General features: G+C 49.6%; 1 protein-coding gene across 2 annotated transcripts; it reads right to left on the bottom strand.

Annotated features, from left to right (window-relative positions):
• Positions 1-15478: 15478 nt before the first annotated feature.
• On the bottom strand, positions 15479-42904 carry LOC119406636 (uncharacterized). Of its 2 annotated transcripts, XM_037673368.2 has the most exons (3): positions 42671-42904; positions 28098-28184; positions 15479-16778 (listed from the first exon to the last, which is right to left on the bottom strand). In XM_037673368.2, exons 1-3 carry the CDS (start codon positions 42696-42698, stop codon positions 15724-15726), a joined length of 1170 nt encoding a protein of 389 aa, XP_037529296.2. In that variant the 5' UTR covers positions 42699-42904; the 3' UTR covers positions 15479-15723. The 2 variants fall into 2 exon arrangements, with proteins under 2 accessions (XP_037529296.2, XP_049275952.1); XM_049419995.1 differs by lacking the exon at positions 28098-28184 and having other exon boundaries at positions 15479-16865; positions 42671-42899.
• Positions 42905-72089: the final 29185 nt, after the last annotated feature.

Here is a 72089-nt window from a genome sequence, read left to right as displayed (position 1 = left end):
GAAGCAAAGCCGCTTACTTCAACTTTTCAAGTTTTAGCAACTGAGCTTCCCATTTTCTTCCAGCGAAAATGACAACACACATACAGGCGCGATGTGTTTAGGCTCACACCTCAACAATGTGGTTCATTCTTTTTGTTATGCACTACCAGTTTACTTCGCACTCGAAGGTGCCGTAAATAGACTGCTTGCTCTGACGCCATCGAAGCCGCGATTGTCGAAGTACCGGAGGGACGAAAAGCTGAATTGGTGACGTCATCTGAGTGTTAACAGTACAACGCACACGCGCGTTCTGTGCAGTATACTCTGGCACAAAAGCTGATGACGTTCCCGCAACTTCCTTGTCAGATAGAAGGAAGTTGACCGCAGCCGCACTTATGCTACATTGACGGCATTGTAGCCGACATGTTGTGGCACCAGTATTTTAAGGATCTATTTCCTTGACATCTTCAAGTGCAAGCTATGAAATGTCGCAGTCCAAATGGTTAAACTGTTGCGCTGCTGTGCTAGACGATGCCGGTTCGATTATCGTGCGTACTTACGGCCGTATACTTAACCCGGGCGGTCAAAATTGATGCCCAGTCCCCCACTACGGCGTGTCTCATAGTCATAGTGTAGGTCTTGCACGTAAAAGCCCCGAATTTATCATAATCCGAACAAGAGATGCAACGACCATTGACGTGGGTCAACTTTATTAACTTAAAAGGATCCAGCACTGTAACATACATACAAGTTGCTTATTAGTTACGTCAAAAACAAACGATATAAGCACATTGAAAAATAACCAGCTGCAAGCTTGCTGATTACTACCGACAAACGACATTCCATACAAGAAAACTCCACTCACTCGGCAATGAGAACGCGTGTGATCAGTTTTCCACGGTAAATTCGTCCGTTTGGCCGAACAATGAAACTAAGCTGAAAGAGCGAAAACGATTAATGTCTGTTAATCAAACTCCACGTTGACGTAGAGGACATCTTTCACAAGGAAGCCTTTGAGTTCGATGTCCTTCCAGCTCGTCTTCTTCGTCCAACTTCCCCAATTGGAATAGTTTGAACTCGGTTTTCTCGTCATTTTGTAGTCTTCCATGCGTGACGTAAGCCTAACGTCCTTGCCCTTATCTGTGGGGTGTGCTATGATGATCGATACCTTCTTAGTGAAAGGCCAGTCGACAAGTTCGTCCCAATCCCCCACCTGGATGAACAATATAAACGACACGTCCGCATCATTCTCTCCAGATAATGTGAACTTGCAGTTCAACTTAAACGTATAACCAGCCAGAGTGCAGCTGTCGGCTGACACGGTCGTTTCCTTGTTGTTCTGTGTGAGCGCATTACGCGTGGTGGACACGTTGGCGAACTTACAGGTGGTGATGAAGAGGCCGGGTTTTGACGCAGCGCGGAAAGGCCCTTGTGTTTCTCTGAACGACAACGGAAAACCTTCTCGGTCCACGCTCGCCGCCATTTCCTGTACCGCGGACAGTGCGCGATCGAGGCTGGCGAGTTTTTCCACTAATCCGTTGGCGCCGTTCACAAAATCGTCGTCACCACTATCGTGCTCGCCCAGCGACTGTTGCCGTAGGACTTGCAAATCTTCCTGGATACGTCGCACTTCTTCGACAGCCCTTTGCACTCGCACGTCACTCGACACACGGCGCGGAGCGCTTTCGGTGTAGCACTGCCGATAGTGCTCCACGGCCGCTTCACTCGCGATGGATCTGTGGCATTTCGCGCACTGCACGTCGACGCTGCGGCATCGGCGCATGTGGTCTCTCAACTCGGACAGTTTGCCGGAGAATGTGGCGCACTTCCTACCGCCCACGATGCACACAACGCGAAGCTGCTCGAGATCGGCAAGCTCGAAGTGCAACTGAACAAGTTGGCCTTCAGTGAAAGCTCTTCCGTCGAAGGGGCACTCCATTCTATCGAACACTTCATGTTGACATTCTCCGCACAGAACGTGACCGCAGGGCAACAGCGCTGTACCAGAAGGCACGCGGCCGCAGATGCTGCAGACGCGGCTGGTTGGCATAGGCTCCGTGAATGCCAGGCGCCGCTGCTCCAGGAAATCGCCGAAGCCTGTCAGTGTGTACTCCCAAGAAGCCATCGTCCTGACTGACGCGTTCTTATGGAAGAACGCAAACGAAGACACGAAGGTACTGAAACCGTGAGCGAACGTGAGCACACCGTCAACGCAGCGACCGCAACTGAGAGCACCGGGGAGCGGCTTCAGTGGTTTCGGCAGGTTTCGGCACGTTTCAGATCTACAACGGTCGCAACGCGCGCACACACGCAGTCATGCCCATATATGGTGCGCAATCGGGTCTCCAAGAAAGTTGGAAGAGAGTGTCACAGAGAAGAGGCGCTGTGTAAAGCGGGCAAAAAACAAGGAGGAAAGTCGCTTGCTGGCTTGCTTGCTTGCCTCGCCACGAATGGGTGCAGTGGCAGCAGTGGCGCTGGCTGGCGGGCTCTTTTACAAACTCTCTTAACATGCAACATGGTTTCTCATTCGCGGCGAGCTCTAGCGCGCGCTCTACCGGGAAGCTTGGCTCTGCAGTGGGCGAGATAGCAAACCAGCAAAGCAACTATCTAAGGGCGTTGTAGCAAATATAAAGCATCGAAAATTACGTGGCTGCGTCACGTGCTCAATTTGCTCGGGAAGCAGGCTGTGAACGTTAGATTTAAGAACGCGTAGGAAGCGTCGGCGATGGCGTGGTTCGTATGTTACCTGTACTAGTGTGTGGAATGAGAAATTAGAAATGCGTTAGAAAAAAGATCCACAGGCGAATACCATACTCTCTAACGCGAAACTACAGCGCTGCAGGATTCTGGCGTCGGCAGCGCTGAGCCTCTGCTCGAGCAATTTGTTTAGCAGCAGCAGGGGCGCACGAAAAACTTCAAACAGTCGCCTCGCTTATTGTTCAGAACGTGTGTGCTTGCGTGAACACATCAGCACGCGAAAACCATTCGGCGCGCTATGATGTAACCTGCTCGTAGACGTGCGCATGGTTCCCCATTAGGTGAGGGAAAGCTCCATCGCAGACCTTGGTCTTGTCCAAAAGATAACATAGATCATAATAGATAAAGAAAAAAATTAAAATGAAGCGATTACGTGCCTCTCACAGTGGCCTGCCTTTGGTCCCTGGCTTTCTGACAGCAAAGATGGGGAAGTACACAGTTCTTGGAATGCAACATTGGGGGTCTTTGGCCTCCAGTACTGTCAGAAGCGTGCGTGGCCATATCCCAGCACTTTAAATAATGAAGCGACAGGTCCGATGGATGACAGTATGGGGAAAACTGACAGTATGGGATGACAGTATGGGGAAGCCGCCGCCTCTCCCCGGATGTTCCGAATCACTCCGCGAAGCTCCCCCCCCCCCGCTCCCCCCCCCCGCTCCCCTCCCCCACCCCGCGCCTTTACCGAAACGGCAGATCAGCACAGGAAAATGAAAAAAAAAGGCGGATAATACAGTACAACGTTCTTGTCAATTCGTGCTCGCGCCGCCGTCTTCTGCCTGGTTCGTGCACAAGCAAAACTGCGCGATAAGTTGCGTCAGCTGGTGCTTGCTTCGAAGGGTGAAGAGGATGAAAGCCCTGAAATTCATTCGATCTCCTTCCAGCTCTTCTGCTTCGTCCAGTTTCCGTGGTTCGAATCAGTGATACGCGGTTTCTTGACTTTCTTGTAACCTTACGCGTCACACGGGAACTTAATGTCCTTGCTTTCATGTATGCTGTGCGCCATGACCAATGTCACCTTGTTCAAAACAGGCCGCCCCTAGTAGTCGTCCCAGTACCGGCCTTGGAGCGTGCCCGCAGCGAGGCATTTTTTAAGGGGGCAGGGGGGGCACTAGCTGGAGGCATCTGGTATTTGAGGAAAGCACCTATTTTAAGTAATTGCCCCGCCACGGTGGTCTAGTGGTTATGGCGCTCGACTGCTCACCCCAAGGTCGCGGGATTGAATCCCGGCCGCGGCGGCTGCATTTTCGATGGAGGCGAAAATGTTTGAGGCTCGTGTACTTAGATTTAGGTGCACGTTAAAGCACCCCGGTGGTCGAAATTTTCGGAGCCTTCCACTACGGCGTCTCTCATAATCATGTCGTGGTTTTGGGACGTTAAATTCCAGATATTATTATTATTTTCAGTAATTACATCCCACCCCCCACCCCCATCAAAATGAAGGGCGGTCCCCTAGCCCTCCGCCTCCTGGCTACAGGCCCGCCTTGGAGGAACATACCGAAGTTCACGTCCGAGTCCTTCATCTCCGCCGAGGGGGTGCAATGGTTGCGGTGCTCTACTGCGGACGCGAAGGTCGCGGGTTCGATCGCGGTGGTGGCATTTCGATGGAGACAAAGTGGTAGAAGCCCGTGCACTGTGCGACGTCGGTGAACGTTAAAGGGGCCCTGCAACATCTTTCCATGTGATCATCAAATGGCTTTACTAAAAGAGCTGATTGCCTCGCGAATCGGCTGCCGCAATAACTTTCAGAATCGTTCAAGTAAGAGTGGATTACAGGGGTTTGTCGCACGATTCAAGCGATTTCTCTCTCCTTTCGTACCAGTGAGCGCGCTCAAGGGTACGCAGGGGGGGGGGGGGAGGAGAGAGATGACAAGGGGGCAAGAAGATGCATCCATTCGTCAGCGCACGTCATGACCTTGAGCACTTTCTTTGCTTTTTTGTCTTTCCTTCAACGCGCGGCTTACGTTCAGCGCGATCGCGGCGCGCGTGGCGGCACCCCGCGGCGGCCACGGTAACTTTGCAGCTCACGATGCTCAAATCAGGCATGGACGTTAGGCTTACAGTCCGGCCATTTGGCTTTATAGCATCATTTGCCGAGGTAGGAGCGAATGATTTCTAGCTGACTGAGTAATAATTGTAAATTCCAGGCCGCGTGCTGCGCTATTATTTCTGGCTCGCGTGTTCTCGGCAAACCTCGACTACCGATCGGCAGCGTTTTCTGACCATGCTGGAAAAGTGCTGCAGTGCTCTTTGAAAGAACACCAGACGACCCGAAATTTCCGGAGCCCTCCACTACGGCGGGCCTCACAATCATGTCGTTGTCTTCACACGTAAAGCCCCAGATATTATTACATCCACTTTTTCGGTGTTTCCATTTCCGGGCAATGACAACTCGCTCTGCAAGTCAAAATTACATCCACCCAGCGTGTAGCACTCGTTGCATAAAATGTGTGTCCGTTTCTACCTTAATGAGTCGACTTCGGCATACACATACGCGAACATGCAGGTAGCGATGAACATACCTGGCTTCCTGGATGACTGCGGAGCGCCATTCGACAAACTCTTCAACGATCCTATGTTGGACAGACTTTTGCACGCGCCTCGGATGAAGCAGGATCAAGTTTTGCGAGCCCTTGAAGTAATCTGTCCGCGCCATTCGCAAGATGGCCTTTCCCGTCGCACTCGACGAGCACCTGTTGTCGCAGGTTTTCGACATCTTCTCTTATGCCTCGGATTTCTTCGACTGCTCTTAGAACTGACACGTGATACACAGAATGCTGGTGGCCGCCGGGCTGAGAATTCAGCGCAACGGCCCCAACTAAGTTTCATTGAGACATGCACTTACCGCGAGGGTGATATATTGCGAATAGGATGGCATGCTCGTATATATACAGTCAACCACACAAGTTTACGGACCACGAAAGCGCGTGCCGTACTGCCTGTCCGCGCCACCTAGCAGTGCGTCACCAACCGCCCACCGTATAGCGCTGGGCCGGAAATGGGTCTTCTTGTTATTCACTGGTATATCAGTTCTGTACTGCTGCTCATCGCATTGTTAGTTTGTCGGTTGCACGCAAAGCGCTTGTCCGCAGATGCACCTTTACTTTGATAGCAGAAGCCTAGGTATCACGGTCCCGAACGGTTTGCCATTGGGTAGGCAACACTTCGTGAAAAAAAGTTTGCGACTGATAACTGTTACGCTGACAAACTGCTCTGAAGACAGAAGCACTTAGCCACGGTTGCCGCAGAACGTGTCGCGTTAAAGGGACACTAAAGAAAAACAATGAATCGGTTTAGATCGATAAATTGTGCTCTGAGAACTCTAAGGTCGTTAATTTCGTCATCATAGGTTTATTATTGGGGGAGAAAATCAAGTTCAAAGCTTTATTTTTAAATATCGCGCCGAAATCGCCCTGCGTGAGGTCACGGATTTCAAAGTGTATTTATCGTGTTTTGGCCCATTGGCTCAACAAAATTACCCCAAACTTGGTATGTTAAGTCTATGGGGCCCTCAGGGGACAATGCCATTTTTACCGATTAAGGACTACGTAGTCCCTAGTAGGCGCCGTCAAAATATGTGACGTCACGGCGAATGGTGCTAAAACTTCTAGGTGCAGTCGCCACCCACATTTTCTTTTTGCGCGTTTTCTCGCTTACTAAGCGTCTTCTCGCAGAAAGCGTGATGTTTTTGGTATCGTGAAAGAGTACTTTACTAATATGAGAAAAATCGTTTTGTGTTTCACTGAGCAGTATGAGCTGGAACAGCGGATTTACGTTTATTCAATGATTACTTGTAATGTACTGAAATGAAAGTGACGTACTTAATTGCCAAAGACACCTTTCAACTTGAGCACATAGTGGCATGCTTTTGTGCTTGCGAACTGCATTTAGGCGCCATAAGCTTTATAAGGTACTTTCATGTTGCAGCTAATATTGCTCACGGCTCTACATTTGAGACGAAGAATTAGCAGTGGTTTCATTACAGTATTTTAATCATCGTGTTGACGCATATCCGAAATAAGCATGGGCCGCTTACAAAAAGAACAGTGAACGAAAAAATTTATCGTTACGGAAAATGACAATTCGCGAAGTCCTATCGTATAGTCAAATTTCCTTAAAGCCTGTCCTGTAGCAGATGTTCAGCTCCAGATTTTAAGTTAGTGCTCTGAACACTCACAGCTGCCTTCAGTTGTGTTTCTAATAGCGTGAAGTACGCAGCTGACAAAATACAACGATCTCTGGCGGCTACCTTCGAAAAAAGAGAGCCACCTAGTTCGCACTTTCAATTCTTATAAACTGTGTTGACATTTGCATTCGGCGACAGTGAAAATAAGTGCACGCGATACGTACGCTTACGATCAACGTCGTGTTACCGTGGTTAATGCATTTTACTGCGATGAACTGTTTGCTTCGTTTGCACTTGCATCAGCTGTAATCTTGCATTGACGTCCACTGAAGCCGTCATGTCGTACAGTCAGCTCGGTGCGAAGATCAATTCGTGACGTCACATGAAAGCAATCAGGAAATCGCACGCACGTGTTCGGTCCTTATTCGGGCACAGAGGTTAATAACTTCTCAGCCACGACTTTCTGAAATGGATCTTTCTCAGGTCTGTAAAGCGCCTGTAGTGAAGATCGCTGAAATCGAAACTGGGGGTCCACGGCCTCCGCCGGTAAACAATCTCGGAGGCCTGGTAATTTTTCGGGAAAATTTGCAAACCTGCCACGCAAGGTGGCGCTCATTTCGCTTCTGTCGCCACGTTGTGACCCCCCAAAACATGGCGCGCGTCTCGTCATTGCCGCCGCGCATGCGCAGACTACCCTCATGAAAAAGCTCCGTTAACCAGGTTAACCACGCACAAGTGATTACGCTTCCCTAAGTTCATTGCAGCCGCCATGTTCTAGTACTAGTACAAGTTATTGTAGTAGGTTGAAAAGCTTCTTCGATGGTGTCACGCGCAGCATGTCGATTGCCACACTACCAATTAATGCAGAACCCGTAATGGCATCCAAATAATCGATAAAAGGAGCACTAGTCGGAACCACCTTTATTAAAGCCAAATTTTGAAGCTATGTCTTAAATGACAGCAATGAGATCAAGATAGACAACAATGACATTGTTGTCGTGTAAGAAGTAACGGGCTTTAAATACCTTGGTATTGTCCATTGATGGAACACAACTGATACAGAGTTCTATATACTCATTCGGCCACAGGAAGGGGTGTGATTCGGTCACATTGCACATTCGTGAGCTATGCTGTAAAAGGAGACTAACTTGGACGAGATTTAAGTCGGTTGGTCAAACTCCACATTCACGTAGAGGGCACCTTTCACAATGAACCCTCCGAATTCTATGTCATTCCATTTCTGCATGTCCGTGTAGTGTCCCCTGTTCATTTCGCGGGAGCCTGGTTTCTTCAACATTTTATAACCATTCCATGGGCGACGTGAGCCTGACGTCCTTGGTCTCATCTGTGGGATGTGCGATGATCAACGCTACCTTCTTCGAGAAAGGCCATTCAAGGAAATCGTCCCAGTCACCGTTCCGAAGGAACAAAACGAACCCCACTTTCACCTCTTCACCGTCTTCACCTTCGGTCAGCAATAATTTGCACTGCAACTTAAAAGTGTAACCACCTAGCGTGTAAAGCTCGCTTGATATTTTCTCTTCCTTGTTGCCCCTCGAGAGTGAATCACGCGCGGTGTAGACGTTGTTTAACTTACAAGTAGTGATGAAGAGCCCAGGCTTCGACGCAGCACGGAAGGGTCCTGAAGCTCGGGGCTTTTCTCTCAGTGATGGCAAAGAGCAACATCTGCCCTCCACACTGCCCGCCATTTCTTGCACAGCGGACAGCGCACGATCGAGGCTGACAAGTTTTTCAACAAGTCCATTGGCTCCGTTTACTAGATCGTCGTCACCACCGCGCTCGCCCAGTACCCACTGTCGCGCGATTTCGAGACCTTCTTTGACGCCACTAATTTCTTCGACGGCTCTATCCAGTGGCACTTTACACGCCGAAAGGCACGCTGAGGCTTCTTCGCAGCAGTTCCTGTAGTGATCCACGGCCACTTCACTCGCGACGGGTCGCTCGCACTTGGCGCAAGTCACGTCGATGCTGCGGCAGTGGCGCATGTGGTCTCTCAGCTCGGACAGTTTGCCGGCGAAGGAAGGGCACTTCCTACCGCCCACGATGCAGAAAACGAGCCTGTTCTCCAGGTCGGATGGCTGGAAGGTAATCCGGACAAGTTGGCCTTCGTCGAAAGCGTTCCCATCAAAGGGGCACTCCATTCCTTCGAAGACTTCGCGTTGTTGACACTGTTCGCACGAAACGTGGCCGCATGGCAACAGTACTGTACTGGAAGGCACTCGGCCGCAGATGCCGCAGACGCGGCTCGCTGGCATCGGCTCCGCGAAGGCGAGGCGTCGCTGCTCGAGAAAATCATCGAAGCCTGTCAAAGTGTACTCCCAGAACGCCATATCGTTGCGCGTTGACTTACGATACGAGGTGAAAATATGCAGGCACGCTGCTTGGATCGGCGACGCGAGGTGATCAGAGAAGGAACGCAGAAGTGCCGACAACGGCACAAGCACGGCGAGATCGAGAGCCGTGGAACGGCTGCAGCCGTTATGAGACGCCGTCAACGTGACCGTACCCGTCGCATGGTCGTTGTTGTCCTTTGTGCATGGCTTATACCCAATGCAGGGGGTTTGGTCGAGTAGAGGGTGAATTTGATGTTTCAATTTACCTTGGTATGGTGGCTAGAGGCTATAACCGTCGTATGTCGAAATCAGGTCTCGCCCAGCGTTGTCAACCAAGTTTTGAAGGTACCCTAGTTCACGCTCAAAGTTGCCCTAACTTACCCTGTAGTTTGCTGCACACGTAATTACGCAGTTTAATAATAATGAGGTGCAGACTGTACGGTATTATTATTATTAGTAGTAGTAGTATTATTTTGTGAAGTGGCGCTGATGTCGGCAGCGAGTGTCCGCGAAGTGACTGGAACCGACCGCCGTCGCGAAACTAAAAAGCCCTTCCACACCATAGAGTTTCCTAAAATTAACTAGAGGGGACTCTGGCGCTGCGATCGTTCAGCTACCATGGGAATGATGGGTAGTACACAAATTTGCCTAGTCTTCGTGCTTGCGGCTTCAAATGTACTTGTGGCTTTGTTTATTGCTGTGTTTTGGCGTTCGTTTTCGGATAAAAGAATAGACCGTTGTGAACTTCGTGACCAGATTTGAATTGCTGAGCCTAAAGAAGTTAAAGTGGCGAAGTGAAACTGCTGACTTTTGCTGAACTTTGTTTTTCGACAAAGCGGATGCAGCCGACGCGGAGCCAAACGGAGCCGAAAGTACGAAGTTTAGACAAATTTGTGTACTACCCATCATTCCCATGCTGGCTGAAGCGTCATGCGTTGCAGCTTCCATAGACACTAGCGCCAGAGTTCCCTCTAGTAAGTATTGTAGGAAACTCTATGTTCCACACAACAAACGTATATGACATGGCGGGGAGGAAGAGAAAAACAATGCTAGCACAGAGATACGTGACGTCTGATCTTTCGGCTCTGCCCTATGCTGGTGACCAGGTTTGCCAGCTCGAAAATGTGAAAAAATAACCAAAAAATCTCCGGAACTAGCCATAAAAGCCTTTAACATTGGCCAGAGGCAGAAATGAAGCCAAAAACGTAGCCACTACGCGGAATCCTTACGGAACGCGTCTGAGTTACAGTTCTTGTCTAGAATGACGGAGCGTAGCGCTCGGACTGCACGGGCGCAATCTACCGATAACACGTGGTTTGAGATGGGCCTCATGCGCGGCCCCCAATGACCGCCTAATTTTCATATTGTCTATTTGCTTATCGCAACGGAGCAGCTGTTTTGGCCGTCTGAAGCGCTGTCGGCGGTGTATGTCGGTGGAAGAAAAAAGCGTGAGGCCTGCGCGGAACACGAGCACTTCCATAGCGACAGCAGGAGCAGCATTTCTAGGCCCCGTTGTAAACACTCTTGGGGAAGCTACCCACTATATTCGATACCCACTACAGTCAGAAGTTACCCAGTACGCCATAAATCCTCATAATGTTGCGAAGTAGGCAAGCACCCACTATGCGATTATTCATCCTGTTGCGGAAAGGCGAGGTACCCGCTGCGCATCTGCAAGGCATTACGTGTACTTGTTTGGTGCCCCGCCACGGTGGTCTAGTGGTTACGGCGCTCGACTGCTGACCCGAAGGTCGCGGGATCGAATCCCGGCCGCGGCGGCTGCATTTTCGATGGAGGCGAAAATGTTTGAGGCCCGTGTACTCAGATTTAGGTGCAAGTTAAAGAACGCCAGGTGGTCGAAATTTCTGGAGCCCTCCACTACGGCGTCCCTCATAATCATACCTTGGTTGTGGGACGATAAACCCCAGATATGATTACTCAACTTGTTTGGTGCTGGAATGATGAGTATGAAAAATTACGGCTGAGCCCTTTGTAATGGGTGGGAAGCTTTAAACGACACGCTCGTTACGCAATTCGCATTGTGTGGCGCCTGGTTATTATCTTACCCTTCTACCACGTTATATGTCATCTGATGAAGTGGTTCCTTCCACGACATGACTCCTATATAGAATCTTTTCACGAAGAAATTTCAAGAACCGGCGTGTCTCTGTGGTACAATACCCGACCGCAACGCAAAGGTGCCGGGTTCAAATCCCTCTCGATCCTGGATATTTTTTTCCCATCGCACGCGATAGCGGTTACGAACACCGGCGGCGGACAACTATGGCAAGCTGTTGCTGTGATCTCATAACAGGTTTCCCTGCAAAAAAAGAAGACGTGAGGAAACGCTCGGCTCGGCACCCCGATGCAGGCTATGATAACATCGCAAACCGATACGGCCTAATCTAGCAGAATCGCTTGCATCAGACGCGGCGCCAGGTGTTTCCTCACGCTTCCTTTCTTTCTTTGTTCTATTTTGCTGCGGGGACGCCTCCGACAGCGCTACTGTCGGCCAAAGCAGTTGTTGCGGCCGCGGCGACAGGCGTGAATAGAATATGAAAGGCGGGCGGTCATTTGGGCCCGCACATGCCCAGATGTAGCCTATCTCAAACCACGTGTTATCTTCAGATGTCCCCCGCGCAGTCCCGAGGGCAGCGCTCCGGCGTTCTAAACAAGCGTGTTGACCTCTTACTCAAACTTATAAACGTGATACTGCCGCCACGGCCGGGTAAGATCCCGGCCGTGGCCGTCGCATTTCGATGGAAGCGAAATGCTATAGACCAGTGTACAGTGCGATGTCAGCGCACGTTAAGGAACACCAGACTGTCGAAATTTTCGGAGCCCTCCACTACAGCGTGCCGTCGGCACGTCAAACTCAAAATAGGCGTTTGCACGTAAAAACCAATATATCATTATTTACTATATACTGTATACATGAAAGCAGGATATCGACAAGCCCTCGGACTCTGTATGTGTAGCGCTAACTTTTCTAACGTCTGTGAATAAATTTAAAAGCTGCCTCGCTTAGTTCAATAGAAGGGAAGCTTACGCGTCATTGTGTGGTTTTAATGTGAAATATGCTTCCCTGGTTTCACGTGTGCTATCACGTATAGTTTGAGAACATAGATATCCTGCAGAGATAACTGCAAACGATGGTTCTATATCGTGGGAGCACTTCGTAGCTTGTGCTTGAAAAAAAAAAAAAAAAGCCGCACGGTTCCTTAGGCCTTCGTTTAGGATTACTCGAAGGCGATAGCCATCTTATTCTTATGGTGGTCTCTTCTTCTTCCCAGACAATCGTATCGATCACCCCCCCCCCCACCCACCCCCCTTTTCTTTCTCCCGGAAAGAGCTTCCGGCAGCTAACGCGGTATTGCAGCACCGTCTCCGAGATCGGCCAACGTCTGACCAAGCGACTATGAGGTAATCGTGTGACGTCATGAATTTTGGTGACCTGTGACGTAATGACGACAACATCACATGGTAATTTGTTTTGCATCACTTGATGCTGATGCTGACGCCGCCGACGGTCACTTTTCGTGTTTGATGAGGCATCTAAGGCTTTGGCATTAAAGAAAGAGAGAGAGGGAGAAACATATGAGAAGGAAAGGCAGAAAACACTTCACTGCTGCACCTAGGAAATTCCGATGGGCAGTCAGCGTCCTCTGCTTGCGTTACAACCTGCTGCGTAATGACGTGAACTGGGCGACCAGCGTCTATCTCGATGTCTTCTTTCGCTCACACCATGAATCGACCTTGCGGCGCTGTGGGGTGTAAACCTAGCAATTGACGACATGTCTTGCTTCCACTAATAGACCAAACAAGACAGAAGTTAACGAACATGGAGGTTCTGAATATTAAGAAATGGTTGAAGTGGCAACGTCGCTGGAAGCAACCTTTCGGCGATCGGCCTTTTTCACGATGCCCCGGCGCATGCACCCTTCCCCTAGCGGTAAAATCGCGAAACCTTTCTTCATCTCGAAGGCTTTCCTTCTGGCAATGCCGGTTGTCCCGGCCCCTACCAAAAGCCTACCAAAACGGCAGAGGGCAGCACGGAAAAATGAAAGAGGCGGATTGGACTTGTCTTCGTGAAGTCAGCAACTGCCTTCCATTGTTGAATATTCGTCTACGCTTTTCTCACTCTCCCCGAAATTCAGAAAGGAGAAGGGGTGGTCCGATGTTGTAAACCAAGGGAGGAACGAAAAAACAAAAGAAAAGGGGTGGGGGGGGGGGAGAAAAAAGGCGGGAGGTACCCGGAGAGAATGCCTGTTCTGCGTGTGAGGAGAAGGGCGTTGCTCTGAGTGATGATTGCGCTGGTGTTCAAGAAGATGGCGCAGTTGTACTTCGCCCAAAGCTACACATGATTTTATTTTAGATTATTGGGCATGCCCCCTTCTCAGTTTTCCATGTCGTGACATGAAATAAACAGGATCGTGAAACGTCGGATGCACCGGCCCAGCAGTTTTCATGTCTATGAGATTACCGCAACATTAGAGTCCATTTAGCAAGTTACGGAAATACGGTACGCAAGTACGGTAAGGCAGTATGGTAGCGATCCTCCTATCCCGCTCGTTGTGCTTAACCCGCTCCCAGTTCCAGTGACAGTGCGCCCACTGAATGACAGGTTCCTCGTTAGCAATGCACAGGCCGACGTATAAAAATGTTATCTGGGTACAACATTTACAGAGATCCCAAGGCTACTCAGCGCACACGACATTCCCGGGTGAATGACAGAATGATAGCGAGCAAATCCTCACAAGAAAAGAAAAAGAAAATATTAACAGGTACGGCAGATACGGTGCCGTAAGATTTTGAGCCACTCTCCCGCAGATGACATCCCCTGACAAGATTATGACCCCTACTTTTGATAGGTCAGTGTACATACGCTGTTGCATAACGAGCAGTGTTTGCATAGTTTTCCACCATTTATCTGACAGTAAGTACAACTACAAAATTGTACCCTACCGAGCAGTCCACTCTCTGCGTAACATCGGTGGATAAAAATATCTTGGAGGATGCTCGAGCTTCGGCTTCCAGAGTACAAACCGAGAGCGTAACTGGGCCCCGTTCGCATCTCCTGCTCATTCGCTAGCCAGGCTTCGCTCCTCGGTGGACATCTTAACCGTGCCGCAAGGAACGGAACGTCGGTGCGCGTAACATTGGCCGTCTAAAACTCTCCTAGAATGCTTCCTGCAAGTAGAGTTGCGGAGCGCCCACTACGCCATAATTAATCATTTTGTGCGTTAGCGCAGTATCCACCGCACATCCTGAAGGCAATATATGCGCATCTACGCAGCTGCGCACACTTTGCTGGTGTTGTTGCTGATGACGATTAATTATGCCTCTAGGCTTTGTAATGGACGGGTCTTTAATTAAGCAATCACTCTTAGCGCAATTCACATGGTGTGATGCGTGGCGCACTTCTGCCACGCAATGTTACGTGCGTTAACTCGTCTCCTCATACCACATGACGCCCGTGTATGGTTTTCTTCCGAAACAGTTTCAGGCACTGGTGTCGCTCTAAAAGTACCATTCTGTTTTTTTTTTTTTTAAAGCTTGTTGTGCTTTTGTACAGGCGGCTATGGCCATTTTGCTCGCTCCGTATATACATTAAGTATGTTTATAATAAATAACATGGAAGAAAAAATAAAAAAAGCATTGGCGTGGCTCTATGTAGAACACCAGATTGCCACGCAGAAAGCCTCGCGATCCATCGCGATTTTTCGCTCACGCACTGCGCCGACTTTTTCGCTGACAACCAACGAAGCCGACACCGGAATTTCAGCGAAACGAGCTCTTTTACACCGTCGCATTAACAGAAAACTGGCGAGACGTTTTACTTTTTTTAGGTGAGTTGCTCCCTAAGGTGCCGTTCTAACTACTTGAATCGTTGTAGAGAATAACCTTTTCGCGTATAGAGTGCAATCGAGCACATACTGGGTGCGACTCAGGAAAATGTCTGATTCCGCCTTGTCGACAGCTCTGATTGGCTGCAATTTCCGCCACTACGGAATCTGACAATATGGCGGAATTCAACAGCGTGCAGAACACCACTGAAGTCGCACTGACAAAGGGTGCGCGCGGAGTGGGTACACAGAATTTTCGCCACAATGCCCTTTAGGTTCTTCATATTCCATTGCTGCACTGTCTTATTTCCATGTGTTCTAACATCCGATCACAATATTGTACGCTGCAGTGTACGAACAAGTGAAACAATGGTACCTCGATACAATGAAGTTTATTAATCACAAAAAAACAAAAAACATTTTATAGCGCAACTGCTTCCAAACTTCGCATCAGTACAAGTGAAAAGTGGCCATAAAGGTTACTTGCATGCCGATGCTTGGCCGGAAAAAAAAAAGCAAGAAATAACACAACCGATAGAACAGAACTCTATAGTGCATAGTGCTTCGCAAGTACGGTAGTCTATGGTGGTATTCGAGTACACGGTAAATTTGGTCAACTATACGTTGCGTGACGAAGGAGACAAACGAAAATGGTGATTGTACGTTACTCAAGCTCCACATTGACGTAGAGGGTATCCTTCGTAATGTAGCCACGAAATTCTATGTCATTCCAAGACACCATCTCCGTCCGGTAGCTTTTGTTAACCATACCGGGACGCGGTTTCTTCGCAACTTCGTAAGCTTCGCCACGCAAAGGCAGCCTGACGTCCTTGGTCACATCTCTGGGGTGCGTGATGACCAACGCAACTTTTTTCGAGCATGGCCACTCGACGTAATCGTCCCATTCCCCATCCTTGAAGTGTATGGCGAACAGCACGCTCACCTGTTCACTGCCTGCATCCCCCGACAACGAAAACTGATACCAAGGACGAAAGGTATAGCCGCTCAGCGTGTAATCATCACCCAATACCCCGTGTTCTCTCTTAGTCTGCGAGAGTGAATCACGTGCGGCATACACATTCTTGAACTTGCACGTAGTGATGTAGACGCCGGGCTTCGACGCCGCTCGGAAAGGGCCTGGCGCAGATGACTGCGATGACTGACTGCCTTCTCGCTGGGCGCCACTGGCCGTCTCCTGCGCCACGGACAGTGAACGATCAAGATTGGCGAGTCTCTCGACTAACCCGTTGACTCCGTTCACAAGTTCGTCTTCGCTATCGCGCTCGTTCAACGCCTTCTGCCGCAGACTCTCGAGGTCTTCTTTGATACCTCGTATTCCTTCGACGGCCTCTCGCACTACCGCGTCACTCACGGAATGGCACCTGGAGTTCGAATCACAGCACTGCCTGTAGTGTTCGGCGGCCGCTTCACGCGTGACCGGTCGGTAGCACTTGGTGCAGTGCACGTCACCGCCACGGCAACGGGTCAGGTGGGCTCTCAGGTCGGACAGCTTGCCGGAGAAGTTTGAAGGGCACTTCCGTCCGTCAACGATGCATACAACGCGCCACCTTTCCAAGTAACACGCGTCGGTCTCAAAAGGGACAAGCTCTTCTTCAGTGACGGCTGTTCCATCGAGGGGACACTGTTTAGCGGCACACACTTCAACTTTGCACTGTAGACACGAAACGTGAGCGCAGGGTAGCACCACGGCGTTAGACGGTATCCGACCGCAGATGCCGCAGACGCGGTCGGCGGGAATCGGCTCCGTGAAGGCGACACGTCGCTGCTCGAAGAAATCGCCGAAACCTGTCAGCGGGTACTTCCAGAACACCATAGCAGAACCGCACAAAAGGAGCAATGTCACGTCCAACGCTATTGACTGCGAAGGGGTGAAAAAATCGCTAAGCGATGGAATCCGCCACGCAAACTTCTGCGCATGACAGCTGCTACAGGAGCGGTTTGTAGCAACGCCCCCATTCGATAAGGTGGTGGTAGAAACATTTATTGCCAGTGTGTGAACGTGGGGGCCCAGCCCCCTACATGGCACGTGGGTGCTCCCTCAATATGAGGGGGCACCCTTACAAAGCGAAGGAAAGTCCCTGAAGCGCAATCCTCTTCATCGCGCAGGAGATGATCCGGCGCTGATCTGCTTTAAAGCAGAAGTGCTGGTCATTCGATAAGAGGGCAATCGTTCTTATCGCGTGGCAGAGGGCAGCTGAGCAGCGAGAAGAATAGGACGAAGAGGAAACATATCTTGCGCAAGCGGGGCTCGCGGCGAGTGCCCGCAGCATGTTGCTTTCTGCCGTGTGTTTGTGAAGACGCGCTTCGATATTCCACCAGGGGCGGCGCCAGTGGGGGGTGTGGGGGGGCTCCAGCCCCCCCAAAATTTCCGCCTGCCCCCACCCCCCCCCTTGCAAGAATAGTCAAAATACAATGCATATGTTCCCAGCCTCTCTGCCCCCCCCCCTGAAGGAACCCACTTGTCGTGGGTGCCCCCCCCCCAGTAAAAAAATCCTGGCGCCGCCCCTGTATTCCACTGGTGTGGTCTTCGCCTGACCCTCCCTGTACCTACTCCGAAGTTCAAGTGAACGCCACTGCAGACATGGAAATCTATCGCGGCTAGTAGGAGCATGCACGAGCGCTGCATCAACGCACATCTCCCTTATCTGAAACGACCGGGGACAGTGGGGCCGAACTCCTGGGCTGAGATATCCGCGAAGTACACTTAAATATCTCTTCTCCCAGGAAATGTGAAGCTTTCTCTACGCGTATAGGGCACCCAATTGTCGTCAGCTGTATATTGTGCTGGTGACGTCACCCTTAGTAATTACGGTTGCGTGAAACGCAGTTACAATCGCTTCAATTCTCAAAAACACGTCCGAATCATTCGCGCGTCAACTATTGAAATGCTGCAAAAAGCCACAACGAATCAAGCGAAAATCGATCAACGTTTCGTGGCCGCTTCAATCATGACGTGCATCAAGTGGCAGCCATCAATATGTATTATGTCGGGTTTCATATGTATCAACAGTTGGAACTCTTCCGCGTCAGCGATGACGCGGGTCAAGTTCTCGGTCATGAGTTGAGAGTATATACCTACCGTATGCGCACCAGCCTATCCTTATCCTTCGGTTTTACATGTGTAGGCTTCCCAGTTAGTGTGTTACCTAGCAAACCGGTCACTCGCGCCAGGTTAACCTCCCTGCGTTTCGTTTTCATCTATTTCTCTCTCTCTCTCTCTCTAGATATACATACTCTACTGATTCGAAGGCCCGCTTGTCTATCACGAATACTCGCTTTTCTCGTCAAACCACTTGGCATTGCCATTATATTCTGTGTATTCGTCTTCAGCCCTACTTAGACGTGTAACTTGATAGAACGGTAGCTTGGGCTAGTTGGTGATTAAGCATCGACATACTTACACAGCGCAAAATGAACGGGGACACATGTGTGTTGTGTCCTCTCATGTGCCCTCGTTCATTTTGCGCTGTGTAAATATGTCGATGCCTACTTAGGCGCTTTCTCGAATTACGTATTCTGTCGTGTTTTGCAATTAAGCGACTTTATTATTGAAGAGTACAGTTACGTCTGCAAGTTATGAATTCTAACGTGTTCTGAGTTAATATATATTCACATTTCTTCCCAATCTAGGCTTCTGAACACTTCTTCTAGTCATGAAGTGAAGAATAAAGGAGTGGTTGTATGGTAATCGGAAGCCCTTTTCGATCGCGATGTTGCCGATTTTATTGAATAGGAGCTGTGGAATATATGTATATATTTGCTATGGTGTACAACATATATAAAGAAAAATTTTAATTAGATCCAGGATAACAGTTTCACTGTAAAGAGGAGAGCCGCTTCAAGTTTTCAGAAGTCTTAGCAACTCGGGTAGTCATTTTCATTCGGCGTCAGTGACAAAAGAAATAAAATAAAAAGTAAATGTCACAATTTCGCCGCAATGCGATTGCAACAAATTGGAATGTTATACGCAGTAAGGATTGCAACTGACTTCTTTAGGATACGATCTCGCGTTACTCTAAAACTTACACGGTCCTTATAAGTGTTGAAGCTTGGGCTAGTTGGTTTGTAATCATACTGGCAAGTTTTTGCAGCGAGTGAACATAGGAAAGAAAGGCAGAGTAGACAGGAAGAGCGTTGCAAAAACTTGCCAGTATAATTACAGGGTCCCTTATGCAGTCACCTAACACGACTGGAAGGCGAAAGCCATCTTCGTCTTCTTCTCCTCAGTCGATGCGTCGATCCTGCCGTGCCTCCCATCGAGGGATTTCTGCAGCTAACATCGTTTTTCAATGCCTCCAGGATCGGAGGTATTTACCTGGTTTGCACTGCATCTGCGATTGGCCCACCTTTGAAGAAGTGACAATGTCGTATGATGCGCCGTCATGCTGTCACGTGAAGGTACGTCATAGTGACGTCATGATGAAGCCACCCATGTTGCCGATATGAGACAGTCACGATGACGTCAAAAAAAAAAAAAAAAAGACACCAGGCCTGCGCGGAAAGCGCAGCACAGTCACAGCGAAACCTGGAAGAGCGGCATTTCTAGAGCCCGTTATAAACTCTTTTGTGGCTACTAATACAAGTAAACTAGCAACGTACCCACTACGCCACAAATCATATTTTTTGTGAAGTTTGGAAGCACCCACCACGACATTATTCGTCATTCTGCGGAAAAACGAGCTACCATATGTACGGCGTTACGTGCAGTTTCTTGATGCGACGGTTGATGACGATGAAGAATTATGGCTGAGCCATTTGTAATGGGTTGGAAGCTTTAAACGACCCACTAGTTACGTAATTCGCATCGTGTGACTCCCGGTCGTTATTTTAGTGTCCCACCACCCTATATAACATATGTCAACGTCAGAAAGATGGAGACAGGAAAAGAACTTGAGTGAGGCCCTGGGGAAATGCATCATGGGAGCCCTATGGGCTTCCTTGGCAACCTATAGAAGTGCACTTGCGAGGAACCCACTATGCTATAAATGATCATAATTTTTTGATGCAGGGAAACAGCCACTATTTCATTTTTCGTCATTCTGCGGAGAACCGTGGGACCCGCTAAACACCTTTAAGGCATTATGTGCACTTTGTTGATGCTGAGGCTGATGACGATGAAGAATTATGGGAGATCCCTTTGTAATGGGTTGGAAGCATTCACCAACCCGCTCGTTGCGCAATTCGCATTGCGTGACGCTTGGTTACAAAATTCGCGTGGTGTGACGCTTGGTTGTTATTTTACTCTTCTACCACGCTACATTACGTGTGTTAATGTGGTTCCTTCGCGACATGAAGCCTGTATAGGGTATTTTTGCAACGCAGTTTCAAATAAATACCATGAAGGAAAAACAACAACCGGCATGGCTCTGTGGTAGAACACTGGGCTCCCACGCAGAGGGCCCAGGCTCGAACCTCATTCCATCCTGGAAATTTTTTCATTTCGTCTTTTTTTTTTTTCGAGCGATAGTGGTTACGGACACCGGTGGCGGCGGCGGCGGCGGACAACTACGGCGCCAAAAACGGCCCTTGTTGTGATCTCATAACAGCTTTCGCTGTGAAAGTTTGCCCGTCTGTGACGTCGTGGTGGCGTCATCGTGATTATTTTTTACATCGCTCGTGTTGACACAAACGCCACAGGACGCCGGCGACACGGGGCACTGGTCAATGTCCGCGTTTGATTAGCCATCTGAGGCTCCCGCTTTAAAAAAAAAAAAAAAAAAAAAAAAAAAAAAAAAAACGCCAGGCCTGCGCTGAAATCGCAGCACAGTCACAGCGAAAGCTGGAAGAGCGGCGTTTCTAGAGCCCGTTGTAATCTCTTTTGGGGCTACAATAGAAGTACACTACGCTTTGTTGCCCAAGCGGCGCTGCTCGGGCTTCGTGCCGTTACTCCCGAGGCCAGTTTCACCTCTACTTGAGCCGCGCCCGTCTGCAGCCTTCGCAAGCTTTCGCTCCCACACAGGACGTGGTTACGACTCGCGGCGCGATGTTCTTTATTTAGTCGTTATAAGGACAGCACGACAACGGCAAAAGTGCTCCTCGAGTGTGCATGAAGTTGCAAGCGCAGTGAAAGTGCGAGCGATACGCCTAGGATCAGTACTGGGACGCTGTGGTTTATCATTCATAGGTTGCTTCGTTCGCACTTGGCTCTGCTGTAAATAAACGACTTGTACTGGCATCATCGAAGCTGCATGTCCGACCAATAAAGTACCAGATACGTGCGAAGCAGAATCCGTGATGCCACGTGAATGTTATGAGTGCATAGTACGCAGCTTCTGGCACAGATGCCAATAATATTTTCTCGGCGTCCTTATCGCATGGAAGCAGGCTGACATGAGCAGCGATTATGATTTGTTGACATCAGTGTCACCATCAGGTTGAAGAGCTGCGTTCGTGCAAGCAGTCTTACACTGCAAAATGGATGCGACAGCAGCCGCAACAGAATCCTAACAAGCGATGCAACGACCACTTATGTCTATTGACCATAAAAATATGGTCACTTAGAGCGCTAAGTGGCCATATCTCCTCATCATCATCTGATCATCAACCTCGCTACGCCAACCGCACGGCCTCTCTCACATGTTTCTCTAATTAACCACGGCAACGCTAATTAACCACCGCAAACTTCTTAATCACATCTGCGCACCTTGCTTACCGCCTCCCCACGCGCGCCTGTCTTTACTCAGCTGAATGGCGACAGCTTTAATGCTAATAGTTCAATGCTCGCAGTTTAATGGTAAGTAAACAGTATCAACCGGCCAGCCCACCAGCATGTACAGGTGCCCCCAAAAGTAAAACGCGAGCTGTGGTCAAACTCGGCAAAACTGCATGCCAGCGCGCTCTATCAGCAGATGCGCTGCAGATAGCGAGAGTGCGTCGGCACACCTGGCTGACCCACCCGATATGCTGATGCTGGCCTTCTCGCCGGATCGAGCGAAGCCGCGGTGCTACCCTCATTGCTCGTCAGGGGCAAAAGTGGTGGCATTCCTGGCGAAGCAGAAAACGCACGCGTCCGAAGTTTTCTTCACGACGCGGGCAAATGGATAAAGCATTTAAGGCGTCTCTGACGAGCAGTGATGGTAGCAGCGCGGCTTCGCTCGAGCCGGCGATAAGGCGATCATCCAGGGACGTAGCCATGAGGGGGAGGGGGGGGGATTGAGGGTCCGAAATTTTTCAGTTTTGTTTGCGTAATATACACGCGCACGTACAAACGCACGCACGAACATACATAAAGTATGGTTGAACCCCCCCCCCCCCCGAAAAAACTTTCTGGCTACGCCCCTGCGAGCATCAGAATATAGGGATAGGTCTGCCAGATGTGCCGACGCACCCTCGCTATCTGCAGTGCAACTCCTGATAGAGCACGCTGGCATGCAGTTTGGCCACAGCTCGCGTGCTCCGTTTTACTTTTGGGGCACCTGCAGATGCCCCAAAAGCACCGATGCGCAGAGTCTTTATTTCCAATAAAGCGTCATGTAACCATCAGACACCACATTCCAGTTGCACGTTCGTCAACGCAATGATAAAGTGAACAATGAGGAAATCAATACAAACAGTTCCAAGGTTCCTCATTCGGATACAGGAAAGGTTTTGATAAGGGGTCCTGGTCTAAATCCGTCAGCTATACCGATCAGCGAAACTGACTAAACGAAAACTGAACGTCTGTCAGTCAAATTCCACATGTACATAGAGGGCACGTTTCACAATGAAGCCTTCGAGTTCTATGTCATTCCAGCTCTTTGCCTCGGTTAACCTTCCCGTGTTCAAATCACGGGAGCCCGGCTTCTTCAACATTTTATAACCTTCTATGAATGACGTTAGCCTAACGCCCTTGGCCTCGTCTGTGGGGTGCGCGATGGTCAGCGCCACCTTCTTCGAGAAGGGCCACTCCAGGAAATCGTACCAGTCACCGCCCCGAATGCCCAAAATGAACCTCACGCTCAGCTCTTCTCCACGTTCACCTACCGACAACGAGAAGTAGCAGCTTAACCCAAAGGCATAACCCCCTAGTGTGTACAGCTCAGTCGATATTTCTTGTTTCTTATTCTCATTCGACTGATTACTGCGCATGCGCAGTAATCAGTCGCATGACCTCCGTTGCGACCGTTGCCGGCTGTGCTCGACGCTTTTGTATGTTATCGCGCACCCGCGAGAGAGCACTTTTAATATCGCTCAGAACAAACGAAGCCACATCAGCTCCAGCGGCAACGGTTATCTTCTTCTTTTATCGAAGCAGCTTTTATATCTTGGAGGGAGGAGGAATTCCGCAAGAGAGGAGGAACCTTACTGCGAATAACATATCTAGTAGTTGCTATAGTATTCATTGCTTCGCCCTGGCTGCGAAATTGGCTTTCTAATTAGCTTCTTTAATCTAATGCTCACACTTACATGACAATTCCCCCCCCCTCCCCCCCCAATTTTTCCTGCGCACTGGACGGACACATACGTATGTGCGTTCGTGCGTGCGTGTTTCTTGCGTGTTCGTGTGCCTGCGTTCGTGTGCAGTATTCCCGCGACCTTGTCAGGAACATATAAACGTACGTGTTTGCGCAACAAGCAAAGCCAGACAGTATACTATCTGTGAAATCACGCGGCACCAGGCTAAGAGGCTGCAAATATCTGGGGTGTGATGCATGACCGGAAGCGTATCATAATGTTCGATTTTTCTCATGGGTGCTCATGGACCTACTGACAAATACAAGCGGTGTGCTCAGAATATGCTTAACCGAAGAGATAGGAATTCTTTTTAATAACGGTGAAAAAGTACGTGAGTATTCAGTGTAGGAAAATTCAGCGAAAAGAAAGCTTCGCTAAATCGTGGTTACGTCCAAATGTGATTGCATTCAGAACAGAGCAGACAAACTTGGATTTCATTCCCTACTTTCCCTTGTTAAGGCAGCCTTGTAGTACGGCTACTAGAGGAAGGTGTTCTTCTGAAGTGAGGAGCTGTTCACATGTTGCCTACTACGAAATAACTTCTACAACGCTTGGATCCGCTGTACTTGCAAAAAATAAGGCCAGTATGTAATAGGGCATAAACCTAGCTAGGCTGGTTTCTTCTTTGTTTTATTCGATAAACTACCCTTAGTCTTAACATATTTACGTGATATTACAAGAGGCGTGTAAACAAACAAGTTGAATTCGCTCGTGAAGACTAATAAGGATGGGTGGAATGGTCCATGTATCCACCCTTGTAATTCCGCAGGGCGACTGGAGTGATTACCGGTAGCTCAGAGGTGGCTAAGACCTGCTTGTATTAGGCGCAGGCCCGACCAGATCAAGTGAGTCGCGTCCACTGCAGTTCCTGAAGGAGTAATTTAATATAGAGATAAATAATCCAGGCAACAAGCAGGCAAACATTCCCAACTTGAAAAAGACGCACTAGAAAAATTCTAAAGGACCGCATCGCTACACATCGCAGTGGCGCTGCATCCGAGTTTTCAGGTGGCCTTGCCTCTGGGACCTTCGAAAGGTGAGGGACGTCACGCGGATTACCCATTTTATTGGGTGTCAGAGTGACGTCACGGGATCTTTTTCAGCTCTTCACTGCCGAACATTGTTCGCATTTGTTGGAACACTTTATAGGTTGTTGCACTTAAAGGGGCCCCGAACGACCTCTGTTCATTTTTTTTTTAACATTTCAAGTAAATGCGCGCGTCGAGTTCGGAGTGCCGTCATGATCAACAGTGTCGAAGCCGACAGCGCTACGCGCCGCGGGCACAACAAAATAATAAAAAAAGAATCGCCTGCTCCTCTCCGGACCTTTCGGTATATCTCGCGCTATGGAAGTGCGCGCCGGTTGCTCTGCTGCAAGTAAGTCGACCGGAGATTCCTCCGAATCACCGCTCGACTGCCTAAGTAGAAGCTGATTGAGCCCGTCAGGCGCGGATTTGCCTTCGAGTTAAGACTCAGATGTTGATGGACGAGCGACGTCTCAAAAGCGTACGCGGTGAGACGATGCTGATTCAGTCAAAGGCGCAGTGGCGTAGCCAGGGGGTGGCACTCCGGGCCCGTGCCCCCCCCCCCCCCGCCCAATTTTTTTTCTGCCATGGGATAAAGAGCACAAAATGGCACTCGACCACGCTTATCTGCCCGGACCGCACGTGCGTGCCCCCCCCCCCCCCCCCTCCATCCGGAACAAATTTCTGCCTACGCCACTGAAAGGTGACTTTTCTTCCTCCGTGTTTCTATTTGACACTTCGTGGACTCATTCGTGTACATCGGTGAACAATGTTTATGACAACGCATTTTTTAACAGTCTTATAAGCTTTTTTTTAGACTTTATCTTGCTGTTACTCGGGAATAAACGATGTGTATGTAACAACACGAACGATCTTTTTGTCACTTGACGTTCAGCCCCCCAAAATTACGATGACCTTTTTAGAAATGGATTTTCGATCAGCAATGAAAAATCCACCCTGGGATATCACACCTGGCGAAAAATTTTGACCTTCATAGAGTTAAAGAAGTGTAACAGAAAGAGAATACACATTCACACTTAACTACTACACTTGGAAACTTCCGGCGGACCCCGAGCGTCCTCGGCCCGTGTTGCAATCTGCTACATATTTAGGGGAGCTGCGTGAACAAGTGCAGATGTCAAAGTTTTCTTTATCTAACACCATGAATCGCGCCTGTTGCGATGTGGGCTGTAAGCCTAGCGATTGGCTGGCATCCTAAGCCTAGCGATTAGCGTACGCTGCGGCATCCTTGCGCCTTTGCAAGGCAACCGGCGAGCGGAGTGAACGCATTCAGCGCATCGATATAAGGTGAGCACTAGGCTCTCTATATCCGAGCGACTCCTGGATGTGCGTGTCTGCGGCTGTCTCTTGATGTTGGAAGACTTTCGCTACAATTTTCCAGTCAACGATCATGGGAGATCTTAAATTGTCGGAAACGTTTATCTGTTTACATCTGGATACTTAGCGTCGGCGGCATCAGCACGAGTGATGCACAAAATGACCATCACGTGATGAAGTCACCGTGTGACGTCGCATAAACGTGTCTTGACATGATGTCATCCCATCACATCGTCGCTTCATCAAAAGTTGGCCGATCACGTAGACAGGGCAGATGAGTTGCCGAAAGCTTGCGATGCCTGCTATCCTGCAGAAAATGCGAAACCACGTTAGCTGCAGAAAGCATAAGGAGGGGAGGCAGGAGAGGATCAGCGCATCGACTGACAAGAAAAAACAGCTCCACTAACGTGAAACCTGGACAGCTGCGAAGCACCGGTGCAACCCTTAGGGACACGTCAATAAGAATGAGACGACAGCGTCCTCTCATTGCTATAGACAACATCGCAGACAGCGTCCATCTCAGAAACACAGATTTTCCTGAGCCATCGCGCCGTCTTATTTGCCACTCGGGGAAGTGCTCGCGGCGTTGTTTCTCGCGGGCTAGCGCGTGTTCTCGCGAGCCTTTTCCTGAGCGAACACGCCATCTTATTTGCCACTTGCTTTATTGTGACGGGCGACGACGAGAGACACCATGACGGGCTACAACGACAGGAGACGCCGGCAGCCCGAGCTCATAAGGTGCTTCGGATCTAAAAGAAGATGATGGCTTCCTTCTTCGAGTCATCTTAAGCAAATACACGAGTGACCCTGTGAGTTTTTCCTCGTGCAAGTGTTCAGTGGTCACAAAAGCATGCGCTACAGTTTGCGAACAGGAGAAACACCGGTAACTCAAGGAAAGGATGTTTATTAATCACAAAATAGCCAGGAATATCTGTTGCACCATAGCTTCTTACGAACTGCACATCAGTACACACGCAATAAACTTTAGAAAGAAAGTCATCGAGGTCGCTTGCTTTGGGGTGCTCTGGCCAGAACAGAAAATCAAATCTCACGAGGGATACAAAACAACTCTACTGATTAGGCGGTACGATGGCGTAAGGGTCACCTTTCACAGCTGCATGTAACGAAGCTTAAAAGCTAATGAAAACTGGTATTGTACGTTACTCAAATTCCACATGGACGTAGAGGTTGTTCTTGGTAATGTAGCCACCACGTTCGATGTCATCCCAGCTCGTCTTCTCCGTCTCGCATTCACCGTTCGTTTTCTCAGGGGCCGGTTTCTTTACAACTTTAAGACCTTCAACGAACAAAGGGAGCCGGAGGTCCTTGGTTGCGTCTCTGGGGTGTGCGATGATCACCGTAACCTTTTTCGAGAAGGGCCACTCGACGTAATCATCCCATTCGCCAGCCCCCAAGTACATACTAAAGCCCACGCTTACCCCATCGCGGCCTTCGCATCCCCACGAATAAATTGAACGCAGATAAAAGGTATAACCACTCAGCGAGTGACGCCCGCTACCAATCCTCAGTTCTTCCTTAGAACGCGTGACTGAGGTGTGCGCGCAGTACGCCTGCGTGAACACGCAAGCGGCGATGCACGCGCCGGGCTTTGAAGCGGAACGTAAAGGACCTGACGCAGCAGGTGGCTTGGGTGATTGAGACGAAACGCCTTCTCGGTCGACGCCGCTCGCCATTTCTTGCGGTGCGGACAGTGAATGATCAAGACTCGCGAGTCTTTCGACTAATCCGTTGGCTGCGTTCACAAGATCGACTTCGCTATGGCGCACGTCCAAAGCCCTCTGCCTCAGATTCTCGACGTCTTCTTTGATACCTCGGTATCCTTCGACGGCCTCTCGCACTCGCGCGGCAGTCCCGGAGTGGCCCGTTGAGTTGGAGTCGCAGCACTGCCTGTAGTGTTCGACGATCACTTCACGTGCGACCGGTCGGTAGCACTTGGTGCAGTGCACGTCACCGCCACGGCAAATAGGCAAGTGGGCTATTAGCTCGGACAGCTTGCCGGAGAAGTTAGAAGGACACTTCCTACCACCGACCACGCACACGATGCGCCGCTTTTCCAAGTAGCACGAGTCGGTTCGAGAAGGGACAAGCTCCTCTTCGGTGACGGCTGTTTCATCGAGGGGACACCGTTTAGCGTCGCACACTTCAACTCTGCATTCTAGACACGAAACGTGAGCGCAGGGTAGCACTGCTGCGTTGGAAGGTATCCGACCACAGATGCTGCAGACGCGGTCGGCAGGCATGGGCTCCGCGAAAGTGACGCGCCGCTGCTCGAAGAACTCGCCGAAGCCTGTCAGCGTGTACTCCCAGAAAGCCATAGCGCAATGACCCGAAACAGGGCACGTTAAGTCTAACGCTCGATGCTATTCGGTGAGCAAAATCACAAAGCGACGGAGTGCTCCACGCAAACGGCTGCTCACTAACAGCGGCTGAACGAGAGGTTTGTAGCAACGCCTCCCATTTGATAAGACTGCGATCGTTCTTATCGGAAGGGAGAGGACAGCTTATGGGCGAGAAGAAAAGTACGAAGAGGACATGTTTTTGTAGGTGCGCTGCTCGCCGCGACTGCGCGTTATATATTGTCACGTGGTCGTGACGTCGACGAAGACAGCAGTCGGCGTTTGCAGAATGAAACTGTTTATTTGGCCGAACTTGTGGCCGGGAAAATGAGAATTAGAACTACAGCAATACACGCTGTACAATGATAGCGGCGAACAGGGCGTCGGCCGTCGATCAACTGAAGCGGTCAAACGCGTCGGCTTTTATACAGGCGCTATGGAACTTTCCAGCAATATCGCTGGTGGCGGCGTTATCTCTCGACAAAGCTGGAACATTCGCGTGCGGCGCGCAATCTTAACAAAACGATCTACCAAAATCGTGAAGCTTCTCGAACACTGCTTCGGGGCCAGCGTCGAGCGTTGATAACCGTCCTTGCTGGTCAAACTCGAACACATCAAAATAAAAGAAGCGGGCGTGGCATTGCCCCTCTCTGAAAAAGCATCGTCCCGATGCTTGCAACAGAACATGGAAAGGAAAACACAAGTGCATACACAAATAAATTACAATAACAAAGGAAAAAGTAGAGTCCCCAGGTTCGCTAACGCGCAAAAAACGGCTTAAGGCGCACGACATGGACGACTTCAGGTCGTGCGCGGCGTCGCTGGGAGTTCGTAATGCCGTCCGGGACGACCTCGTAGTCAAGAGCGCCGTGACGTCGAAGCACCTTGTATGGCCCGAAGTATCGCCGAAGAAGTTTTTCACTGAGCCCACGTCGGCGTATCGGCGTCCAGACCCACACACGGTCACCGGGTTGGTACTCCATGTGGCGTCGTCGAAGATTATAGTGACGGCTGTCGACCCTCTGCTGGTTCTTGATGCGCAGGCGGGCGAGCTGTCGAGCTTCTTCGGCGCGTTGCAAATAGGCGGCAACGTCGAGGTCGTCTTCGTCGGTGGCGGTTGGTAGCATTGCGTCGAGCGTCGTTGCCGGGCTCCTTCCGTAGACCAGCTTGTACGGCGTCATTTGCGTCGTTTCTTGCATGGCCGTGTTGTATGCGAAGGTCACATACGGAAGGATGGCATCCCACGTCTTGTGTTCGACGTCGACATACATGGCCAGCATGTCGGCGATGGTCTTGTTTAGCCGCTCGGTGAGGCCATTGGTCTGTGGGTGGTACGCTGTGGTCCGGCGGTGGCTTGTTTGGCTGTATCTCAGTATTGCCTGAGTTAGGTCAGCAGTAAACGCCGTACCTCTGTCGGTGATGAGGACCTCTGGGGCGCCATGACGCAGGAGGATGTTTTCAACGAAGAACTTCGCTACCTTGGCGGCACTGCCTCTGGGTAGGGCCCTTGTCTCGGCGTAGCGGGTGAGGTAGTCGGTAGCTACGACGATCCATTTGTTTCCGGTATTGGACGTCGGGAACGGCCCCAGTAAGTCCATCCCAATTTGCTGGAACGGCCGTCGAGGTGGTTCGATAGGCTGCAGAAGTCCGACTGGCCTAGTCGGCGGTGTCTTGCGTCGCTGACAGTCCCGGCAGGTCTTGACGTAGCGAGTTACGTCGGCGACAAGGCGCGGCCAGTAGTACTTTTCCTGTATTCTTACGAGCGTGCGAGAAACACCCAGGTGTCCAGACGTCGGGTCGTCATGCAGAGCCTGGAGGACCTCTGGTCGCAATGTCGAGGGCACTACGAGAAGGGAATCGGCTCGAAGCGGCGAGAAGTTCTTCTTACGGAGAACACCGTTGCGCAAGAAAAACGACGTCAGTCCTCTCGTGAATACCTTGGGAACAACGGTGGTCCTGCCCTCGAGGTATTCCACAAGGCCCCTGAGTTCTGGGTCCGCTCGCTGTCGTTCGGCGAAGTCTTCGGCACTTATGGTTCCCAAGAAGCAGTCATCCTCCATGTCGTCCTGCGGCGGTGGGTCGACGGGGGCGCGGGACAGGCAGTCAGCGTCGGAGTGTTTTCTTCCGGACTTGTAAACGACGGTTATGTCAAATTCTTGAAGTCGTAGGCTCCACCGTGCGAGGCGACCTGAAGGGTCCTTCAAGTTAGCTAGCCAACACAAGGCGTGGTGGTCGCTCACAACTTTGAAGGGCCGGCCGTAGAGGTAGGGGCGAAACTTCGATGTAGCCCAGATGATGGCCAGGCACTCCTTTTCTGTTGTAGAGTAGTTGAGCCTTTGATAGCGACCGGCTAGCATAACTGATGACCCTTTCGAATCCGTCGGTCTTTTGCACAAGGACGGCGCCGAGTCCTACGCTGCTTGCGTCGGTGTGGATTTCCGTATCGGCGTATTCGTCGAAATGCGCAAGTATGGGAGGCGTCTGCAGGCGTCGTTTCAGTTCTTGAAATGCTTGAACTTGCGACGTTTCCCACCTGAATTCGACGTCGGCCTTCGTGAGTTGCGTCAGCGGCTCGGCGATCCGTGAAAATTCCTTGACGAAACGTCTGTAATAGGCGCACAAGCCGAGAAAACGGCGTACGGCCTTCTTGTCGGTGGGCGTCGGGAAGTCAGCGATGGCAGCTGTTTTCCGCGGGTCCGGGCGAACACCATCCTTGCTGATCACGTGACCCAAGAACAAGAGCTCCTCGTACGCGAAGCGGCACTTTTCAGGCTTCAAGGTGAGTCCGGAGGTCTTGATTGCTTGAAGTACAACTTCAAGGCGCCGAAGGTGTTCGTCGAAGTTTGAGGAAAACACAACGACGTCGTCCAAGTACACGAGACACGTCTGCCACTTCAAGCCGGCCAGTACTGTATCCATAACCCGTTGAAAAGTCGCAGGTGCCGAGCAAAGACCAAAGGGCATGACCTTGAACTCGAACAGGCCGTCTGGTGTTATAAAAGCAGTCTTTTCTCGGTCTCTCTCGTCAACCTCTATTTGCCAGTAACCGGTCTTGAGGTCCATCGACGAAAAGTACTTTGCGTTGTGTAATCGATCCAGGGTGTCGTCTATCCGGGGAAGGGGATACACGTCCTTCTTTGTGACTTTGTTCAGGCGACGATAATCGACGCAAAAACGTAGAGTCCCATCCTTCTTCTTCACTAGCACCACCGGGGATGCCCACGGACTCTTCGACGGCTGGATGATGTCGTCGCGTAGCATTTCGTCGACCTGTTTCTTCACGGCCTCGCGTTCTCGCGTCGAAACTCTGTACGGGCTCTGACGGAGTGGTCTGGTGCTTTCCTCTGTTATGATGCGATGTTTTGCCACGGGAGTCTGCCGAATTCTTGACGACGACGAAAAGCAGTCCTTGTATTGCAAGAGCAGGGTTTTGAGCTGTTCTTGTTTGTGCTTCTGAAGGCTGGCATTGATGTCGAAAGCTGGTTGCGGTGCTTTATTCGTCGGAGTAGGCTCGGGAGAATCGGTGAGGCCGAAAGCATTGCTGGCTTCTACGATTTCTTCGATGTAGGCGACCGTCGTGCCTTTGCTCACGTGCTTGTACTCGTTGCTGAAATTCGTGAGCATAACTGTTGCTTTCCCTGCCCGCAGCTCTGCTACTCCTCTTGCGACGCAAATCTTGCGATTAATCAAGTGGTGCTGGTCGCCTTCAACAACGCCTTCCAGGTCTGCTGATTTCTGAGTGCCGACGGAAATGATGACGCTGGAGCGAGGGGGAATGGTGACCTGGTCTTCCGCACATTCAAGGCATGCTTTCTTGGCGGACTGTGCGGCGGTGGTGCCTTTTCCGTGGACAGCGTTATTGACTTAGACCTCAGGTCGATGATCGCACCATGAAGGCCTAAGAAGTCCATACCAAGGATGACATCTCTCGAGCAACGCGGCAGGATTACGAAGTTCGCGGGATAAATCCGGTTGTTAATGGTGAGTCTCGCTGTGCAGATTCCCTCCGGGGTTACGAGGTGACCTCCAGCTGTCCGGATTTCGGGGCCTTCCCAGGCTGTCCTAACTTTCTTCAGCTTGGTGGCGAACGGTCCACTGATGACAGAATAGTCGGCTCCTGTGTCGACGAGGGCTGTGACGCTGTGGCCGTCAATAAGAACGTCGAGGTCGCTAGTTCGTCGTCTTGCGTTGCAGTTAGGTCGTGGCGTCGGGTCACGGCTACGTCGGTTTGTTCCGCTGCTTCCACGTTGCGTCGTCAGGTCTACTTCGGTCCGCGAGGTTTCGTCGTCAGGGGTTCGCGTCGTGCCCTGAAGACTTCGTCGTGGCGGCGGCGTCGGCGGCGGAGGGTCTTCGTTATTTCGTCGTACAGCAACCGCACCTCCATCGGTTGCTGCCCTTAGTTTTCCGGATGCGGGCTAGGTGACCGGCCCCGGGTTGGGCCAGTGTACGGTCGGCGTTGGGGAGAGGCGTAGCGGCCTGGCGACGGCGATCGGGAAGGTCCTCGGGGGGTCCACTGCGCTCCTGCCAGGTAGTCGGCGATGTCACGTGGTCGTTCCCCCTGCTGTGGACGCGGCGCGTCGACGGCGAACCCACGCAGTCCCATCTGTAGATAATGGCAGCGGCGGTAGGTGTGGCCGGCTTCTCCGCAGTGGTAGCAGAGTGGACGATGGTCGGGGGCGCGCCAAACGTCGGTCTTCCTCGGCGTGTATCGCTGACCGGCTGGCGGGCGGTATGACGTCGGTGGTGGCGGCGGTGGTGCCTGGCGGCGGAACTGCTGGGGCGGCGCGGCGTCTTGACGTGGGCGAGGAGGGGGGCGTTGCGTCGGGCTGCAGCAGCATAACTCATTGCTTGAAGCTGCGGCGGTGCCGGCTGAGGAACACCCAGTGACTCTTTGATTTCCTCGCGGACAATGTCTGCGATCGAATCCACTTGAGGCTGCGGCGAAGGTAACAGCTTGCGCAACTCCTCCCGCACGATCGCTCGGATGGTTTCGCGCAAGTCGTCGGTGGCTAGTGAGTGCACTTCGGAATAGGTTGCACACAGCAGCGAGCGGTTGTACTGTTTCGTCCGCATGTCCAGTGTCTTCTCAATAGTCGTAGCCTCGGTGAGGAATTCGGCGACCGTCGTGGGCGGGTTGCGGACAAGTCCCGCAAAAAGTTCTTGTTTGACACCCCGCATGAGCAGGCGAACTTTTTTGTCTTCCGCCATCGCAGCGTCGGCCTGACGGAAAAGTCGAGTCATCTCTTCCGTGAAGATGGTGACGTTTTCGTTTGGCAGCTGCACCCGGGTCTCCAGCAAAGAAGCGGCTCTTTCCCTGCGCACGACGCTTGTGAACGTGTGCATGAATGCGCTGCGGAAAAGATCCCAGGTCTGTAGTGAGGACTCCCGATTCTCAAACCAGGTTCTGGCCGCGTCGTCGAGGTAGAAGTACACGTGACGCAGCTTGTCTTCATTGGTCCAGTTGTTAAAGGCGGCGACACGGTCGTATGTTTCAAGCCAGATTTCCGGGTCTTCAAACGACGATCCGCGGAAGGTTGGCGGCTCCTTGGGATGCCGAAGAAGGATCGGCGCAGGCTGCACGGGGTCGGTCATTGTCGCTGCGGTCGATGTTGGGATCTGCGGCTGTCTGTCTTTTTCGGGAAGGAGCCCGTGCTCTGGCGGCAGTCCCTTCTGCCTGCGGCTTGTTCGACGATCCGGGTTCTCCTTGCCGTCGTCCTCGTCGCGGCTTGGGCTTGGGTCAGCGCTTCGCGGGGGCGTCCGGATCATGGAAGAAGCAGCACCTCCACCAGATGTCACGTGGTCGTGACGTCGACGAAGACAGCAGTCGGCGTTTGCAGAATGAAACTGTTTATTTGGCCGAACTTGTGGCCGGGAAAATGAGAATTAGAACTACAGCAATACACGCTGTACAATGATAGCGGCGAACAGGGCGTCGTCCGTCGATCAACTGACAAGCGGTCAAGCGCGTCGGCTTTTATACAGGCGCTATGGAACTTTCCAGCAATATCGCTGGTGGCGGCGTTATCTCTCGACAAAGCTGGAACATTCGCGTGCGGCGCGCAATCTTAACAAAACGATCTACCAAAATCGTGAAGCTTCTCGAACACTGCTTCGGGGCCAGCGTCGAGCGTTGATAACCGTCCTTGCTGGTCAAACTCGAACACATCAAAATAAAAGAAGCGGGCGTGGCAATATGTAATAATATTACCCGGGGTTTCACGTGCCAAAACCGCGATATGATTATGAGGCACACCTTTAGTGGATTGTTCCGGAAATTTTGTCCATTTCTTGTAAGTACCTTTAAGGTTCACTTTAGGGTGGGTTCCTTAAGGTCGCACAGTACACGGGCCTGTAGCACTTCGCGTCCATCGAAATGCGACCGCTGCGACCGGGATCGAACCCGCGACTTTCGGGTCAGTGGCCGCGAGCACCGTAACTTTGTACTACAGAGGCGGACCGCGCAATGTATGTCGCTTCCTGGCGGGCATTTGTGAAGATACTGTTAGGTAGTCCACCCGTGTGTTCTCCGCTTGGCCCTACCTGCCCTCAAGTTCCAGTAAAAGCTACAGCGGGCATGGAAATCTATAGAGGTTGGTTCCAACTGGCACAAGCGCTGCATCAATGCATATCGCTCCTATCTCAAACGACTGGTCGGTCTCAACTCGTGCGCTGAGATATTTGTAAAATACATTTGAGAATCTATGCTTGCACAATCAATCCCTGGTTTTATTTACATGTAGCACACGTCTACGGCGCCTCATCTGAAAGAAATAATGGAGACGTCGACCAATCTGTAGTCTGCTGAACAGTGTGCTGCTGATGCCGCTTCAACTGATAGGGGTACGTGTGCTTCGATACTCATGCACGTGCTAGTTAGACTCGCACGTGCGTGGAGGCTATCGCAGCATTCGTACGCCAACTGTTCGAATGCCGCGATAGCCTCCACGAATAATACGAACCTTGTCCAACCATGTGGGGGCACTTCAGCCAGCATGCACTTTAAGTAACACCCATCGACAGATTATAATATCGGAGATTGCCTTGTGTCAATATTTTGCGTGGTTTCTTGCCAATAATGATGAAAATGACTGACATGCGCACAGCACTTAGAAAATCTCCTCGTGCAGCATATGCAGCGCTAAATCAGCATACATGATTTTGATTTCTTTTCTTCCTTAGCAAGGAACTCCTATGAAGTGCGTTTCTGCCAGTCGAATCATTAACGTAAATTTGTAAGCAAACACATTTCATTGCATACAAAAGAGCGACCTCAATTTTTCTGAGAGCCCATGACTCTTCGTTTGGCTTTAGGGCAGCGCCTATGGCGTCAAGTGAGTTGTCATGATATCTTCCCGCCAATGAAGTCATAAATATATGTATGTAGACATGAACAACTGCATTGGAAATGACGCACAATCAATAATCACCCTCGTCATATTTTAGCTTCCAGCTGCCGAATAACGCCTCTCCAACTGCAGCGGCCGCATTGGGTAGTGATGTAATCTAGATTTCTTATCTTTTCAATCGTGCTGAGTGGCTCGTCCTGACAATGATGACCTCGTCGGGGAACGAAAAAGTGCCGAAAGGGGGCATTCGAATTGCATAATACATTGTTGTCCAACGTATCAGAATCGGTCGGCGGAAACTGCTTTGAACACGCGCTCGAAACCCCTGGATTTTGCCCCCCCCCCCCCCCACCCAGAAAAAAAAAAGCAATGCCTAAGTTGGTTTCACTGCACATAAATACCCATAGGTGACATCGCACTGACTGGGTTCATGCGTTCTATTGAACTTCGCTATTGTTTTCCCTGTTTGCGCCTTGAGTGTAGGTGCGAAATGTGAATGAGAAATTTTCATGACGTAAAATGAATGAATGAATGAATGAATGAATGAATGAATGAATGAATGAATGAATGAATGAATGACGCATGACTTAAACAATCCGATATTTGCAGTCAACGTTGTTATGCTCAGTTGCATTATTGACATGAACAGCTGTAGCCTTAGCGGGCTCATGGTGCAGCTTATTGATATCGATCTCTCATGTGACGTCATGGTTTGTAGCTGCAACTAAAGGGAAACTATTCTTGTATGTCGTAAAGGTCATTGATGAAAAATTCGTGAACACGGGTCGTCGAAGGAGCCGAAATTTCGACAACAGTACACTGTGCACTGCAGTTCTTCTGGCTGAGAACCTCTTTTGCACAGTGTGCTGTTGTCAGCAAAAGTAGTGACAGGCTCACCCGTGAGATTATAGAGGCAGAAAGGTATCTTTATTAGGTTCAGCCTGTGTCAGCACCCCTTGTGTACACCTTTCAGATAAAGAGTAGTGCTTTCTTAGAAAGTAGTTTGCACATGTGCGACGGGGATGAGCACAGTATAAACTCGCGTAAGGCTCCATAAATCTTTGTGGGTGATAGCGCTCGTATGCCGTCTCCTGTCTTCTTTTATATTTGTGTTTCCTGCGCTACAAATCTTTTCTGATGTACAACCAATAGGAGCAAACATTGTTTTTTTCATGTTTTGCATGCATAACTTGAATTCGGCACGCAATTAAATTTTCAGAAAACGGGCAAATCAGAGTGTGTTATAGTTGACGGATACAACCATAGGCGTGCGCACAGGGTGGAGCACGGGGGGCGGCCTCCCCCCCTAATCACCTAAACAGGGGGGCGCAAGATCTGCCCCGTACATTGATCCTTCTAGTCACCTAAGAGGGGGGGGGGGGGCGCAAATCTGCCTCATACATTGACTTAGTAGGGTGGAGGGGCGCTGCGACGAACCTTCCCCCCCCCAATCAGTTCCCCCTGACGGGGAACCCTGCGCACGCCTATGGATACAACTTCAGGAGTCTGCGGCGTTTCCTCCTCAAATACGAGTGCATATGAGCCCGCACCAATGGGCGCCCGCTCTAGACTGACGTCATGAGCCGCACGGCCGATGAGTCCGCCGTCCGGCCTATGAGCGGGACTATTCGTTTAGTCGCGTAGGAAATTGGCGCTCGCGCTTCGGTCGTCTAGGCGGGGCTTCTCCAGACTTCATAAGTTGTATGCGACTGTAGAAGTGGCGAAGGCGGCGGCTGGCGGCGTGCAGGTGGGGCAGACGAAATGCGAATGTTTACGACGCGCGCGAACGGTTTTCCGGATGTTCTGGCGTTTTCGCTCTGTTATCGCTTGCCGAGTGCGAATGTGCCTTAAGTGAGGAGGAAATCACAAGGCGACGGAATGCGCCTCGCGAACGGGCGCTCACTACAGATGCGACACGAGAGGTTTGTAGCAACTCGTGCTTTCGATAAAAGGGCATTCGTTCTTATCGGATAAATCAGAACAGCTCGGTGGAGAGCGAGATGAAAAAGACACGGAGAAAATCTTAATCCTAATGTCGCCGCTCTTCTTCGAAAACACCACAACATGCTTATGCAGAGCGAACGCCTTACAGGAGCCTTTCCGAAACCGCGACGTGTTGTCTAACAGACCAGGCAAAAATTTGCGGGATTTTTTAACTTCCTCTAAAACGAAATGTAATGACAATATCCACGGGGTTGGCTGCCATCCTTTGCAAAAAGCCCCGCTGCAAAGTGTGCGCTCACAGGACAACGACAACCCGGGCAACCAGCACAGCGACTAACTTCATGGTAAAAATCAGGGGCAGTTTCAACTGTGACCCAGCGAATGTCGTTGATTTGCTAGAATGCTCCATCTGTCATCTACTGTACATAGGACAAACTGAAACTGCGTTTAGGTACCGTTTTAACAATAATAAACCTCAAGTGCGTGCCCTTCCTTACTTACCAGTTTCAAGGCATGTGACCGACGCAGGTGATTCCTTCAGTAATATCAGAGCCACAATACTTCAGTCAGGTTTTAAATCACACCACGAACGCGATATTAATGAGAACTAACTTACAGTAATGGCAAGGACAGTATAGGGGGTGTTATTTGTAACAATTAGGGTACAAATGTGAAGAAAGTAAAGTGGACGAAAAGATAACTTGCCGCCCGCAGGGACCGAACCTGCGACCTTCGAGGTTAGAGAAGCATTCCTAATTACTAAATTCAAAACTCTGTCTGACGGAATGAACGAGAGCTCGGGTACACTTGCTTGCATGTTGCCTTAGTTAATCAGCTATTTTGTGGTAACGGCTGGTGTATGTTCCTTGCGCGTGCTTGAATATTTGCCTATTATTGCGTACGTAATGCCCGTGGCCTGCGTCACTCGTTATGTTTAACGTACATGCTTTGCGCGCTTCGTGTATTTTATTTATTTATATTATTTTTTGCTCGTTTGACTCAGGTTATCCTGCTGCATTTGTGTTCCCATGAGCGACTGTACGTACTTGCTGTTCTCTTTGGCTTTTGCGTAGTTCGCGGTTTTGTTTTGCTGTTTTTGTATACCTTGTTCGTTGCGCACACGTTTCCGGGTATCTAAGACTTGCCGTCTCGCTATTGTACAATGACACGTGTATTGTACATAACCACGCGTGTTTGCTGATTTGCAATCGTGATTCAAAAGAAATGGACAAGAGAAAATTACGGCAGCTTTGCACTAGCGACGCCAAGCCTGAAGGAAGTGCGCAGCTGGGTCGCCTTCTTTATTTCTCTTTATTTTTATTTTCTTTCTTCCTCTCTTCCTTTCTTTTTCTCTCTTTGGTTTGTTTCTACGTGCTTTTCGTATCTGTTTATTTCAATTTCTTTCTTTCTTTTTACCCTTTCTTTCTCTCTATTTCTCTCTTTCTCTTTCATTCTACGTCACGCTTTACTCCCTCCTCCTTTCTCACCTCCTCACCCTAACTTCCATATCGCCCCTCTTTGCCATACTATACTAGACAAGGTTATGCTATGCCCCGCTAGCGTGCCTGGATAGCCGAGTGGTTACGACGCCCGCCTTCGGATCGTTGGTACGCGGGTTCGAATCCCGCCTCTCCCTGAACTTCCCTCTTTCTCTTTCTTTCTCTCTCTGTACTCGTTCTCTCGCCCATCATAGTTACTGCATCCAACACCGAAGAAATAGGCGCACGTGTTCTGGCATCGAAGGATAAGAGGACGAAGAAGGCGTGCCGGTACAAATCGGCGCACGTCTTTTGGGAACGAAGAAGAAGATTAAGAGGACGGAGAAGGCGCGTGCTGGTCACTGTTTCTTAATAATAATATCTGGGGTTTAACGTCCCAAAACCACACTATGATTATGAGAGACGCCGTAGTGGAGGGCTCCGGAAATTTCGACCACCTGGGGTTCTTTAACGTGCACCTAAATCTAAGTACACGGGCCGCAAACATTTTCGCCTCCACCGAAAATGCAGCCGCCGCGGCCGGGATTCGATCCCGCGACCTTCGGGTCAGCAGTCGAGCGCCATAACCACTAGACCACCGTGGCAGGGCTGGTCACTGTTTCTTGATGGCCGTCCTATCACTCAGGTACCTCGACTCTGTATTTTAGCCTCCACATTCAGTCGTATGGCAGGGCCTCGCACACTGGAGACCTTCTGACTCAGCAGATTGACGCACAAGAGGAAGAAGAGTTCTACTTGGCGGGAACGCGTGCTCAATATGCTACAATTGGCTGTGCTAGATGTGGTTTTTCTTGCGTCAATATCATCATCAAGGCGCTCGAAGAAGAAGAGGAAGAAGACTTCTTTTTGGCGCGAGCGCGCGCTCAATATGCTACAGTTGGATATCCGATATGTAGGGACACGTGTGGGAAACTGTTGGAAAAGCTACACAAGCATTATGAAAAGCTATCATATTTTCGCTTCTAGCTGCCGATTAACGCCTCCGCTATTCTAGACGCCGCCCTCTGCAACGATATACTCTGGATTGCTGATCTTATCAATCGTGCCGAGTGAATCGTCCGGCTAATGACGACATCGTTGTAATCTTGTAACGAAGTGCCGAAATGAGGGACTCAAACTGCATATCACATTACTCTAAGCCTAGCAGGATCAGTCGTCGGAAACTGCTGTGAACATGTATTCGAAGCACCTGGATGCCATCCCCAAAGAAACAAAGTGCTTATGCTGGTTTTGAAAACTCTCGCTTTGGGCATAAGTACCCAGAGTTGACATCACTGACGGGCGATCACGCGACGTGTGTTCTGACGACCTTTCATTTTTTTTTCGTATTGACGATGTGAGTGTCGGTGGAAGATATGAATAACCCGCCACGGTGGTCTAGTGGTCATGGTGCTCGACTGCTGACCCGCAGGTCGCGGGATCGAATCCCGGCCGCGGCGGCCGCATTTTCGGTGGAGGCGAAAATGCTTGAGGCCCATGTACTTAGGTTTAGGTGCACGTTAAAGAACCCCAAGTGGTCAAAATTTCCGGAGCCCTCCACTATGGCGTCTCTCATAATCATATCGTGGTTTTGGGACGTTAAACCCCAACAACAACAACAAGATATGAATACAAAAGTTTAGTGACTGATGCATGTGAGCAGAGAAAGAAAAATTCGAGCACTGTTTGACTGTTACATTGCATTGCTGTGAGCACACGCCACTGTGTCCACCAGTGTGTATATTGTATGTCATAAGGCTTGTAGGAACGATGGTTATATTGAAAGTTATTTGCTGGACTGCAGTGAACTTCATAGAGATCGAGAATGTTTCTTTGAAGCACTCCACAGTACTGGTTCGCCGCACGACAAAGCGAACGATATGGCCTTTCCGCGTGGTCACTGGATATTCAGGAAGGAGGTCTCGCGAATACTACAAGTTTTTTAACAGTTTTATATGCTAGACCTCGTGTGTTATTGGAGACTAGTGACGCTCATATTGGGGTGTGGTGTGGTGATATGGGGTCCCCGGAACAGCACCGTACGCGTGATAGCACACGGGCCAACAGCATGTGCATGGCTGGGTCGCGCCGCGCACGTCTTCTTGACAGCCTGACCACGCTTCACTTTTTTTTTAAATATCACCATGCTTTCAACATAACCTGAAAGGAGCAAACCGGGAGGGGCGATAGCCTGCAAATCTCGCTAGACTTGCAACATCCTCCTCTGTAGAATACGAACAAGCGACGCACCAACCAATTCGAACCATGTTTATTACACTCATATTATAACCAGCATTGTGATCAGCAGATAATGGAATTCAAGTTGCACGTTCGTACAGTCAACTATAAAACAAAACGTAATAAACGCTGGGAAATAAGCAGCTCCAAATTTCCCTTTTTCTGTTATTGAAAGACAACCAATACAAGAGGCTTCCACAAATTGCGCTGTAGGAGACCGTGTCATTGAAGTTTCACTGCAAATACTTCACCTACATCGAGCGACGATTCTAAATTACCGAAAACTACCAACGGCGGTTACTCGAAGTTCACACTGACGTAGATGGTGGCTTTCACGATGAAGCCTCGAAGTTCGGTGGTGGTCCAGGTCTTGTCCCTCTCTGGCGTCCCCTAATCGATGTACTGAAGCATGTTCTTGCTTTTCAGTATTTTATGACCTTCCGTTGGTCATGTGAGCCCAATGGTCTTTGGTTTCATCCGCTTTCCGAGCAATAATCAACGCGACGTTCTTCGAGAGAAACCACTCGTGGGAATCGTATCTGTCCCCATCACTGATGAACATAGTGATCGCGTTCACTTCATTGTTCTATGAGCAGAAAAATTTGCATTCGAGCTTAAATGCACACCACTCGGTGTGATCAGCTCACCTGATGGGACGTGTCCCTTGAACAGCGCGAGCGTCGCGCGCGGCGCGCACGTTTATGAATACGCATGATGATAAGAACGCGCCAGGCTTCGACGCAGCTCGGAACGGAACAGGGCTGATACGATTCGTCGTCGGCGATAGCAGAAAAACACCCTCTCACTCGGCTCCTTCGACGATCTTCCGATCCTCGGACAATGCTTGATCGAGGCTGGCGAGTCTTTCGACTAAACCATTGGCTGCGTTCACAAGATCGTCGTCGCTATGGCGACCGTCCAGTGCCCGCTGCCGGAGTCTTTCGACATCTTCTTTGATACCTCGGATTCCTTCGACGGCCTTTTGCACTCGGCGCACACAGTTCCGGTCGCAGCACTGCCTGTAATGCTCCACGAAGGCTTCACGTGTGATGGATCGCTGGCAGTTAGTGCAGTGTACGTCACCGCCAGGGCAATGGGTCAGGTGGTCTCTCAGTTTGGACAGTGGGCCGGAGAAGTTAGAAGGACACTTCCGACCACCAACTACGCACACGACGCGCCAGTCATCCAAGGCGCCGAGGGTAATCGAGACAAGCTTATTTTCCGTGACGGCTGTTCCATCGAAGGGACACTGCTTGGCTTCGCACACTTCACCTTTGCATTGTAGACATGAAACGTGTCTGCACGGTAGAAGTACCGCCTCGAAAGGTATCCGACCGCAAATGCCGCAGACGCGATAGCCAGGAACCGGCTGTTCGAAGGCGACGCGTCGATGCTCCCAGAAATCGCTGAAACCTGTCAGCGAGTTGAAACCTGTCAGCGTGTACTCCCAGAATGCCATAGCACAACGGCACAAAGCAAGGCACGTTACATCCACCGCTTAATGCGAAGCGGCGAGAAAAATCGTAAGGCGACAGAATGCGCCACACGAACAGGTCGCTCACAACTGCTGCAACACGAGCGGCTCGTAGCAATGCCAGCAATGCCTCCCATTCGATAAGAGGACGGTTGGGCCGGTCGTTCTTATCGGATTGGTGAGGACAACTGAGTAGCGAGAGTGAAAAAGACGGGACGAAAGCATTGCTCGACACCGGAGGAATACATTAACGAAAGTTACGTATGATATTCACATAATTGCACCATAAAGTGCTCTTAGTTTCGATGATGCCTACGTATGCACTTTAACGCGAGGGCTGACGTTACGTCGCACCATAAGTTACCCTTTAAAGGCCAACTCCGGCGATAGCAAAAATACTCGGCAAATTGGAGAATAATTTTAAATAAGCAAAAAAGCGCAACACCGAAACCGAAACCCAACCGAGTGTACTGTCTACGTATGACGTAGACGTTGTTACGAACGAACCGGAAGTCGTGCAAGGCATGCCGATCACGCCGGCGCGGAGTATAAAAACTGTGATCAGCTGTAATGCCTGCGACTGACAGTGCCGCGTCTGACAATGACAGTGTCTCGGCCAGCACAGCAGACGCTCGCTGTAGCGGCCAAAGTTAGCAGTGCCCTCGGCTGCGTCACTTCCGCCGCCTTCCCAATACTGACGTCACAGACGCAATGTTGCCAATAATTGTGGGAAGCCAGAAGGGCGTTTGCAGACAATCTTTAAAATTCATTTGCAAACAATCTGCGCACGTCTCAAGCCTGTAATTCGGCATAAATGACGGAAACGTGCAAAGGAATGTACCCAGCGAATTTCATTGAGATCCATCGACCTCGAAAAATCGCCGGAGTTGGCCTTTAAAGTGCTGTCGACGTGCCTGGCAAGCCCACGATCTGCACACAGATACTACACTAACAAAAACACGTCGATCCACCTCACAACGCTTGACTGAATGCCATAAAATACAACATAGAAGTACTCGCTGACTGCTACGCATGAAACTGATTCCCAGAACGCGTGGGATCTGCCGAATTTGTTTTTGTTTTTTAAATTTTTAGGGGGGGGGGCGGATTTTTAGCTGTCAGTTTGGACGAATGGGAAAAAGGAAACCTATGCGATATTGCAGCGAATTTCGGGAATGATGCAATAGACCTTTTTCAAGCACACGAGCGCCACCAACGGGCGCGCGAGCGCTCATGGGAAAAGTGTGTATGCCGCGGTAGCACCGCGCCGAGCGCGCAGGCCTCACGCTTTAGCTTTCCGCCTGCGCCGTGCCAGCATTTGTCAGATTAAGTGAATGCGACGAGGTGTGACATATTACTGCTTAAAGGGGTACTGACACAAAATTTCGCGGCCGAGATAGCCTGCTGGATCGATTCTCGTGTACGTGCGTGTACCATCTGCAAAATATCGACAACGAATAAAGCTTGGAAGGTATTTTATATGAATTTTGAAGTTCGCGAGCGCGATCCAGCATTATAGGCCGTACCTAGTGCATTGACACCCTCGGAGGTGACCCGAGGTGACCCCCCTACTTCCCCTACGTAACCGTTGCAGCCGGTACAAGTTATAATGACGTCATAGCCGCCATTTCTGTTTTGACGCGCTTCCCGACGAATCGCTCCTCGCTAGCGGGTCAAACCTGAAGTGATTCGCCACGTCGAAAGTTCCTTCCATCCCCGCCGCAAGAAAATCGACGCCATCAGACGACGATGAGCCCGACGACGACAGACCGCGCGGATATGCGTCACTGTTCTGTGTGCTCACGTGACCGAGCGTTTCACTCGCTAGGTGGTGATAGTTGCACCCGGCGGCTTGTCGTTTTTGGAGCTCTGTGAAACCGAAACTAAGGCTGGGTCGGTAATGAGGAGCTTGTAATTAATTATCTGTCGCGCGCTGCAGCAAACAATGTGCCTTGTTATGAATAACAGGCCCCCAGCAACACACTGCAGCAAAAAAACTCGGGGGGGAAATTTTCGTGTCAGGACTCCTTTAATTCAGTCAAGAACTTATTCTGTGTTTAGCTATGACGGCCTCTCTACGATTTCCATCTGCCTATCGCGTGCCACTGTTGGATCAGCTGAGTGGTTCCGAAGCGTCATCATTATTTTTATTTATTTTTTTGGCGCCAGCATGCCCTACTGCTTAAATTAAGCAAAAAGTAGAACTCGGTTTTCTACACGAATTCCACGAGCGGTCAATGCAATTCGTGAATCGTGGATTCATTCGAAATCAATGTCCACCGAAACCGACACAGTCGGCATTTAGTAAAATAAGGTACATTGGACTAGACAGCGTGCGCCTCGCTCGTACCGCAGCTAACAAAAGATAAGCTTTTATAACCATTTGTTGTCACTAACTGCGGATGAATGTTATAGTTTACAAACGCCGGTTCTGTTTTCGCGTGTTGCCTCACGTGTGACCACACTGTGGATATGTATAGTCGTAGTCGGGACCAATACGAGATTACCTTTTGAAGTCCATAGCGGCTAAGTGCAGTTGGCTAGCGCAGGAATGTTCATGTCACTAAATGCTCAAGCGGAAAGCTATCTATGGCAATTCGATGCGTCTCGTTCATATTGTCTCGACTGATCATCGCGACTGGGACATTGCGCTACCCTTTGTCACTTTTGCTTATAACAGCTCGCGCCACGACACTGCTGGATATTCTCCCTTTTACCTTTTGTATGGAAGAGAACCGACCTTGCCGTTCGACACGCTCGTACCCACCCCTGCCCACCTGTCCACCGAATATGCTCGCCACGCTATCAGCACAGCCGAAAAGGCCCGTCAGATCGCCCATCGACGCCTTTCGGACTCGCAACTCAGCCAGAAACATAGATACGACAGTTGCCACCGGAACGTTCGCTTCAATCCGGGTGACCTCGTTCTCCTGTGGTCTCCGTCTCGGCATGTTGGCCTGGCCGAAAAACTTCTGCCCAAGTACTCCGGCCCTTACCGTGTGCTACGCCAGGTGACTGAGGTTACCTATGACATCGCCCCTCTGGACCATACGGCACCCTCTGCCAGTATCTATCAGTATTATACAAGTAATCGTTGAATAAGCGTAAATTCAGCGTTTCATCTTTTCTTTTTTTTTAGTACATCTTGACGGTATCGGCACGCGATATTACATATACTGCTTAACTGCTACATCCGATGAATATCCGCCCGGTAATACCTACACTGCACTGCGTTAATCCTTTCGCATGTCGTGCGTAAAGATACATGCGGATGCATTCGGATGTGGGCAGTATTTAGGATGTAAGAATACTCAAGAAGCGGCGACGTGTTCTTTTGGTTTCGCGGTCCCACCGATTCCATGGCGCCAACGAGCCGAAAGCGACTGAACAGCCGGCTCGCTCGGCGTACACACTGTTTCCCATGGTGCTCTGTACGCCCGCGGGGCGCTCTGGGGTTGCTTGAAAAAGTATATTCCCCTAGGGTGACCACAACATAGCAGTCGCAGTGCGCGTTTGGCTTCTGCAATCGGTTCTGTTGCATGCAGCATGCAATCATAGCCCTTGAGATTGGTTTCTGATAATTACGTGGAGTGATTTAGTGGTTATGGCGCTCGACTGCTGACCCGAAGGTCGCGGGATCGAATCCCGGCCGCGACGGTCGCATTTCGATGGAGGCGAAATGGTAGAGGCCTGTGTACTTAGATTTAGGTGCACGTTAAAGAACACCAGATGGTCGAAATTTCCGGAGCCCTCCACTACGGCGTCTCTCATAATCATATGGTGGTTTTGGGACGTAAAACCCCAGATATTATTATATTACAATTATATCTATACCCTCCTCCTCACCACTGCCTTGCACCCTCAACTCACAGACACGCTGGCATCGCCGGCGATCGCAGCGCTCTCATGAGGCGCCCACTCGACGGTTTGAGCTTCGCCCAGTCATGGCCTACGATATTGTGCGCCCACAGCTGTCACGGGCTATCTCGGAGGCCCAGTGTGCCCGACAGCATGCCGTCTGGCAACAAAGACGAAGCTCGCGGAGTGGTTGATATCGGCTCCGACAGGTGCCGCCACCCTACCAGCCGATCTTATTTTATTCTCTGTATGGCGACAACCTGTAAAAGCATGCGGACAAACAATAAAGAATTCGAGAAAGATCACCGATAAGCGTAAATTCGAGCAATGTGGTTGTGCTGTTGCATGGCGTGCTACATTGCAAGTGAAGACAACCAAGAAGTCGAGTACCTGGCAACATCAGATTGAGCGATGTGAACCTTCAGAGCACAGGAAATATGCATGGGCTTGACCACTGCCAGTTGCCTTTTTAACACGAAAGTGTTTTATGCCGGGGTCCACCAAGTACATCCGTCACGGATATGACGTTGATAAAATGGACGCCAACGGGTGCGAAAGAAAAAAACCAAGAAAAAGATACCCCGCTGGGAATCGAACCCACGACGTTGCGGCCGCGACGGCAAGCGCCCGACGCTCTACCGACTAAGCCAACTCGGGAGATGCTAGGCACGGCGCGAACGCGCCTTATATCTTTCACACCTTCTCTTTCGCGGCGGGCGGAGCGGGGCGGTGCCGCCGTCTGTGAGAGGTGAAAAGAAGTAATGCTTCACGATCGACACCTACTAGCGCTTACTCCGAGATTGCACGTGACATCGGCGGTCATGGTTAAAGCGTCTCGATACCAGAGAGGTAGACTGGCCGCGCTGGCGTCGCCGAGGCACCCTTGACGCAGTTACGTTCTTTGCCTTTGGATTCGTGTTAGCGTGCGTCGGCTCATCGGAGTAGTGCAGCTTCCACGTGCACGAACGGGATTTCTCTGCCGCCGACTGCTTCAATTGCGAGAGCACCGACTAAAAAAACTGCTGCAATATGCGTAGCAGAAAGGACGCGATTTCGACGGGCGAATGTCGTGCCTTGGTGGAGCGAGAGCAGCGCCTGCGAGACAGAGGCCAGCGGGACGCACGCGTTTGCGGCTCAGGCTACGAACCTCTACCTCCCGCGTTGCTGAAGTGCAGTGTGTGTTATGAGTGCATGAGCACAGGCGTCGGCTACCCATTACTAGAAAGCGGACACCGTGCCGTTTCTCTCCTTAATTGACGACGCTTTGAAGAAGTGCATACCGGGTACCGATGTTGATTATGAGCTTGTTGATATCATCCTTACGCGGGATTCACGATTCCCTGTGTCCAAATATATGTTCGCACCGTAAGATACCACAACGGTTTAATCATGATCATGGGCGTTAATCGTCGCGATAGAGACATGCTGTCAACATGGGTGCATCCACGTCAAACGGTGCTATAGCTGCCAAACACGAATAGACATTGTACAAGGTCTCATATCACTACACAATAAGCACTACTTCTGTGAAGACACGTTTCACTTTCGTGTTATACCGATTCCTATGACGGAGGGATCAGCCATGTTTTTTTTTTTTATTCGACTTGGCGCTTCCCTCAAAGCGTATTTTTCTCCGTGCACGGTTCTGATCTCCCATTACATCTATCACTCAGTGTCGCGGGCCGGTGCCCCCCCCCCCTTCCCCCCTGAAGAGACAACATAGTCAAAACACGACGCATATGTTCCCCGCCTCCCTGGCCCGAGAAGAATTCACTTGTAGGGGGTGCTCCGCACTAAAAATAAAAGGAAAAAAAATTTGGCGCCGGCCTTCTATTCCTGCAGCAACATTGTTTTTTGTTACACCTTGCCCTGCAGTCAGCAAAAGTTCAAGCAAAAGTTCATGCTGATTCACCTTCGTTGTTTCTCGCAGTCGACTCCGAGTGACGAATTCGCAAGCGCCCGCGTCTCCTTGGAGCGAGTGTGATGTAATTATGGAGAGCGCCGTAATGGGGGAATCCTGAACACTTGGAGCGCACGGGAGTATATACTCGGGTGTACCTGAATTTCGCTACCATGAAAATGCGCCTGTCGTAGGTGGAAATCGAACCCGCGTCCTCGAGCTAAACAGTGCGACGCATAACCCGCTAAGGTGTACCATAAACGGCGGGTCGGAGCGAGCGTACCCCTTGAGATTTTCGCTTGTAGCCTAATCTAGCAAGTTGATAGTAGAACCAGCGCGGTTGAACGTGATGTGTTACTTTGACGACGCGCACACTTACCGCGCCGTTGTTTTTCCCGGCATGAATGCTGACGACGAATAGATGAAAGGAAGCCGGCAGAAAATACATTCGAGCAATCTGCATTTGATTGACGTGGAGGTCTACAGTTTAATTGTGTGTAATCGTTAATTTAGTTGGCTTAATTAGCAATGACAGAAACATATATGCGGCAAGTACAAAACTATTCTTGTCATTCCTTTACGTGTGCTTCGAGTCGTATTTGTGCTGTTTTTGCGATGGAATTATGCCAACTAGCCCACCTAACCCCACTTCTTTAAAACTGTACATTTGACAGCTGCAAAAAAAAACAACAAAAAAACAACGAGGTGTTATTCACAATAAACTTCGCCCACGCACGTGTGCACGCGCACTCTCCGTTCGTCAGTTGTCGCCGCACACACCTCGCTTTTTCGTGGCAACCGAAGAGGAGCCTCACACGCAGCAGCCACAAACACACGCACACACACAAGGGACGTCCCGTGAATTCTGCCTTTCTTTTCGCCTGAAGACATTCACCCCATCCTTAGAGGGTATTTTCAACAAGGGAAGCAACGACGGAAGAGCACAAAAGTTGAGGTGACGGTCCCGGCAGTGCATTTTTGGGGATTCACGCATATTAAAAACTACCCAGGGGAGATTATCGCCGCTCGCAGGAGCCTTCATTGTTGTTGTTTGTGGTTATGTGGAGGATGAGAAGCTAATTTCTGCAGCTCAGTCGGGAGCACGGCACAGCGTCTTGGAGGGCGGGGGGGGGGGGGAGAAGGGAAATGAAAGAGGATAGTAGTGTGTAGGATGTCATTGTGTCTCGTTCGCCATGGCCGGAGCAGCAGGCAAGACGGCAGCAAGGGCAGGGGCGGCAAGGTCCCAGCTCATATGTAGGCGGCTATTCTCGTCTCGTCCAGGAACTCCACCAGGCTCCGAAGTGCTGGCAGGTGGGGACGTGACGGGAAGAGCAGGTGTTCGAGTGTGAGTCGCGCCGTCAAAGAGTAGAGGGGAGGCAAAAAGAATAGACAGATGGTGGTGTGGGGTTTGAAGTTAGAAAATACACTTTCGCCGAAGGTAAAATGTTTTCGCACGCCACACTCGGAGAGACTGGGAGCTTTCAAATTCAACGCCTTCGTTTTCTCCGTCTAGGTGGCGCTAGAGAAAGATTTCCGTTGTAGTGATAGGAATAATGTAGATTTTGCAGTATTCCTGCAGTATTTGTGTGTGATTCGTGTGTACAGTTATATCAGAAGACCGTAACTGCTATATTTTAAGCTACGGATGTTGAGACTTCAGAGCTGTTTGAAGATTGCACCGGTTTTGTTGATGTTTGCGGCATGATAAATTAAGACAATTTACGAGCTTCGTTTCGCATTTCTGCCTGCTTTATTGAAAAACGCTACGTTGAGGAATTAGATCGGGGGCTCTAGTATTTCTACGTGCAAAATCAGCGACAGAGCTTCGGTAGCTCTCCACGAAAATGGGCCAAGGTAGGTCCATATATTGAGAATATTGCCCAATTTGATACTTTTTAAATAATAATATCATTTTAAAAGTATCGAGTGTACATCGATGAAATTTAACACTGAGACGGACAATCTTGTCCTCTACGTACGCCCCGAAAATGAACTTTCTCTAGCGAATGGTTACTGGATAGTCTGCTGCGCAAGTTACTAAATTTGGCTGTTTTCAGAAGCTAAGCAACAAGAAAGTAGAAGTCCAACATCAATTTCGTACGTTGAGGAAATAGATAAATATGTCCTGAAACTGCTGCGCAAAGAACAGTGCTGTAACTGTAGCAGATTTTTCCAAAAAATGGTCACTGCTGAGGCACGTTACACTGAGAACCGTGTAACGTGCGCTTATTCTTGGCTATCCATGCCTATATACTAAATGAAGGCTGGCTTTTAATAAATATATTTGAAATGTACAAAGATCAAGGTTTTCAACGACATACAGTGAAACCTCGGTGATACGAATCTCACGGGACCACCAAAAATATTCGTTTCATTCAAAATTCGTATCACCAGAAAGCATAGAAAATTGGCATGCGACCAAAGAAAGCTGGCGTACATTTTCATTTAATGTTTTTCAGGGCCGCAGCAACGTCAGGAAGAACCCTGAATGATTGTCAGTTAAGTTTTTAGATGTCGGCAATCATACAAGCACCCGTAAATATACGGTGCGTACGCGCGTATTTAATTGATGAACCAGGTACGTTTTGACCCGCGACAGCAGCAGCCCCTTCGCAATTTTAGCATGCTTTTTTCATGACACCGGAGTACTGCAGCGCAAGTAACGAAAGAAGCGCTATGACGCGATGGACCAAGGCCACAAAATTACAGAACCACGGTCCTGTGTTATGATTTTGTTATCGCCGAGGTGCTGGGGATGTTTATTGGTAGATTTACGGCCGTGTCCGCACAAGTGCGACCTCAACGGTCGCGCATGTTGACGTTGTGAGGCTTGACTCCTTTGCCAAGACCGTGATCGCCTTCTTTCGGTCCTCGTCTGCCTTTAGAAAAGTGTTTTTCTTACACCGTGATTCTGACGATTTGGCGGTGCGGCGCGCATTCCCACGCTCGCGTTCCCGCGCTCGCACGTGCTTGGCGCGTCTTCCGCGACAGCGCGGGCAGCCCCTTTTCGTACCTGGACGGTAGCGTACGTTCGTATCAAACGTCGCTGGGTGAAAATCGGTTCGCAACAGCCGTACTCCATCACATTGCAGGCCAATGGGCCTTGGCCGTGACCAACGAAAAATTCGTATCACCCCGAAATTCGTATGAGCTGTGATCGTATCACCGAGGTTTCGCTGTATAAGTCAACCATATAAAAGAAGAACAGCCGCCGCGTCAGCTGGAAAAGCGACAAAAACTACTATGTGTTCGTGCTGCCGGAGTGATACCGCCACCTTAATGAGGAATCATGCGCACGTTGTAAGGTTCGAGGTTCGGCGGGTCTCTTTACGGTAGCTGGCTCCCGCCGTCCGTCCCCATAGCTGATTATTTCCAGTTAGGAGGCGCGTTCTTTCAAGGAGAGGAACGTAGGTTTATTTACATGATGAAGTCAAGAGGTGAAAAGAGAGGCATCCCGCCTCCAGAAAGGAGGCAGAGTCACACAATACACTCGCCACGCCCCGACGACTCGCAGGTAGGAAGGTCGGCGAGGAGTTTCAGTCCGAAGGAGGGTTGGGGGGAATTGTCGATGACCTCCGCTTCCACTGCCGAGAACACTCGTAAGAAGCGTGGATTGATGGCTGCCCACGCATGAAGGCGCCCACCTGGGTTGATGAGAGCGTCTACAACGGCTCGGTGCCACGCTGACCAACAGTGCACAACATAGAAGGAGTGTCGAATTTCGGAAGACACGCTGACCGTCTCCAGGCACAGGCAAATTTTCCCTACTCCGCTAGTGTAGAAGGATGAAGTGGTTGGGCGAGAACCCCTCCTGCGGTGCTATCTCACGCTGAGAACAACGAGCCAAAAAAAGGATATCTGAATTCCAACGTCCTTTTTCTGGGAAATTCGGCCACGGCAACCTGTCCGCTCGATCGGCGTAAGCCTTCTCCAGGAAGACGCGCGTTCCATGCCCCCGTCTAGGCGCCGATACGAGAGGGGAGACAGCATTCCGGCAGGCAGGTGTTCGCACGATGGCTCCTGTCTCGTTGACTTCTAAGGCCAAACGTAACGACGTCTATGAACAGCCTAAATCATAACGCGCCCAATGGTTTTCGCGTGTTGATGTGTCCACGCAAGCACACAAGTTCTGAACAATGAGCGACGCGACTGGAAGTTTTTCGTGCGCCCCTGCTGCTGCTCAACCAAATTGCTTGAGCACAGGCTCGGCGCTGCTGACGCCAGAATCCTGAAGCTCTGTAGTGTCGCGTAAGATAGTATAGTATTCGTCGATGGACCTTTTTTCCAAAGCATTCCTAATTTATCATTCCACACACTAGTAAAGGTAACATTCGAACCGCGCCATCGCCGAGGCTTTCTACGCATTCTTAAATGTAACGTTCACAGCCTGCTTCCAGAGCAAATTGAGCACGTGACGCAGCCACGTAATGTTTTAGGCGCCCACTGCAGAGCTTCCCGGTAGAGCGCTAGACGGGCTGAGCCTGAGCCGGCCGAGCCAGTTTTCCTTCCTCCATGGGCTGAGCTCGCCGCGAATGGGAAACATCTTGCATGCTAACATTGCTAAGTTAGTTTCTAAAAAGACCCGCCAGCCGGCGGCACTGCACTCATCCGTGGCGAGGCAAGCAAGCAAGCGACTTTCCTCCTCGTTTTTCATCCGCTTTACACGGTGTCTTTACTCTGTCACCCTCTGCCCGCTGTCTTGGAGACCCGATTTCGCGGCATGACTGCGCGTGTGCGCGCGTAGCGGCCGTTCTAGGGGAGACCCACGGCGCCCACGGTGCCAGGCGCTGCCGGTGAATATGGGCAGAAAACTCGTTACTCGACTGTTGACCCCTCCGCTGTCCCCTTCAAACTGCCTCGAAAACGGGTTGCTGTGCTTGCACGCCTTCTGCACGCCTTCTGCACGTGTTTTTGAGAGTTTCGTGTCGCGCGCGGTTAGGATGTACGCGCTTCTGTCCGCGTTTGAGGTGGCGGTTCTACGGTCGCCATTTTGCGAGTAGTTTTTCCTGAGCCACCAGACGACGCAACTCAGTCATGTTTCGAAAAAAAGGAAAATGTGCTCTTCACTGTCGCACCATTCACCTGTTGCAACCAATCCCTTTCTTTCAGGGGTGCAGCTGTTTCCATAAGCTCCTTTGGGATGCTGCAAATGTGCCTGACGCCCCCCTTCCGGTCTTCCCCCCTTTCCCCAAGAAAAAAGATGCACTGTCCAGAGAGCCCTTGTACTCCCGTGCAACTGTCCACGAAAGAGTTGCCCCCTTCTCTCTTGTGGAAAGGTATAACTATTTACAATAGAGCGGTTAGGCGCAGAGCCATGCTGTCGCAAGGGTTGCTGGAAATAAGTGATTCGGTTTCTGAACCAACTCTTTCTCTCTCTCTCTGTTGTCGTCCGAATGCTGACGACGCATAAATGAAGAGAAGCCCGCAGAAAAGACGTTCGAGCAATCTACATCTGATTGACGTCGAGGTCTACGGCTTAATTGTGTTTAAATAAATGAATATGCAGCAAGTACAAAACAGTGTTCTTGTCATTCCTTTAGGTGTGCTTCGTCTCGTACTTGTGCTGTTTTTGCGGTGGATTCATGCCAACTAGCCCACCTAACCACATTTCTGGAAAAGTATACGTTTGACTGCAAAAAAAAAAGAAAACAAGAAAAAACGAGCTCATATTCACATACTTCGCCTACGCACGTGTGCTCAGTTCGCTCGTATCGCACGTGCACTGTCCCTTCGTCAGCTTTCTTTTGTCTGTCGCCGCACACCCCTCGCTTTTTCGTGGTTGCCCGAGAGGGGCCCTTCAGACGCAGCAGCCACAAATACATGCACACACACAAACGGGACATCCCGAGAATTCGGCCTTTCTTTTCGCCTGAATTCATTCACCCCATCCGAGGGGCATTTCACGTGCAGCGCGCACTTCGCAAATGCATGAGAGCCAAAGGGAGTGGAGCATTCGTAACAGGCTACTATTGTACGCTTTTTCCGGCAGGGGAATGGCAAGCGCTGGCGTCGGCGGGCAAACTTGAGCAGGACTCCCCTCTAAACCTGAAACCGCTCGACGGTGCTCTAAGCGCTGTCAGTTGCGCTCGCTGCGTAGAAGGCGTGTTCACGTTCGCTCACGGTTTGACGGTACCTTCGTATCTTCGTTTGTGTTCTTCCATCAAAACGCGTCAGGACAATGGCTTCTTGGGAGTACACGCTGACAGGCTTCGGCGATTTCCTGGAGCAGCGACGCCTCGCATTCACACAGCCGATGCCGGCGAGCCGCGTCTGCAGCATCTGCGGCCGGGTGCCTTCTGGTACAGCGCTGCTGCCCTGCGGTCACGTTTTGTGCGGCCAATGTCAACGTGAAGTCTTCGATGGAATGGAGTGCCCCTTCGACGGATGCGCTTTCACGGAAGGCCGACTTGTCCGGCTGCGCTTCGAGCTGACCGACCTCGAGCAGCTTCGCGTTGTGTGCCTCGTGGGCGGTAGGAAGTGCGCCGCATTCTCCGGCAAACTGTCCGAGTTGAGAGACCACATGCGCCAATGCCGCAGCGTCGACGTGCAGTGCGCGAAATGCCACAGATCCATCGCGAGTGAAGCGGCCGTGGAGCACTACCGGCAGTGCTACACCGAAAGCGCTCCGCACCGTTTGTCGAGTGACGTGCGAGTGCAAAGGGCTGTCGAAGAAGTACGACGTATCCGAGAAGATCTGCAAGTCCTGCGGCAACAGCCGTTCGGCGAGCACGATACTGGTGAAAACGATTTTGTGAACGGCGCCAACGGGTTATTGGAAAAACTCGCCAGCCTCGATCACGCACTTTCAGCAGTTCAGGAAATGGAGGCCAGCGTGGACCGCGGAGGCTCTCCGTTGTCGTTCAGAAAAGCTCCAGGGCCTTTCCGCGCAGCGTCAAAGCCCGGCCTTTTTATCACCACGTGCAAGCTCACCAACATGTGCGCCGCGCATGATTCACTAAATGGAAACAACAAGGAACTCAGGGTATTAAGCGAAAGCTGCACTCTGGCTGGTTACACGTTTAGGGTGGTGTGTTACTTCTCATTGTCTGGAAATGGAGAGATTGAAGAGGTGAACGTGTCGTTTATGTTGTATCTAATGGCTGGGAACTGGGACGAACACGTGGAGTGGCCTTTCACTAAGAAGGTGGCGATCATCATAGCACACCCCACATCTGAGAGCAAGGACATTAGGCTTTCTATGTCATGCATGAAAGGCTACAAAGTGACGAGAAAACCGAGCTCAAACCGTACGAATTGGGGACCTATGACGGAGAATAAGAGCTGGAAGGACATCGAACTCCAAGGCTTCCTTGTGAAAGACGCTCTCTACGTTAACGTGGAGTTTGATTAGCGGACACCTATCGTTTTCGCTCTTTCAGCTTAGTTTCATTGTTCGGCAAAACGGACGAATTCACAGTGGAAAACTCATCACACGGGTACTCATTGCCGAGTGAGTGTAATTTTCCTGCATGGGAGGTCGTTTGTCGGTAGTAACCAGCAAGTTTGGAGCTGGTTATTTTTCAATGTCATTATAGCGTTTGTTTTTTACTTTACGAATACGCAACTTGTATGTATGTTACACTGCTGGTTCCTTTTAAGTTAATAAAGCTGACACATGTCAATGGTCGTTGCATCTCTTGTTCGGATTATGATAAGTTCGGGGCTTTTACGTGCTAGAACTACACTAAACTACGACACACGCCGTTGTGGCGGACTCGGTATCAATTTTGACCGCCTGGGTTTCTTTACTCTTAAGCATACGGCCGTAAGTGCGCATAGTGATCGAACCGGTGTCCTCGAGCACAGCAGCGCGACAGCTTAACCACCTAAGGCTTTATTGCGGCTGCTGTATCCATTTGGATTGCGACATTTCACAGCTTGAACTTGGCCGACATGGAAGTAGATCCATGGAAGTGGAAGGGATACTGAACAAAATTTTCGCCGCCGAGATAAATGGCCCAATTGAAAGATTGGGTGCTGAAATTTGTTAAAACAACCTTCATTTCAGCCAGAGACTAGCAGAAAATAATTAATTTAATGCACTTTTCGCAAATTGGCGCGTCTAGCGGCCGCGCCGCGAACTGGAGAGGAAGTGACGCGAAACTCGGCGGATACCGACTCGCCAACCGTGCTCGCTGCAAAATCGCTTACGATGGATGAATGGATTTATGGATAAGGCTGTACCCTTTAGATCGGGCGGCGGCTCACGCCACCTAGCCGTGACACAGTTAAATACTAGCACTATGTAGGTGAAGAAATTTTCACTCGCGCCTTGATTGTAGCAACCAATCAGTGTTGGCGGTAACGCGTTACAAGTAACGGCGTCACCGATAACGCGTTACTTTTTTCGCTAACTTAGTAACGTACTCGTTACAACTTAAAGGGCCCCTGACAGCAAAATTTTTGTTGGTGACTTTTTTACTGTAATTTGTAGCTTTGTGTCTGGTAATCCCTAAGTTAAATCGTAAATGCTCTAGCGTATCGTATAACTAATTCTAGCGTAGTTAATTGTGACCATTTTAGCGTCACTTCAAAACGCCCGCCTAAAAACCACAAGAAACTAGAGCCCCATGCGGGGGAGCGTCAGAGACCACGTGCACTCAAGCTGTGGTGACGTTGAAAGCGCGGTTTTCAAATCGGGGCCCCGCGCGCGGTAGAGATTGAAAGTATGTGGGTGCCTCGGTATGGGTTAAACCTGTTAAGCGCGTGTCCCCTCACGAAAACTACCTCGAGAGCAGCCCGATAACAAAGCGAGAGGGGTGCGGAACAATAGGCCTCGCCGGGTGCCAGTCGTCGTATTGTGCACGTGCACCCCGCAAACCTTCCGTGACGTCCACAATACTTGCTTTACTCCTGGAACAACAAAAACATATTGAGGTTTCAATTTTGGTGTCAGGGGTCCTTTAAGAACTGTAACGGGTAACGTACCTACGTTAACATTTTTCGGTAACGTGTGGTGTCACGTTACTCGTTACTTTTTCATCCTGTAGGTGCCATTTTCCTAGAGCTCGCCCCGACGAATTATCGGCCTGCCAGGCATTGACAAAGAAAGCCCGGGCGGAATCGGTTGTAGCCACACAAAGCTTGAAGAAAGCCGCGGAATCCGCCATGAGAAACTGCACGGACATGCTTTTCGTGGAAGTGGATTGTAGCAGGTGGATTGCTTGCTGGCACCTGCGCCTTTTCGTGCCCAAAAGACAGGCCACCCGAAGAGACGAAGTCGACGATGCCACCCGCATCGTCGACTTAGAGCCCTTTTACTATAAGCGGCTTTTCGTGGAATCCTGGCCCATCCATGTGATAGCCGGTAATGTCAGCTGGTCTACAGGTGCGCTGTAGATCGAGAGTCTGCCTCAACGGAATTCTGCACATCATGGAGAATAGGCGTGACCGCACGGTAGGACGGAAACCCTGAAAAAAAGAATGCGAGTAGGACGCGAAAGGACGGATTTTTCTTGTTACGCAAAAAAAAAAAAAGCTTTTTCCTCCTTACCTTGGTTGGCGTCCCTCTGTTTCAACTAAAACCCAATAATACCGCTGTCACACGAACAGCCTTAACCGCGGTTAAGCAAACTGCGGTTACGGGCTGACCACGGTTACAGGTAGCTACACGGCAGACATAACCGCAGTTGGACTCGTAACCGTGGTTATCGCAAACGAGTGATTCCACGAGAGATCGACACAGATCCGAAAATGGATATTTTAGATTTGATTGGGTATTTTACATCTTGTGCACATACCACCTAACAGCCCGGAAAGGAACTTAGTTTTCTTATTAACTGCATAATTTACGAGGGAGAAAATGTCGAACATATGGACGGACCACTTTCATTACCTGTCGTTCTCCAAAGTAAACGGCGATGTAAAACACAAATATTGCCGTTAAGAAGAAGTGATTTTGTGTATGAAATGTGTGCGCAACAAAGAGTAAAGTAACGCTGTTTGAAACTAGTAGAGCGAAGGAAACTATTTTATTTAAATGTCTAGATATGCGAAATTTTGTTATAGCTGCTACAAAGTTAAGCCTTATCAACATTTTCAAAATAAGTTTTGCTTCTTTCTATCCGCAACTGCAGCTAAGTTTCGCGAGCGAGGCTGATCTTGAACACCCTCACATAAACGCTCGCAATTTTTGCGGTAATTAAACAGGTTAAAGTGAACAAAAAGTAGTTATGCACAGATATTTTTTTCCGTGACTAAACCATTGAAGCATTTCTTTACTACTACAAAATTTGGGCATCTACTTTGCTACTAGAAACACGCCGTTAGAATTACTGCAAATTTCTTGAGAGTTCAGTCGGGATTTCTTTGCCGATAGCGTTGATGATTAAATCTCATATTGCGTATAATCCCTCATTGAGAAAAATGGCTTCAACATGTGCCAGAATCAGAAGCCATCACACGTAACTCTACATGCAACTTTAAGCCAATATAACATTGCTAAGGTCTGGTACCTTTGTGCACGTAATCCAACCCAGACTACACGCCTGAGCTTTGGGAGCGAGCCTTAGCCAGCCCCACCCTCGAAGACCTGCGCCAGCTGATAGCGAGGGCTGTCGAGGCGGCGAAAGCCTATGGTTTCCTGGAAAGGGGAGGCCACCTCGAAGACGACGCTTAAATATTACCGAATTAAAGATGTTTATTTTCTCTCTCTCCTTAAATCAGCATCTTGGGTGTAATTGTTGTTTGGGTAAGAAGATTTATGTGAAACATAAATTTGAGGTTTAGGAAACTCTTATTGGGGGTTCCTGCAGCAAAGACACGTTGATTAAAATTTACTATTGCGGAGTAACGGCAGAGGTAACGTCCCTTACTTTCTTTTTGGTAACGGTAACGCGTTACATTTTTTTGTAGGTAACGTAGGGCGGTAACGCGTTCCTTTTTTTATATTCTAACGAGTAACGTATTCAGTTACTTTTTTTCAGTAACGCCTACAACACTGCCACCAATCAGATAACCTCCTCCTGGTTATTTCTACCCGCTTTAAGCCTATTTTACCTTCACTGTCCCTAAACCCCAATGCTTTGTGACAATTCTGCGCCATTTTCTTGAACTGTAGGGTGAAGCCCTTTACAGACCAGTATCAAGTGTTCAGCCGTTTCCTCCTCCTCTCCACACGCACTACATAACGTGTCTACATCGTGTCTACAATCGACATCGCAAGCCACCGCCCGCTGCCGCGCGTCTAGCGCGTCTCTCTCAAAACGTGTTCTCACGGTCGGGAGGGTGTTCTTAAAGGGGCCCTGACACCTTTCTTAGTTATATTGCAATAGTCTCGTTATTGATGACTCTTCACGAGTCATATGCCGCAATAACTTTTCGAATCCGTCAAGTCTAAGTGGTGTTACCAAATTATAGCGATCACGTTCCGCAGCTTTCTTCCTCCACTCAACGCCGCGAGCGCGCGGAAAGCTGCGCGGGGCGTGAAGGGAGAGAGGATGGAGGTGCGAGGAGGCGCCGAAGAGTTACGTCAGCGCCGGCGGCATTTTTTTTCTTCATTTTTTTCTCTCTGGCGTCTCGGCGCAACCACGTGGTCTGTGGTGCCACTTCCGGTCGGCTTGTGTGGACGTCGTCTCCATCGCACCGTGTATCGCGCGTGCTTGAAAACTGCGAGTCGGTTTGGTAATGTTGGGTGTGCACCTCGAACTGCCGTAGTGTTTTCATCGTTCTGCCAACCATAGGCCTCCCAAGCTCGGCCAGGGGGCGCTGCGTCGCACGCGTTTCGCCGCCTTTCTTGCGAAAACCGGTCCACACCAGCCTTTTGACTGCGCTGTCTTCGCACGTTCAGGCACCCTGCACGCGCTGTTCTCTGCTCGCCGTGCACGTGCAGCTTCACGTGTCGCTTGCTCTGAAGGTTTAGAAAGATCCCAGAGATGGAAAAAAACGTTTTAACGGTGGGAATCTTACCAGAGGAGGACGGTTGATCGACCACCTTTTCGGGACCGAGCAGGTCGTCAAGGGCGATGCTGTTTGTGCGAGCGCTACGTGCGTGCAGATGCTGAACGGGCACATTTCTTTGACATGAGTAGGGAGGTGACTGCGCGAGTTCTGTAATTATGTTACCGGTAAAACGCACATTCGTTGCGGCAGTCGTGTATACTCGGAGCTGTCAGCAACCATCCAGCACGCTTTCGCGTGCGTTTTCTATTGATAACTTTTCAATTGCTTGGATGCCAAGTTTGTCGTGCGGCTTTAAATTTATTATGAGCTCAGTGTGAAGAGCATAAATTTACATCTGCCCTGTTGAGTCACTGGCTGCATCGCAATGCGCAGTGTTCAGTTTCGTGGGAGTTTCACTTTTGCCGAGGTTTGCATCGAATGATAACAACGTCGGATCGCAAGTTTAATGTCGCCTTGGATTTTTTTAGGGCTCCCTTTGACAGCATAATGATATACGCAAACAAAAGATAAATAAATATTTCATGCCCACTTCGACGACGCATGTTTCTTGCAGAGGCGCGTTTCATTTCGAATAATATCGACGCCTGATCACGCACCGTGTTCGCTTATTCCAATGTCGCTTTGGTTGTTTCGACAGCTCGCTTGGTCAGCATCATACTATACAGGGGCGTAGCCAGGGGGGGGGGGGTTCAAACCCTCCCCGAAAATTTTCAATTTTGCTTGCGTATATGTACACGCACACATACAAACGCACGCACAAACATACATAAAGTATGGTTGGACCCCCCCCCCTCCCCGAAAAAATTTCTGGCTACGCCCCTGATACTATACAATACCCACTGGGATCGCGCATGCTTATGATTATGCCGAGATTTGTGCCCAATAATAAGCGCATCTGAATTCGCGAAGCCATCGAAAATTTAATTTCCACCTTGGTTCTTTTTTCAGCTCGTTTCCAAAGCGGCATGCAAGGCTTTTTATTACGTGCCGAACGCATGACATTAATACGAGGCACGCCGTGGTGGATTAATTCGGATTAATTTCGGTCACCTGGGTTTCTTTAACGTGTACGTAAATCTAAGTACGCCGGTGTTAGTGCATTTCGCTCCCATCGAAATGCAGCTGCTGTATGCGTGAATCGAACCCATGAACACGATTTTAGCAGCACAACACTTCAGCCTTTTAAGCAATCACGGCTTGTCGCATGCAAGGCCAATATAAACGCTCAGTGCAAACATAGAGCTTAATTCTGTTTACAGGGAGCCGCGACGGGAAATGTACCGCAATCAGCTGAATTAAACACTTAGTACTCACGGCACGTTATTTAAAGTGTGGTGTAATAAGCCCAAATGCTCCGCTGCTGTAACATTACAAATGGTTGACTCGGAAAGCCAGCGCGCAATCTCGAAACGTACAGCGGCTGTCTATTTGTTGTAACTTCGGTTCACAAACGCACTTCCCTTTCAAATGAGCACGATCATCGCGTTTCTCCCCGTTAATAGTTCGTAATACTGTGTACGACAAAAACTGCTTCAAGGTGACAAGACCGCGAAAGCATCGCGGCGAACTGCCATAATCCACTCTTGACGCCTCTGCTCCTCGGACTGCTTGCATTGGAAACGGTAGAACATGACAGGAAGTTTTCGGCTCTTCGACATTTTTAAACTTTTGTGACAGTTCACAATGCAGCAGGACTGCGTGCCTGCTTTCGAGTACGACGAAGGAATGGCACCCATAGCGTGAAAAATGCGAGATAAAAGCCCCGGGTAGCACGTTCTCCGCGCGCGCGATGGGAAAACCAAGCAAGAGCGACCCGTCCCAGCTACCGGAGTTTTCCCCTCTCTCCGCTGGGGCGGCGGACGGCGCTGCGCAAACTTGAGCGTTGGAGGCCTATGGACGCAAACCTGCGTGCGCGTTTGGAACGAATGACAGCTGAGATGGGTTTCGACCCACACTCCGATACACCGCCTCGTTGCACTGCTCGCGCTTGAATCGTATTCAACACGGCAAAGCTGCGTGCACCCTTCTCCCAGTGGCGGTACTTCGATGCTGTTTGCTCTTCGAATGCGGGCGCACAGCGAGTGCGGGCTGACAACAAAGAACTAAAGACTAGAAGAAAGGACCGTGGGGCATCGGGCCGGCGCGGACCCATCCCCCGGCTGTCTGCAGCTACCGTGAAAATGCGCGTCTGGTTGCTGTGTCGCGGTTTCTCGGGAACGTGAGCCTACGGGGAGGTACGGCTCGATGACATACTGAACAGACAGCGAACGGGACTCTCGCCATACAGCGAACACAGGTATTCTAAACTAGCCGGCGCCAGTGTTGTTATCGGAGAAATGCTGCACCGCTGCCTCGGTCGGTCGTGAGAACGTGCCGACGATGCAGTTTCCAGCTGACGAGGTAACAATCGAACGGCTGCCACTCTCAACGGCAACCGGCGATGGTCATCATCATCAGCCTGTCTACGCCCACTGCAGGGCAAAGGCCTCTCCCATGTTCCGCCAATCAACCCGGTCCTGTGCTTTCTGCTGCCACGTAATACCTGCAAACTTCTTAATCTCATCTACCCACCTAATTCTCTGTCTCCCCCTCACGCGTTTGCCATCTCTTGGAATCCAGTCAGTTACCCTTAATGACCACCGGTTATCCTGCCGACGTGCTACGTGCCCGGCCCATATCCATTTCTTCTTCTTGATTTCAACTATGATGTCCTTAACGCCCGTTTGTTCCCTGACCCACTCTGCTCTCTTCCTGTCTCTTAAGGTTACACCTATCATTTTCCTTTCCATCGCTCGCTGCGTCGTCCTCAATTTAAGTTGAACCCTCTTTGTAAGTCTCCAGGTTTCTGCTCCGTAGGTAAGTACCGGTAAGATGCAGCTGTGATATACCTTCCTCTTGAGGGATAGTGGTAGATTACCATTCATGATTTGATAATGCTTGCCGAATGAGCCCCAACCCATCCTTATTCTTCTAGTTATTTCACTCTCATGGTTCGGCTCCGCGGTTACTACCTGTCCTAAGTAGACGTACTCCTTTACAACTTCCAGTGTCTCGCCACCTATCGCAAAGCGATGTTCTCTGCCAAGATTGTTCCACATTACTTTAAAGCACATAAATATTCACGATTTCGGCGCATGGTGAAGAAAACGCAACCACGCAAGTACGAGCAGACGAGCTGTCGGTGAGACCGTAAGTGCTAATATTAATGTTTGTTCGGTGTTTTAACGGCATAACACAATATAAACATACATATTATCTACTTATTGAACTCAAAATTGACAACGAAGGTAATAATGAGGGTGTTATCGTGATTATAACATTAGCTCATGGTGGAACTGCCGACAATCGCGTCATATATTGCGGACTAATACATCATTTGTCGAGAGAAGAGGGAGCGATTTTCAGCTGACTTTGAGAATTTATTGTAAATTTCAGGCCGCTCGCTTCGCTATATTATTTGGCTCGCGTGTTCTCGGGCGCCTCGACTACCGATTGGCAGCGCTTTTTGACCCTGCTCAAAAAGTGTTGCAGGGCTCCTTTAAGAGAAGAGGTGGAGAAAGGGAAGTGGCAGGGCAGGAGAGAGCATGCCGGTTGCCCCCCTCTTGCTGGAGCATTCGACGTCACGGCCCTCGACAAGCGCACTGGCGTGCAGCCGCCGCGCTCTCACAGCCCACTAAAAATACAGCCAACTGCTCGAAATTACGTGAAATAAACGCTGTTTATAGGAACAGTCGTGTCGTTCGAGTCTAATGCAAGTGTTTTCGTAGCTTTTTCAAATTTTTGTTCAGTATCCCTTTAAGGTGGCGGTCTCACTCCGCCGGCTGACTGTGCCTCAGCAGTGACCATTTTTTGAAAAATCTGCTACAGTTACTGCACTGTCCTTTGCGCAGCACTTTCAGGACATATTTATCAGGATATATTTATCAATTTTTTCAACGTAGCAAATTGATGTTGTACTTCTACTTTTTTGTTACTTAACTTTTGAAAACAGCCAAATTTAGTAACTTTCGCAGCAGACTCCAGTAACTATTCGCTAGAGAAAGTTCATTTTCGACACGTATGTAGAAGATAAGATTGTCCGTCTCAGTGCTAAATTTTATCGATGTACACGTGACACTTTTTAAATGATATTGATCTAAATGGGGCAATATTCTCAATATATCGACCTACCTTAGCCCATTTTCGTGGAAAGCTACCAAAGTTCTGTGGCTGAATTTGCACGTAGAGAAACTATAGCCCCCAATCTATTACCTCAACGTAGCGTTTTTCGATAAAGCGAGCGGAAATGCGAAACGAAACTCGTAAATTGTCTTAATTTATCATGCCGTAAAACCGGTGTAATCTTCAAAGAGCGCTGAAGTCTGAACATCCGTAGCTTGAAATATAGCATTTACGGTCTTCTGATATAATTATACACACGAATCGCACACAACTACTGCAGCAATACTGCGAAATCTACATTATTCCTATCACTACAGCGGATGGATGGATGGATGCTATGAGCGTCCCCTTTACAAAGGGGCAGTGACATGTGTGCCACCAGGCTCGAAGAAAAAAAAAAACTTCCTTGTTTCATGTTGGCCTAATACCTTATCTACATTGATTAAATCTATGTTATTGTACCAAAAAGTATAAATTCACGATCCATCTCTCTGCCTCTTAAAGGGCCCCTCACCAGGTTTGACAATTTTGAGCTAACGAGCGCAATGCATACACTGGGCGTTCACGATCACGTCTGCCAAAATTTGCAACGCTACGCGCCGCGGAAATGGGTCAAATTTCAAGGTGAACGCTGCTTGCCCTTCCTCTCGCGGGCGCGCGCTTTAGAGAATGAGGGGATGACGTAGATGAGAAAGTGGCCCTACGTAGATGGTAGTGCCGTGACGTCGCTCCTCTACGTAGACGAGTGTGCTCTGACGTCGCCAACAGTAGCACCTGACACTGCGATAATTATTTGACACGACATGCGTAGTTTGTGTAATTTGTTGCTTGAATAGATTAATAAAACTTGAGAGAAATAATGAGACACACAAAGGGAATGTGCGCGTCTTTTTTCTTTTTTTTTTCGTGAATTGCAGTGAGATGCGGGGCTAATGTGCGTCCCTTTCTCATGCGTTCCTGTCCCCGCGGTTAGTGCATCGAGCAGACGCCAGTCCTGGAAACGAAAGTAATGCTCTGGCGCGTTCGAGCACTCATTATGCTCATTTATTCCAGCGCGTCCAAGTAAACGTTAATGCGGCACTGGCTCATGATACCGCCACTCTCGTGCCCGTACAAATGTCTCAACTTTCATGCCCGTCCCGCAGAAACAGGCAGTACACCACATAGAACGCCGACAAAACGCCCACGGTCGCTACATAAAAAAAAAAAAAAGGTAGCGGCCGTGCGACGCCGCTCGCGTGCTCGGGCAATGCCACCTACTGAGGGCGCTGGCTCGGGCTGGCTCGGGCATGGAGGAAGGAATACTAAGGAGAGGCCCTGACGTCACACTCGTGAAGCCGCCACATCGCAAACACCCGCATCGCCTCCTAGCGAAGGCGCAGCGAAACTTTTCGCGACTTCCGTTGCGACGTTCGCAAGCGCATGCGCGCATCGCGAAACTTTGCAGCCTTTTTTTGTTTGTTTGTTTTTCGCCGTGCTAGCGGTGTAGTCGATTCACGCAGAAGTGTTGAAAGGCGGGCAAGTTGGTATAGGTTCATACTGAAAATTGGCAGCGCAAACAAACGGGACACAGAAGAGGAACACAAACAGGCGCCTGTTTGTGTTCCTCTTCTGTGTCCCGTTTGTTTGCGCTGCCAATTTTCAGTACGATTCACGCATGCTGCTCTTTGTGTGTGTTCTTTAGGAAAGCTACGCAATGCCCAGCTGTTGTGTATACCCTGTGCAAATCGCGTGTATACTGCGAGCAGTACCGGGTGTCACTTTTCATGTGTACGTATACGTTCGTTTCATTACTGATCAAAGGCATGGTATTTGCGTGCGGAGCACTCGGATGTGCGCTCTGTTGCTTCTTACTCGTTGTGTCAACTCGGAACACACGTGAAATTTTGTTTTTGGCGTCTGACGCGCCGTACATACCATGCGCTGAAGACATCGTACGTTTTAAAGGCTGTGTCGTTCAAACGAAAGCGCAATAAACTTTTGTTGTTATCGGACTACGTGATGTATGTATCGTGCGGTGTGCGCTCGCTGCGTGCTTGTGTTGTGTGCGCACTGGAATTACAAACTTTATGTGCACGATCGCGTATACAATACGGCGGTGTCTTCTTTTCGACGTGAAGTTACGTCAACTATAGGTTGGCGTTGCGCCGAATAGCTACTGCGCTCACTCCATATACACGAACAAAGAACCGCTAATCGGGCAATAGATCTGGAAATCGGGCTACAAGAAAGGAAAAGAAAGGCCTAACGCTCAGCAGAACGCGTAAGTCACTGCTAGGTGAGTTCGAATACGATGAGGCAGGGGCAGAATGTTTTTGATTACGGCACGTACCGGTAATTTCTGTACTGTTGCACAAAAACGCTCCTCGAAGAACTTCAGCACGCAACGCTCGGGCCTGCCGCGCACGAACAGCCTGGTAAACGTCTGCTTGCAACATTTTACTGCGTGCGAACCGCACAATACGCGCTAAGTTTACGCCGGGACTACAAATCCGAACAGAAGCGAACCACCGCGGAGAGCACGCCGCGGGGCGTCTGCTGTTTTGTTTGCCCCATATCGGCTTGTTTGCCCCATAAATCTGACGTCACTTCCGCCACACTTTTCGCAATGCATTGGGATACGATAGGGCCTCTCCTTAGTTTTTCCTTCCTCCATGGGCTCGGGCACGTCATGCGCACGTGACCATGCATGCGCATGACGTGTTCATGCGTATGTGTCAAGTGAAGAGGGCAGGGAAGGGATTTGGCTTGCGAAGGCCACACGGGGCGAGTGGCAAGGGTTTGAAACTCGCCTCCTCGCATCATGGTTTCGCGCCGTTACAAATTATTGTTTTTCTCAGCTAGTAATGAACCGATTTGAAAAATTCTTGCGGCATACTGCTCTTCATTCGGCACACAACAACTTCCAGCGTCTAACTAAAATTTGCTATGTGGCCTGGTGAGGGGCCCTTTAAGGCAGAATGACCTTATTTTTCCCCATTCTTTATTTTTGTACTTTATCTCTACTTTTCTGCCACCAATACTCTAACCGTCTCTTGCTTATTTCTATCGCGGACGTGTTCAGCTTTCCATTGTTGTCCCTGAAACCCAAGGCGTCATGTAGGCTCGTGCCCACACGTATACCTGGGTGAATATCGCCACATTCAATCAGTACATGTTCCATCGTTTACTTAGTTCCCCCGCAGCATGTACATTGTTCTTCTTCGTTACTGAATCTCGCTTTATAACTACGCGTTCTAAGGCAGCCCGACCTTGCTTCAAACAGTAAAGCGCTTCCCCTTGAATTATCATAAAACCTTTCCCTCCTTATTTCGTTTTTTCCCTTTCGGTAGTTACTCAGAGCCGGCTTCTTTTCCATCGCTGCCATCCAATAAGTCCTCTCCGCCTCTCTGACCTTCCGCTTAATGCTCCTTGTTGCCATATCGCCCGCACTGCTAGCCGTATATTTACTGGTGAGCCTCCTAGTTCTTTTTTTCCACTGCGTGTCAACGCTTTTTCTATACAAATACCTGAAAACCTTCTCTGTCCATCTACTCTTCTTCATTTTCCTCAGCCTCTCTTCAAATCTCATTTTGCTCTGAGCTTCCCTCACTTCAAAGCCTGTCCATCCCATATCACCCTTTACAGCCTCATTTGTCATCTTCCCGTGAGCGCCCAACGCGAGGCGGCCCACCGTCCTTTGATTTACATCCATTCCTGATTGTACCTCTGACTTCATGCACACCACTGAGTTCCCAAATGTAAGCCCCGGGACCATCACACCCTTCCACAGCCCTCGAAGCACCTCGTACCTATTGTACCCCCATAAAGCTCTGTGCTTCATAATTCCAGCATTCCTCTTTCCCTTTGCTACCGATGCTTTCTCTTGTACCTCCATATATCTATCCCCCTCATTTACCCATACTCCGAGGTACTTGTACTTGCTTACCCTCGGTATTTTTTGGCCCTGTATAAAGACCGCATGGTCTTCGTGATCATTGAATACCATCAATCCATATTTTGTTGCACTAAATCCTAGTCCTAGAGCCTCACATTCCCTTCCGCATATATCTGCCAGTCGCTGTATATCATCTTGACTGTCCGCAAATAAGACAATATCATCAGCATAAAATAGACCTGGAAGCTTCTGCTCGACCATCGTGCCGACCTGTTTGTGCGATAGATAGATAGATAGATAGATAGATAGATAGATAGATAGATAGATAGATAGATAGATAGATAGATAGATAGATAGATAGATAGATAGATAGATAGATAGATAGATAGATAGATAGATAGATAGATAGATAGATAGATAGATACGCTCAAAGTCGCAGAAGTTCGCTAAGAAATGCTTCGCATTTAATAAGGTTCACGGCACAGAGTTTTTGTTACGTGCGGGTGCGGAGGCGTGAGAATGTAAAGACAATTGGGGTTTGCGAGTTCCGACGCTCACCACAAGATTTAACCAGTCAAAAGGACGATAGAGAGAAATAGGACAGTTCATAGACAAGTTGTTTTTGTGTGCCAATTCGCTCCTTTGTGCTTTGTCCTTTTGACTGGTTCATTCTGTCAGTGGCATTTTGATGTGGGCGAAATCCAAGAACCACCGAGTACTTAGATTTAGGTCCACACCTGGTTGAAGAAATTCATCCGGAGTATCCAGCTGCGGCGTGTCTCTAGGTCATATGGTGGATTTCGCACGTGTAACCTTAACCAGTTAAAGAATGGTCACACCTACAATTAAAGAAAGGATGGTTGCCTCGATTTAGAACGAATGCTCTGGCGCTGATCGGCGTTGGCCGGCGGCGATGGTTCCCAAGGTGAAGAGTCGTGGCAGCGGACGCTGCACAGTGACGTGCTGACGGACCAACTCAGCGCTGTCCAGAGGGCCCGTGTGGCGGCAGAGGGGGCTCGCCCTCTCTGTCCCGACGTGGGAGCGGCCCGCATCAGTCCCAGACTGATTACTCAGGACATAAATAAAGTTATTCATACCATATACCTTCTTCCTGCAGGGTACATGTTCGCGCTCCTTCGGAAATCGCAGTCTTCGACTACATTTGCCAGCAAAAAAATAAAGCAGCTTCACACTCATGGTGGTAAGCCCGAAGGAAGCTTGCTTGCTTGCTTGCTTGCTTGCTTGCATTTGGCTCACACCTCCAACATGGGATTGGCCAAGATGCCGGCGGTTAATGTAAATTGCAACGTTAACTAAAAGTCAGGGAAAGGGAGAAGTGGCTTTTTTTTTCAAATAAAATAAGGTGAATGTCGTGATAGAAATAAATAAGCTTGTTTTTAAGTAATGAGAAACAATACACTGAGAAGCAATGAATTAGCAAGGTAATCTCTTTGTGTCACCCAGGAATTCGCAGAGGCCCCCGCAGACCTTCCTGTTACTATGTTCTAATGAAGCAGCTCCAAAGGAGAGGATATTTAGAGTACTTAGTTGTATTCCTAACTTTATAAAATCAAATTTCAAGGCACGTTTTCCGTTGATTTTTGAAACGGTGACAGCTTAGTAGATAATGGTCGATATGTTCGGGTTCGTTACAGCTCTCAAGAGGGCTGGCTCCAGACCAGACCTGTTTAGGTAAATATTAAGCGGTGAAATACGGCGCTGGGCCGTCTGTCTTGATTCTATTCATTTATCTCTCTTTCTTCCTCTCTTTCTTTCTCTTTCTCTCAGTTTTATCTCTTTTTCCTGTCCTTTTATTTCTCTTTTTTCTTTCTACATGTTTCTCTTTCTCGCTCTTTCTATTTCTTCCCTTTCCATCTCTCTGTTTCTCGCTTCCTCTTTCTTTCTAGCTCTCTCTATTTCTTTCCCTCTCTTTATTTGATTGTCTCTTTCTCTCTTTCTTTCAACTTCTGTCTTGATTTTTCTTTTGTCTACCTCTTTTCCGTGTCTGTTTCCTTCTATCTCTTTCACTCTTTGTCTATTTCTTTCTCTGTCTTTCTATCTTTTTCTGTCTTTCTTTCCTTTATTCCTCTCTACTTTTCTCTTCCTCTTTCTTTCTATTTCTCTCTATCTCTCTCTGCACTCGTTTTCTCATCCATCGTAGTTATTGCATTCAACGCCGCAAGAATCGGCGCACGTGTTCTTAGAGCGAATCGGAAGATGAAGAACAGGACGCAGAAAGCGCATGCCGGTTCATTTCATTCCCTTAATTAAATTTCTGTATTGATGTATTTATTTAATTCTATTATTTAACACTCGTTTAACTAACGTTTCGTAAAAAAATAAAAATTACCACTGACATTTTTGCTTTACTATAAATGATCTTTTTCGCATATTCCTTTTATTTCATCTTTTTCACAAATTCTACGGCCGCGCGCTTCGTGGCCGATCCCCCGTAGTGGGTTGAGCTATTCCCCATAGGAACCAAGCAGCCAACCAGCATGGTGATGAGGACAGTTTTCTGTCGGCTCTGCACGATATAACCAAACGCTTAACGGCTCCGCCGTAAAATATGGCGTTCGTATTTATGATTCAGTGAGTCCAGCCGCAACAGTGCGGCTGGACAAGCGTAAACAAATAATGGGGCGAGACTAAACGCAGCGCTGACCGATAAGAAAACAATCACTTCATAAAGAAACAACAGTCACATGGTGTTAGCTTGTATGTGCCGCTGGGTTAGAGTACCACGTGGCTCCCACCATTTAGTTCTCTTTTTTTCGTGCTTGTCAAGTGGCCCTAGCGGTTCCGTTCACGAAGATGTATATTTGAACTATTTTACTGGGCTTTCTTGAAACCCGTGAAATAAATGGCACATTCCAACGATAGCGATGAGCGCAGGTCCTTGTCCAAACGAGTCATCTGTTTATACTGCGACAGTCATAGCAGATAGCATGCGATTGCTGCTACTCACGTAGTTCTACAATGTGCAGGGTAGTTCGAGGACAGTTAGCCGTATTAAACTCAGAACGGCTGGTACATTTTCACTAGTTCAAGGAGGAAAACACCTTCTATGACACAGCCAATGACCTCGATAAATTAGCGAGTTTTGCGAACTTTAGTATCTATATTTAGCTGCTGTGAGCTCTGATGTTAAATATGAGGCATTTCTAACCCAAGGCACTTTATCTATCTATCTATCTATCTATCTATCTATCTATCTATCTATCTATCTATCTATCTATCTATCTATCTATCTATCTATCTATCTATCTATCTATCTATCTATCTATCTATCTATCTATCTATCTATCTATCTATCTATCTATCTATCTATCTATCTATCTATCTATCTATCTATCTATCTATCTATCTGTCTGTCTGTCTGTCTGTCTGTCTGTCTGTCTGTCTGTCTATCTATCTATCTATCTATCTATCTATCTATCTATCTATCTATCTATCTATCTATCTATCTATCTATCTATCTATCTAGCCAGCCGCCTACGTGTGGATGCTCTTACGATCGCCTCCTTAACTTGGTGTAGACCAAAATTGGAATGTGAGGGTAACAGAACTTCACGGATATTACTGTCTGCTCATTGTTATCAATGACGTGAAAATCCTGTCGCGTACGTCGTCAAACCCTTTCTTCCAGACACGTGTGGTACATGCCCGTTTACCACGG

The sequence above is a fragment of the Rhipicephalus sanguineus genome, chromosome 10 (genome assembly GCF_013339695.2).
Source record: "Rhipicephalus sanguineus isolate Rsan-2018 chromosome 10, BIME_Rsan_1.4, whole genome shotgun sequence".
Taxonomy (NCBI): domain Eukaryota; kingdom Metazoa; phylum Arthropoda; class Arachnida; order Ixodida; family Ixodidae; genus Rhipicephalus; species Rhipicephalus sanguineus.
The sequence above is the reverse complement of the archived record's forward strand: the minus strand, read 5'-3'. Positions and strand labels throughout refer to the sequence as shown.

What these genes read in the sequence shown, in the direction of transcription:
- LOC119406636 (XM_037673368.2), bottom strand. Translation starts at nt 42,698, where the DNA reads ATGGCATTCTGGGAGTACACGCTGACAG. An exon ending in CTGGGAGTACACGCTGACAG is followed by an intron (nt 28,185 to 42,670) that starts GTTTCAACTCGC and finishes ACACGCTGACAG; the next exon opens with GCTTCGGCGAGTTCTTCGAG. An exon ending in CAGCATCTGTGGTCGGATAC is followed by an intron (nt 16,779 to 28,097) that starts CTTCCAACGCAG and finishes GCGGTCGGATAC; the next exon opens with CGTCTAACGCCGTGGTGCTA.